Genomic DNA, 72,089 nt, shown 5'->3' with positions numbered 1-72,089 from the left:
TGTTCGGATGTGAAGACTATATGTTGCAATTTTCATTCCGTTGGATTCAGCTTCAATATTGTCTATCAATGTGCTAATGGTGGTCAACCTCTTCAGGATGGCTCCTCCAACGCGCACAACTCCGAATCCTGATCCGCCACCACCTCCACCTCCTCTGGGGGCATGGCAAGCTGTGATGGTCGCAACCAATGCAAACATACAGTTGATCATGCAAATTCTTCAAGAGCGCAACCAAGGGAATCAAGGCAGCAATCAGAATCACTTTGCTTCACTCAACCAGTTCCTTGCTAATGGGCCAAAGACTTTCAGCAATTGTGTTGAGGCAACCGATGCTGACGATTGGCTTGTGGATCTGTGCAAGCATTTCGAGTGCAATAACGCCAGGCCTGAGGACTTTGTTAAGTTCGCTTCCTTCCAACTCAAAGATCAAGCTGCAGAATGGTTCCAGCAGTACAAGGATTCCAGAGGTGGATGTGTTATCACTTGGGATGATTTCCGTCGAGATTTCCGAGCTCATCATATTCCTCAAAGCGTGGTTGAAAGCAAGCGTGAGGAATTCCGCAATCTGAAGCAAGGCTCTTTGTCTGTCTATGACTACAACAAGTTGTTCCAGAAGCTCGCCCGCTTTGCCAAGCAGGACGTCCCTGATGAGAAGAGCATGATATACCAGTTCAGGGGTGGTCTCAGAGAAGAAATTTAGCTAGCTCTTGTTCTCTTTGAGCCCTTGAGATACGATGAGTTCTACAACATGGCACTGAAGCAAGAGGCTGCTCAGTTGAGGTGTGATGCTTCCAAGAAGCGAGTCAGAGATGCTACTCCTTCTTCCTCTACTCAAGTGGCCAAGCAGCAGAAGTATTGGCTTCCTCCTCCTCCGTTCCGTCAGCCGTATCAGTAGAAGAGCAAAGGTGGCAGTGGTTTTTCCCACCCACCCAACCCGGGCTTTCAAAACAAGACTTCGTCTCAAGCTCCAAGATCGAGTGCTCCGTATCACCGCCCACTTTCAGAGGTCACATGCAACAAGTGCCAACAGAAGGGTCACTATGCCAACAAGTGTTTCAACCAGAGGCGTCTTCCTCCTCCTCCTCCTGTCAGATCAGCAAGTACAGCTGTGGTCAAGCATAACCCCAAGCATGCCAAGGTCAATTTGATGAATGCAGCTCAGGCAGAGGACTCGTCAGATGTGATCATGGGTAACCGTCCTATTAATGATATTCCCGCAAAAGTACTTTTTGACTCTGGTGCATCGCATTCCTTCATTTCATTCCCATTTGCACCGGAGAACAATTTTAGTACTAAGGCTTTACCTAGAGCTATGCAAGTCGTCTCTCCGGCTAAGCGTCTGAGTGCTAGTTTGATGGTTCCGGATATTTCTATCTTGATGGGTGATTTGAAGTTTCTGGCTTCTCTAATGGTTCTTGGTAACTCGGATATTGATCTTATTCTCGGGATGGATTGGCTTTCTAAGCACAAGGCTCAGCTTGATTGTGCAGCCAGGCAGATTCAATTGACTCATTCGTCTGAGGATGTAATTGTCTTTGCCGCTCAGGATAATACCATCCGTCTGTTTTCTCTCAATGAGAAGGGTGAATTGGATGCCATCTCTCAAATTCCAGTCGTTTGCGAATATCAAGACGTCTTTCCAGAAGAGCTCCCAGGAATGCCTCCGCACCGGCTAGTTGAATTCGTTATTGATCTTGAGCCTGGTACGGAACCTGTGTGCAAGCGTCCTTACAAGCTCGGACCTGAAGAGTTGAAGGAGCTGAAGAAGCAACTCGATATTCAAGAGAAAATGGGTCTCATCCAGCCTAGTTCTTCTCCGTGGGGTTGTGGTGTTCTTTTTGTGAAGAAGAAGGATGGAACAGACCGACTTTGTGTTGATTACCGTCCAGTGAACAAGAAGACCATCAAGAACAAATACCCACTTCCCAACATCAATGAGCTGTTCGAACAACTCAAAGGTGCTCGAGTATTCTCCAAGCTTGATCTCCGTATGGGTTATCATCAGATTCGAATCCGCGAGCAAGATATTCCCAAGACAGCTTTCAGGACAAGTTTTGGTTCATATGAATACACTGTCATGTCTTTTGGCCTCGTCAACGCTCCTCCGACGTTCTCTCGCATGATGAACTTCATCTTCAATGCCTACACCAATGACTTCGTTTTGGTCTATCTCGACGACATTTTGGTTTTCTTCAAGAACAAGGAAGATCATGCCAAGCACTTGCGTTTGGTTCTTGATAAGCTCAGAGAACATCAGTTCTACGCCAAGTTCTCCAAGTGTGAATTTTGGCTTGATGAGGTTCTTTATCTTGGTCATATCATCTCTGCCAAGGGCATTGCCGTGAATCCTGAGAAGGTGTCTGCAATTGTGAATTGGGAACCTCCTCAGAACGTGAAGCAACTCCGCAGTTTTCTCGGTCTCACAAGTTATTGCTGAAGATTCGTTGATAACTTTTCTAAGATCGTGAAGCCTCTCTCTAATCTTCTCCAGAAGCACGTAAAGTACGTTTGGTCTCCGGAGTGTGACATTGCTTTCAACACTTTGAAAGAGAAATTGATCACCGCTCTAGTTCTGACTCCACCTGATGAATCCAAACCGTACGAGGTCTTTTGTGATGCCTCTCTCCAAGGTCTTGGCGCAGTATTGATGCAAGAGAAGAAAGTTGTTGCTTATACCTCTCGCTAGTTGAAGCCTAATGAGAAGAACTACCCCACTCATGATCTTGAGTTGGCGGCAGTTGTGCATGCTCTTTTGACTTGGAGACATCTTCTATTGGGAAGAAAAGTGGACATTTTCACTGATCACAAGAGTCTCAAGTACATCTTCACTCAGCCTAATCTCAACCTCAGACAAACTCGATGGGTTGAAATGATTCAAGAGTATAATCCGAGTATCGAGTATACTCCAGGCAAGGCCAATGTGATTGCTGACGCATTGAGCAGGAAAGCTTACTGCAACAGTCTGATTCTCAAGCCTTATCAACCCGAGCTTTGTGAAGCTTTCCGCAAACTTAATCTGCAAGTTGTTCCTCAAGGTTTACTCGCCAACCTTCAAGTCTCTCCTACCTTGGAAGACCAGATTCGCCAAGCCCAGCTTCTTGATGCTATGGTGAAAAAGGTGAAGATTGGGATTGCCAAGAGTCAACCCAAGTACAAGTGCTACCGCCTTGATGACAAGGACACTCTCTTCTTCGAGGATCGTATTGTTGTACCCAAAGGTGACCTCCGTAAAGTGATCATGAACGAGGCTCACAATTCTCTCCTCTCCATCCACCCTGGGAGTACGAAGATGTATCAGGATCTCAAGCAGGCTTATTGGTGGACTCGAATGAAGCGTGAGATCGCTCAATTCGTGAATGAATGTGATGTCTGCAGAAGAGTGAAGGCAGAACACCAAAGGCCAGCAGGCCTCCTCCAACCTCTTGCCATTCCAGAATGGAAGTTTGACCACATTGAGATGGACTTCGTGACTGGGTTTCCAAAGTCCAAGCGTGGCAATGATGCTATATTCGTTGTCATCGACAAACTCACCAAAGTGGCTCACTTTCTGCCTATCAAAGAGTTGATCACTGCAGCTCAATTGGCGGAACTCTATACCTCTCGTATTGTCTCTCTGCACGGTATTCCACAAGTGATCTCTTCAGACCGTGGCAGCATCTTTACCTTGAAGTTTTGGGATTCTTTTCAGAAGGCCATGGGCACGAACATCCGCTTCAGCACAGCTTTCCATCCTCAAACTAGCGGTCAAGTCGAGCGTGTCAACCAGATTCTTGAAGATATGCTCAGGGCTTGTGTGATCTCCTTTGGCATGAAATGGGAGGATTGTCTTCCTTATGCTGAATTCTCCTACAACAACAGTTTTCAAGCAAGTTCGGGCAAGGCCCCTTTTGAAATTCTGTATGGTAGGAAGTGCCGTACCCCTCTCAACTGGTCTGAAACCGGTGAATGTCAGCTTTTGGGTAATGACTTAATCACAGAGGCAGAAGAAATGTGCAAAGTCATTCGAGATAATCTAAAAGCAGCCCAATCCCGCCAGAAGAGCTACTATGATAGTAAGCACCATGATTTGGCTTTCGAGATCGGAGATCATGTTTACCTCTGTGTCTCTCCTATGAAAGGTACTCGTGGCTTCGGTATCAAAGGGAAGCTTGCCCCTAGATACGTGAGACCTTTCAAGATTGTCAGCAAGAGAGGCGACCTCGCCTATCAACTCGAGCTTCCTTCAAACTTTGCAAATGTTCATGACGTGTTCCATGTCTCTCAGCTTCGAAAGTGCTTCAAGACTCCTGATCGCACCGTCAACTTCGAGGACATTGAGCTCCAAGAAGATCTCTCTTATCGTGAGCACCCAGTTGCTATTCTTGAAGAGACTGAACGCAAGACTTGCAACAAGTCAATCAAATTTCTCAAAGTTAAGTGGTCACACCATTCCGACCGTGAAGCTACCTGGGAACGCGAGGATCACCTCCGCTCTGAGTACCCGGCGTTCTTTTAGTCCTAGATCTCAGGACGAGATCCTTTCATAGTGGTGGAGTGCTGTAACACCTCGGATGTAACTTTCCCAATTTGTACTCCAACTCTTGCCATTTCCGGCGTTAAGTTATATTTATTTCCTCGGGTTCGGGTTTCATCTCCGTGTGTTGTTGTCGTTGTCATGCATCTCATATCATGTCATCATGTGCATTGCATTTGCATACGTGTTTGTCTCATGCATTCGAGCATTTTCCCCGTTGTCCGTTTTGCATTCCGACATTTCGTTCTCCTCCGGTGGTCATTTCTAGCTTTCTTTCGTGTGTGGGGATTAAACCTTTCTGTATTGGACCGAGACTTGCCAAGCGGCCTTGGTTTACTACTGGTAGACCGCCTGTCAAGTTTCGTATCATTTGGACTTCGTTTGATACTCCAACGGTTAACCGAGGGACCGAAAAGGCCTCGTGTGTGTTGCAGCCCAACACCCCTCCAATTTGGCCCAAAACCCACCAAACTCTGCTCCATCATCTAGAGCGTTCGATCACGATCGCGTGGGCGAAAACCGCACCTCATCTGGACTCTCCTAGCTCCCTCTATGCCTATATATAGCCTCCTCCCCGAAAATCTCGGATCATTTTCCCCCTAACCCTAGTCTCCTTCCACCTCGCGCCACCGGACAAGTCCGCCCGCGCCGGACGTGTCCGCCGGACGTGTCACCCCGGCCTATCAGACCGCGCCACATCAGGCTCCGCCGCCTCGGGGCCAATCCCCCGCCGCCACGTCGCCACCCGGAGCCGCCGCTCTCCGCGTCGCCCGCGCGGGCCCGCCGAAGCCCGTCCACGGCCCTCCCGGCCCGGTGCGGCGCACCCCGCCGCCAGAGGCACCCGCCTCCTCGCGCGCCGCCCCAGCCACCGGCGCCCGCCGCTCCGGCCGCCGCGTCCGCGGCCACCTCGCCGCCGACGTCCGCTGCCCTCCGCCGCCTTCCTCCCGCGTCGGCGAGCGCCGCCAAGTCCGGCCACCGTGCTGCCCCTCCCCTCCGATGAGCTACAGTTGCAACGGCGGCGAACCTCGGGATCCGTTTCGGCCGGATCCAGATCTGGATCTGAAACTTCTCGGTTGACCTTTTTACCCCCGAACCCTAATCCATATGCCCATGTTCATCGTGCCGTAACTTTGCATCCGTAGCTCCATTTTGGGCATATAGCATATCAAAATGTTCATCTCAGAGAGTACATCATTTCATTCCATTGCATCATTTTCATTTGAGCTCATCTTGATGCCCGAAATGCTGTTAGAAGAGGGCTACTTGAGTTAATTGTCAGATCTGTTACTCCGTTTAGCATTTTGTCATTTTTGCCATGATTAATGTGTGCATGATATGCCCTGATGCTCTACATGTGTTTTGTTAACGGTTTTGTCATATTTCCAGAGGTGCAACCCATGTATTTTTGTGATGTGTGTGGTGACTTGTGCATGCTTGCAAAGTGGTGCACTTGCTAATTCTGTTTTCAGGGACTTAGTAGTTTTCACTAAGTCCTGGAGCTGTTTACCTCATGATGCCATATGTTCTTGTTGTTTCCTAGTGATTCGTGCCTCTTTTGAGGATGATCAGTAAGGGAGTTTTGTTAATCTTCTAGTGCTCTATCCATACATGTCTTTGTTTGCAATTATGGAGCAACCTAGCTTGAGTCAATCGAGCTCTACTTCTGCTACTTTGTGAATGTGCGCAGATTGTCAACTTGTTTGCAATTTTGCCGATGATGTTGTAGTTGATCCGTGCATGCTATGCTATTGTTCTTGCCATGTCTAGCTTGAATTTTGTTCCTTCTTGATGGGTGTATGCTTATCTTGTCATGACTTGCACCGTAGTGAGTGCATCGAGCTCGTAAACATGCCTACTTGAGTTATTTTTCAGCATGTGTCAGTTTTTCACTAAGTCTGAAAACTGATTATGTTTTTGCTATGTTCACATGCTTGCAATTGCATTTTCTGATCCCTTTTGGCTCAAGGTCACTAAGGGACTTTTGTTAAGATCTTTGAGTAGCTCCATGCCATGCTTTACTATGCCATGTTCAGGCCCTGTAGCATGTAGTTTTGTTGCTCCGAAGAGAGCTACATGGTCTGAAATTCCAGACAAGTGTTAATTTCACCAAGTCTGAGAACTGTTTGTCATATGCATTTTTGCCATGCTTGTTTGAACCTGTTAATGGATGAATTGGCCGTAGCTCAGTGCTAGACTTTTGTTAAGAATCTTGTATGCATCCCTGCCATGTATTTTGTTGTCTTGTTTGGGTGCTGTAGCATGTTCATCTCATTGCATTTAGATGCCTACTTGCTGTAAATCGCAGACCGGTGTCATATTTGAATCGTTTGCCATTTCCAAACCGTAAGTCCGATTCCGGCGTTCTTTATATCGTTTTCAAGCGATTTCATCCCATATTTCCAGTGGCACACTTGGAATACCAAGTTGAGGCCAGGTTCATGAATTTCCTGTCATATCTTGCATTTTGCATCCCGCATCGCATCCCGCATAGCATATCATCTTTGCATCGTGTTGTTTGAGTTTGCACGTGGTTGATTGTATCCTTGTTGCTTGTTTGTCTTGTTTGGGTAAAGCCGGGAGACGAGTTCGCTAACGAGGAGCCCATTAAGTTTGCTTTCGAGGATCCAGTCAACTCTGACAACTGTGCAGGCAAGATGATCATACCCTCGAAATCACTACTATCTTTGCTATGCTAGTTTGCTCGCTTTTTTGCTATGCCAATGCTACGATGCCTACCACTTGCTTGCAAGCCTCCCAAATTGCCATGTCAAACCTCTAACCCACCATGTCCTAGCAAACCGTTGATTGGCTATGTTACCGCTTTGCTCAGCCCCTCTTATAGCGTTGCTAGTTGCAGGTGAAGATCGGAGGCCATTCCTTGTTGGAACATCTTTTATTTAATTGTTGGGATATCGTTATATTGCTATGTTATCTTAATGCATCTCTACACTTGGTAAAGGGTGGAAGGCTCGGCCTCTCGCCTAGTGTTTTGATCCACTCTTGCCGCCCTAGTTTCCGTCATATCGGTGTTATGTTCCAGGATTTTTCGTTCCTTACGCGGTTGGGTTATAATGGGAACCCCTTGATAGTTCGCCTTGATTAAAGCTTTTCCAGCAATGCCCAACCTTGGTTTTACCATTCGCCACCTAGCCTCTTTTTCCCTTGGGTTACCGGAGCCCAAAGGTCATCTTATTTTACCCCCCCCCCCCTCGGGCCAGTGCTCCTCTGAGTGTTGGTCCGAACTGAGCTGCCTGCGGGGCCACCTCGGGGAAAATTGAGGGTTGGTTTTACTCGTAGCTAGTCTCATCTGAGTGTGCCCTTAGAACGAGATATGTGCAGCTCCTATCGGGATTTGTCGGCACATTCGGGCGGTGTTGCTGGTCTTGTTTTAACCTGTCGAAGTGTCTTGAATTACCGAGATACCGAGTCTGATCGGAACATCTTGGGAGGAGGTATATTCCTTCGTTGACCGTGAGAGCTTGTCATGGGCTAAGTTGGGACTCCCCTGCAGGGATTTGAACTTTCAAAAGCCGTGCCCGCGGTTATGGGCAGATGGGAATTTGTTAATGTCCGGTTGTAGATAACTTGAACCTTAATTACTTAAAATGAATCAACCGAGTGTGTTACCGTGATGGCCTCTTCTCGGCGGAGTCCGGGAAGTGGACACGGTGTTGGTGTAAGGTTTGCGCAGGTTGCTCTCTAGTTTCTCGCTCGCGCTTTGCCTCCTCTTCTCGCTCTCTGTTGCGAATAAGTTAGCCACCATACTTGCTAGTCGCTTGCTGCAGCTCCATTCATATTTTACCTTGCCATACCTATAAGCTTAAATAGTATTGATCGCGAGGGTGCGAGATTGCTGAGTCCATGTGGCTCACAGATTACTATTACACCAGATGCAGGGCCTGATGATTCCGCTCCAGGAGACGCGTATGAGCTCAAGTGGGAGTTCGACAAAGACTCTCAACGTTACTATGTTTCCTTTCCCGATGATCAGTGGTGGTGCCCAGTTGGGGGTGAACGAGACCGTTGTCGCTTGTTGGGTTTCTCTTTTATTTTGGCGCCGTAGTCGGGCCATGAGTGTTGGATGATGTAATGTTATTTATGTACTTGATTGACGTGGCGAGTGTAAGCCAACTATGTTATCTCCCCTTTATTATTTACATTACATGGGATGTTGTGAAGATTGCCAAACTTGCGACATATGCCTTCAATGCGATTATGTCTCTAAGTCGTGCCTCGACACGTGAGAGCTATAGTCGCATCGAGGGTGTTACAATACATTGGCATCTGGAAACATAGATTCACATAGAAGTATTTTATGCACGATGGCATAAGCAAACATGCGGTGTTTTAACAACTAAGTTATTACAAGGCTTTATAAGCCCATGAAGATGACCATTGTCCCTCCCTCTCTGGTTCACCACCTTCTGTTTGCTGGAAGTTGGGTTTTGACCAGTCAAAGCCATTCACGGTGACAAATTCAGCTTCATCGTCGATCAGGCTGACCGGGTCAACCTCCGGGGAAAATGTATCTTCTCTCACTGGTGGGATCAAGTCTATTACGTTGTATGAGGGAGTGGCCTTCTTCTTATTCTCACCATCAAAACCCAGCTGGTACTTATCAACATTGGTGTCATCTCCAAGGCTAGTTGCCTGAGGCCGGACTCCGCATACACAAGCCATGAAGTTATCCTGATCAAAAGGAGACACGTCCTCCTTCACGGTGGGATAGCCCCTTGCTACGTCCGCCGGGTCTAGATCTGGCACCCAAGCCTTGGAGCGGCTTAGGGCAGTCAAGGCTCCGGCTCACGTGCAGGAGCATTTTACTTCTTGGAACCTGGCAGGAAGGATGGACAGCTTCTTCAGGATGTCGCTGAGCCGGTTGGGTCCTTGGTTAGCAGGAGAGATGGTGGCCAGAGCCCGTTGTGCGCCGATATACAATTGTTCAACTAAAGTATATACTGCCTTCAGTTTAATCAACAGGTCTTGGCTCAGATTCTTGCTTCGAGGACCTGCATAAATTTTTACACGCAAAGTCAGTTAACGGCTTATACTCCAGTTTGGCAAAAAACACACAAAAGATCAAGTCAGGCAAGTTACCAAAGATAGCAGCTATCATCTGAGACACCCGCCCCTTTAACCCATTCAACTCTGTTGAAATCTCTTTCAGAGTTGTTTCGGCTGTCTCAGCTCGTTGGGTTAGAAGTGTTTTTTCCTTTTCCCAAGTTTTCTCCTTGGCAGCAAAGCTGGTCTTCAAATTTTTCGTTGTAGAGAGGCTTATTTGCAGTTTGGAGTTAGAAGATTTGATTTCTATCTCCTGACTTGCTAGCCGGGTCTTTGCGTCAGTCAATTGAGAGTTCAACTCGGACAAGGCATTCTCTAAAACATTCAGATGAGTCAAGACTTGGTTTCAAATTCAAGATTCCAAATTCAAGGTTCAAGTCTCAAGTACTTTACAAACAAACCACTTGACACTTGGGGGCTAATGTATGCCAAATCAAATTTCTACGATTCTACAAACATATTTAAAGTCCCAAGCACTTTACAAAGTAACAGCACTTGGCACTTGGGGGCTAATGTATGCAGTTCAGCAAGTTTATCAAGGTTAAGCCAGAGTATTAAGTATTTTGAAAACGGTCTTAAAAACAATTTTAAAGTATCGATTCATTTATGATCAAAATGAACCGGTCCTTGGGGACTACAGGTGAAGTTTTGTTCTATCATGTCAAGCAAAGATTCAGAGGTAAAAGTCTCGGCCTATATTTTAAAGTCTACATGTTATTCTATTTCTCTCATAATCTAAAGACTTGGGGGCTGAAGGAATACATGTAAACCGGAAAAAACGTACCTCATACTTCAACTGAAGCTGCTTGACCATCTTAATCTCAGACTCGCGACTGGAGTGTACATGACTGAGATAACCAGATAAAATGTCAGTGGCATTGAGACGGTCATAATTGGCAACGTCAGAGCAAACTTTCTGCCTCTCCAACGCCTCTTGCTTTGTTGTACACCGAGCCAGCACCGTTGGGTACCCCGGCTCAACAAAGCGGCTCCCAGTAATTTGAACATCTTGAGCAGATGGAGACGGAGGGTTGGATGAGTTTGACGGTCCAGCTGTAGAAGGATTCACAGTGGCTTCGTCAAAAGATGGCTCAGGAGGATTTGTTTCATTGTTAATAGGCGGGTCTTCTGGAGTGTCAGTTAATGGAGAAGGCGGCCTAGCCGGGTCAGATGCCAGCACTGGCGGGTCTTCCGCCGGTTTCGCTGCCTTCACCTTTTTTGATTTAGCTTGGCCGCTAACAAAAAATGTTGCAGGATTGTTAGTATAAAGATAGAATTGAACAACCTGAAAGAAAAGGGGATTTCTGATTACCTGGGAGCAGACTTGAAAGCCGGGAATTGGGTTTGCGAAGAGTCGCCAGAGGAACGAGACACCTCGTGAAAGAATAAAAAGAGTTAAAAGAAATACAAGGAGAAGGATCCATTAAGAAGAGTTAAAGACAAAAATAAGTAAACCTCATTCAGACGTTTCCGAGGAGTTTGTTGAGAGACGACAGCCGGTTCATCTTCAAACCTAGCTTCACGGCGGCTTTCATGTTGCTGCTTTTTCAAATGAAAGTTGGGATCCAAGTGAGTTAAAGGGTTAGAAAACCATACTTTACGGATCACTCGTCGAACTTTGTGTCTTGGTAAGGGCTCTGAGTCGGAGGAAATAATAGTTACCTCTGCTTCCCCGGCCTGACTGGCCCCAGTGTCATCCTGGTAAGGATCAGTGTCAATAAGATTGTTAAAAAATTGGCCAAGGGAATTAAGGGCTACCTCCGAGTCAGATGTGTCATCAAGTTTCATCAAATCTTTAGCAGTGGTCTTCTTTTTCTTCTTCGACTTCCGGGTCGCTTTCTTGGCATTCATGGCGGTGATTTTCGCCTTCTTGGCAGCTTCATGGTCATATTTCACTTTCCAAAAGTCAGAATTAGCCTACAAAGACAAGAGGAAGGATCAGTGCTAAACAATACGTCTAGGCAAAATACAATGGGAAAGAGATCAGAATATCCTTACTTCTGGTACCGGGTTAAGTTTACAGAAGGGATTTAACCCAACAATACTGCAGTCTTCATATTTCCCATTCACCAAAAGGTTTGACATTGAAACAATGTCTTCTTCGGTTAGTTGAACCGGGCTATGACAAAGAGAATCGTCCGGGCCTCCACCATATTCATACATCAATTTTGATCGACGGCTTAACGGAATAACCCGCCATGAGATCCAGCAGCGGGTCAGATCAACTCCGGTTAGACCGTTCCCCAACAAAGCATTGATTCTTCTGATGGATGGAAGCAGCCTCTTGCTTTCAGCAACAGTAAGTTTATCTGGAAGTACGAACTTGGAGTCAAGACGAACGGGGCGGTAACCCGGCAGTGGCTTCTCGTTGGCTGGTGAGATGTCCTGACAGTAAAATCAAGTTTGGTTCCAGTCCTTTGGGTGACTTGGTAAAACTATGAGAGGGAAGACAGCACCTTGCCGGCGCTGAATTGAGATGCCTCCAAGTTCTAAGCTGGAGCCGTTGGTGCACTCATTCTGCCGATTCAGATAGAAGTATTCTCTAAACAGTTCTACAGTCGGCTCTTGCTGAAGATATACCTCATAGAGCACTTGGAAATTACAAATATTGGACATGGAATCGGGCCCAATGTCCTGAGGATGAAGTTTGAAAAGTGAAGGACCTCTCTGAATAACTTTGAACCGGGCGGTGAGAAGCCACGGTTCATGTGGTCAGTGAAGACAATCACCTCGCCGTCTTTTGGATTGGGTCGTTCTTCTTCCAGGTCAGGAGCACGATAAGACATGACGGTTTTTGAGGGCAGAAAACCAATGAGGAAGAACTCTTTTAAACGTTCCTCGGTTATTGTTGAGGGGACCCAGTTACAGATGGTGGGTGTTTTTGACGGCATGATATGCAAGGAACTGAAAAAGAAAAAACAACATGCCGGTTCAGCTTACGGTGAAATTAACAGTTAAAGGATGAAGATGTAAAACAAGTAATGGCGGCTTAACTAAGGGCTAATGACATATAAGGAAAAGAAAGCCGGAGCGGTAAGCCGCCATAGCTACGGATTCTTTCAGAAAGCGGATTCAGCTAAGTCTTGGCATAAACAAGTTTCACCAAGCTGTTATTATTATTTTGGATCAAATGGTCGTCCCAAAAAGAAAATATTCTAGACCTAAAAATCTAGTACAGATGAGTTCGTCAGCTATAATGAAGCATCTATACAGGAAAAAGGGATCTACTGATATCAAAAATGGACGCAAAACAACTACCGCGCGAGTTATATTTCCTTTTTGGATCAGAAGAAGTTGCGGAAGAAGAACTACAAGAAGATCTGTGATGAACAACGAAGAACACTGATGAACTCGCAACCCTAATACAGATCTAGGTGTGAGAGAAAGAAGGAATGTACGAGATGCAGGTCTACTGCGAAGAGTCGCCACGTCTCTCTAGACAAACTCAGGGTGATGCAGCGGCCGGTGTTGAGGGCAATGGTGAGTGCTACGACAGCGGCGGAGCTCGAGAAGCAGAGAAGGGTAGCGACAGTAAGAAGACATAGAGAGAGAGAAGAATGAGGAAGGCTGGGGCAAGCCTATTTATAAGGACAAGTGCAAACAGACAGGCGCGAAAATCAAGGGAGAACCGAGTAATGGTTATCCAGCTATATATGAAGGCGCCTCGATTCTCGGGAAGCATTAAAGATAAAAGATCCATTGAAGAATGACGTCATGAAAGTCTTTTGCGTTTCCAAGAGATGACATCATGGCGGGTTATAGAGTTTTGTCAGGCAGAAGAAGATGGATTTCATCTAAGTGTTGAAGATTGACAAAGAACAAAGTTCAAAGTCAACCTGGGGCCTAATGTTGGGGATATAGCTACCAGGTATGACCCGCCCAGGAGGGCCCGGGTCAACCCCAATGGCGGGTTACAAAAAGAAGCCCAGTAATATTCAAAGTGATAGTTTATTAAGGCTTGTAGAAGGTCTAAGCCCAAAGGCAGCTTGAGGCCTAACATTGTAAACCGCCATATGTAAAGAAAGGCATATAAAAGAGGTCACCGAGCCGGACACGTTTTATGAGCCGGCCGAGACTCTGTAGGCCACCAGGTGTCAACCCGTGTATATAAGGGGACGACCCGGCGACGGCTTAGGACAAGAAACAACTAGATCGAGAACCAAGCCGGCGAGTTGAGCCCCTTGGAGATCGAAACCTCAACAATACCAAACCCAACTAGACGTAGGCTTTTACCTTCACCGTAAGGGGCTGAACTAGTATAAAAACTCTCTCATGTCCTTTGTCCCGATTAACCCCTTTAAGCTTCCTAGTGCGATGGCCCTACGACTAAGTCCTTGCTCTAGGACATCTGTCGTGTCAACTCCACAACACATTGGATGTTAATCCAACGGCCGTGCTGCTTCTTCAATATCTGACCTTCTTGCTCCAGCCGCCCAAACCAGCGCCTGCCTCCCGTGGCCGGCTGTGCTACTGCACAGGCCGCTCCGCCCCACCCTACTCCATCGCTGGCCAAGCCTCTCCTCACCCACACCTCCTGTTATTTTCCGGTGACGGCAACCGAACTAGTAAACCACTATCGAGTCCTCCCCATCGCGTGGGCAACCACTATCGAGTCTTCCCCAGCTCCGTGTCGTTCCCTTCCTAGGCCTCGCCGTTGTCCATCGCCCTGGTGCTCTCGGCGCTTGATACGTCTCCAACGTATCTATAATTTTTTATTGTTCCATACTATTATATTATCAACCTTGGATGTTTTATATGCATTTATATGCTATTTTATATGATTTTGGGACTAACCTATTAACCTAGAGCCCAGTGCCAGTTTCTGTTTTTTCCTTGTTTTAGAGTATCGTAGAAAAGGAAAATCAAACGGAGTCCAATTGACCTGAAACTTCATGAAACTTATTTTTGGACCAGAAGAAGCCCACGGAGTATTGGAGATGGACCAAAAGAGTCCCGGGCTGCCCACGAGGGTGGGGGGCGTGCCCCCTGCCTCGTGGACAGCCCAGAGATCCACCGACGTACTTCTTCCTCCTATATATATCCATATACCCTAAAAACTTCGAGGAGCAGAATAGATCAGGAGTTCCACCGCCAGAAGCCTCCGTAGCCACCGAAAACCAATCTAGACCCGTTCCGGCACCCTGCTGGAGGGGGGAATCCCTCTTCGGTGGCCATCTTCATCATCTCGGTGCTCTCCATGACGAGGAGGGAGTAGTTCCCCCTCGGGGCTGAGGGTATGTACCAGTAGCTATGTGTTTGATCTCTCTCTCTCTCGTGTTCTTGAGGTGGTATGATCTTGATGTATCGCGAGCTTTGCTATTATAGTTGGATCTTATGGTGTTTCTCCCCCTCTACTCTCTTGTAATGGATTGACTTTTCCCTTTGAAGTTATCTTATCGGATTGAGTCTTTAAGGATTTGAGAACACTTGATGTATGTCTTGCATGGGATACCCGTGGTGACAATGGGGTATTCTATTGATCCACTTGATGTATGTTTTGGTGATCAACTTGCGGGTTCCGCCCACGAACCTATGCATAGGGGTTGGCACATGTTTCCGTCTTGACTCTCCGGTAGAAACTTTGGGGCACTCTTTGAAGTTCTTTGTGTTGGTTGAATAGATGAATCTGAGATTGTGTGATGCATATCGTATAATCATACCCACGGATACTTGAGGTGAAATTGGAGTATCTAGGTGACATTAGGGTTTTGGTTGATTTGTGTCTTAAGGTGTTATTCTAGTACGAACTCTATGATAGATCGAACGGAAAGAATAGCTTCATGTTACTACAGACTCTTGAACAGATCGATCATAAAGGATAACTTTGAGGTGGTTTCATACCCTACCATAATCTCTTCGTTTGTTCTCCGCTATTAGTGACTTTGGAGTGACTCTTTGTTGCATGTCGAGGGATAGTTATATGATCCAATTATGTTATTATTGTTGAGAGAACTTGCACTAGTGAAAGTATGAGCCCTAGGCCTTGTTTCCTGGCATTGCAATACCGTTTACGCTCACTTTTATTATTTGTTACCTTGCTGTTTTTACATTTTCAGATTACAAATACCCATATCTACCATCCATATTGCACTTGTATCACCATCTCTTCGCCGAACTAGTGCTCCTATATGATTTAACATTGTATTGGGTGTGTTGGGGACACAAGAGACTCTTTGTTATTTGGTTGCAGGGTTGCTTGAGAGAGACCATATTCATCCTACACCTCCTACGGATTGATAAACCTTAGGTCATCCACTTGAGGGAAATTTTCTACTGTCCTACAAACCTCTCCACTTGGAGGCCCAACAACGTCTACAAGAAGAAGGTTGTGTAGTAGACTTCAAGCTCTTTTCTAGTGCCGTTGCCGGGGAGGTTAGTGCTTGAAGGTATATCTTTAGATCTTGCAATCAAATCTTTTTGTTTCTTGTTTTAGCACTAGTTTAGTTTATAAAAGAAAACTACAAACAAATATGGAATTGAGTTTGCCTCATACGCTTCATCTTTTTAATATCTTTCATGAGTATGATGGAAAGGAAAATTGTGCCAAGGTGTTAGAAGAAGAATGCATTAAAATGTTTGGCACTAAATATTTGAATGATGAGCATGATTGCAATGTTGTTAGTATGAATTCCTTGAATATCCATGATGCTAATGATATGCAAATCCACAAGCTTTTGGAAGCTATGTTTGATGAAGATGATATTTTTTGTCCCCCAAGTTTTGATGAGAAAATTTATTATGATGGAAGCATGCCTCCTATTTATGATGATTATATTGATGAAAGTGGATTTGGAGAGGTCATGACTTTATTTTGTGATGAATCCACTATTCCGGAAGTGGTTACAATTGATTATGAGAACAAAGTTGCTATCTATGATGATTATTGTGATGACTTGTATGCTATAAAGAATAATGATATCCATGAAACTTGTCATCTTGATTTTAGTTTTCAATTGGATTATGCCTCACATGATAATTATTTTGTTGAGTTTGCTCCCACTATTATTCATGAGAAAAAATTTTCTTGTGTGGAGAGTAATAAAATTTCTATGCTTGTAGATCATGAAAAGAATGCTTTAGGTGCTGGTTATATTGTTGAATTCATTCATGATGCTACTGAAAATTATTATGAGGGAGGACTATATACTTGTAGGAATTGCAATAATATCAAGTTTCCTCCCTATGTGCTTAAATTTTCAAAGTTATGCTTGTTTTGCCTTCCTATGCTAGTTGATTATCGTCCCCATAAATTGTTTGATCACAAAATCCCTATGCATAGGAAGTGGGTTATACTTAAATGTGCTAGTCATATTATTCATGATGCTCTCTTTATGTTTCAGTTCTAATCTTTTATGTGAGCATCATTGAAATCATCATGCCTAGCTAGGGGCGTCAAACGATAGCGCTTGTTGGGAGGCAACCCAACTTTATTTTTGTTCCTTGCTTTTTGCTCCTGTTTAGTAATAAATAATTTATCTAGCCTCTGTTATGATTGAGTTTTTATGTTTTAATTAGTGTTTGTGCCAAGTAGAACCGTTGGGAAGACTTGGGGAAAGTCTTGTTGATCTTGCTGTAAAAAACAGAAACTCTAGCGCTCACGAGAATTGCTGCTATTTTTTATTGGAGAGCGCTATTTAGTTAATTCTTTTTTAAGATGATTAATATATAAATTACTCACGTCCAGCAATTCATTTTAGAATTATGGGGGTTCCAGAAGTATTCGAAACCTACAGATTACTACAGACTGTTCTGTTTTTGACAGATTCTGTTTTTCGTGTGTTGTTTGCTTATTTTGATGAATCTATGGCTAGTAATAGAGTTGAACCATAGAAAAGTTGGAATACAGTTGGTTTAACACCAATATAAATAAAGAATTAATTTATTACATGTAACACCCTGGATGTAACTTACCCAATATGTATTCCAACTCTTGCCGTTTCCGGCATTAAGTTATTTTATTTTCTCGGGTTCGGGTTTTTGTCTCCATGTGTTGTTCTCGTTGTCATGCATCTCATATCATGTCATCATGTGCATTGCATTTGCATACGTGTTCATCTCATGCATCCGAGCATTTTCCCAGTTGTCCGTTTTGCATTCCGGCGCTTCGTTCTCCTCTGGTGGTCATTTCTACCTTTCTTTCGTGTGTGGGGATTAAACATTTCCGGATTGGACCGAGACTTGCCAAGCGGCCTTGGTTTACTACCGGTAGACCGCCTGTCAAGTTTCGTATCATTTGGACTTCGTATGATACTCCAACAGTTAACCGAGGGAGCGAAAAGGCCTCGTGTGTGTTGCAGCCCAACACCCCTCCAATTTGGCCCAAAACCCACCTAAACCCTCTCCATCATCTAGAGCATTCGATCACGATTGCGTGGCCGAAAACCGCACCTCATTTGGACACTCCTAGCTCCCTCTACCTCTATAAATAGAGCCCTCCTCGAAAATCCGGATCTCTCCCCCGTCCAAACCCTAAATCCAACTCGCGCCGGCAGGACACGTCCGTCCCCGGCCGGACAGATCGCCGCCGCCGCCCGCAGCCAGTGGCATGCCGCCACGTGTCCCGTGCCTCCTCCCACCACCGCCAGCCCGGGCGAGCCCGGATCGGGCCCCCCGAGCCCATCCGCACCGCGCCGCCTCCCGCTCCTTGCCGCGCCGCCCCGACGCGCCCGCGCCTCGCCGGCACAGCTGCCTGCCTCCGCCAGCTGCCGTCGCCGTCCGGCGACCTCGACGGCCCCGCCGCCTCGCTGCACCCACCGGCCAGCCGCGCCTCGCCTCGGTCGCCCCGCCGCCGCGCACCTCGTCGCCGGCGCCGCCCCGCGCTCCGGCTGCCGCTCCGGTGCGCCCGGCCCCTCCTCGTCGCCGGTGCACCTTCTCCTCGTCTCCGGCCGCTCTCCGCCGGATCTCTCCGGCAAGATCCGGGCTGCATCAAAATCCGTGCCAAGAACCCTAGATCTGGAGGTCCAATTTCTACTAAGTCCCCGAATTTTCCATGTTTCAAATGCTTATATTCATCGCATCGTAACTTCGTATCCGTAGCTCCGTTTTGGGCATATAGCATATCAAAATGTTCGTCTCAGAGAGCACATCATTTCATTCCATTGCATCATTTTCATTTGAGTTCATCTTGATCTGCTGCTCCATTTAGATATTTGTCATTTTTGCCATGATTAATGTGTGCATGCTATGCCCATGAGCTCTACATATGTTTTGTTAAGGGTTTAGCCATCTTTCCAGAGGTGCAATCCATGTATTTTTGTGATGTGTGTGGTGACAAGCACGAGCTTGCAAAGTGAGGCACTTGGTAATGATGATATCAGAGACTTAGCATTTCCATTAAGTCCTTGAGATGTTTATCTCATATGGCCATATGTTCATGTTGTTTCCTAGTGACCCGTGCCTCTTTTGAGGAAGATCAGTAAGGATGTTTTGTTAATCTTATAGCGCTCTATCCATCCATCTCTTTGTTTGCAATTATGGAGCACCCTAGCTTGAGTCAATCGAGCTCTACTTTTGCTACTTCGTGAATCTGGGCAGATTGTCTACTTCTTAGCAATTTTGCCGAGGATGTTGTAGTTGATCCATGCATGCTATGGTTTTCTTCTTGCCATGTCTAGCTTGCATTTTGTGTATTCTTGATGGGTGTATGCTTAGATTGTCATGACTTGCTCCGTAGTGAGTGCATCGAGCTCGTAAACATGCCTACTTGATACGTGTTTCAGCATGCTCCAGTTTTCACTAAGTCTGAGAACTGATTATGTTTTTGCCATGTTCACATGCTTGCAATTGTATTTTCTGATCCCTTTTGGCTCAAGGTCACTAAGGGACTTTTGTTAATCTCTTTGAGTAGCTTCATGCCATGTTTTACTTTGCCATGTTCAGGTCCTGTAGCATGTAGTTTTGTTGCTCCGAAGTGTGCTACCTGATCTGAATTCCAGACAAGTGTTAATTTCACTAAGTCTGAAATCTGTTTGTCATATGCATTTTTCCATGCTTGTTTGAACCTGTTAATAGATGAATTGGCCGTAGCTCAGTGCTAGACTTTTGTTAAGCATCATGAATGCATCCCTGCCATGTATTTTGATGCCATGTTTGGGTGCTGTAGCTTGTTCATCTCATTGCATTTAGATGGCTACTTGTTGTAAATCGCAGAACGTGATCGTATTTGAATTGCTTGCCATTTCCAAACCGTAACTCCGATTCTGGCATTCTTTATATCGTTTTCAAGCGATTTCATCTCATCTTTCCAGTGGCACACTTGGATTCCCAAGTTGAGGCCAGGTTCTTGCATCCTTTGTCAAATCTTGCATATGCATCCCGCATCGCATCTCGCATAGCATACCATCTTTGCATCATATTGTTTGATCCTTGCACGTGGTTGATTGTGTTCCGTTTGCTTGTTTGTCTTGTTCGGGTAGAGCCGGGAGACGAGTTCACTAATGAGGAGCCAGTTGAGTTTGCTTTCGAGGATCCAGTCAACTCTGACAACTTTGCAGGCAAGATGATCATACCCTCCAAATCACTACTATCTTTGCTTTGCTAGATGCTCGCTCTTTTGCTATGCCAATGCTATGATGCCTACCACTTGCTTTCAAGCCTCCCAAATTGCCATGTCAAACCTCTAACCCACCAGGTCCTAGCAAACCGTTGTTTGGCTATGTTACCGCTTTGCTTAGCCCCTCTTATAGCGTTGATAGTTGCAGGTGAAGATTGGAGACTGTTCCTTGTTGGAACATTATTTACTTGTTGGGATATCATTATTTTATCTTGTTATCTTAATGCATCTATATACTTGGTAAAGGGTGGAAGGCTCGGCCTCTCGCCTAGTGTTTTGTTCCACTCTTGCCGCCCTAGTTTCCGTCATATCGGTGTTATGTTCCCGGATTTTTGCGTTCCTTACGCGATTGGGTGATAATGGGAACCCCTTGATAGTTCGCCTTGATTAAAGCTTTTCCAGCAATGCCCAACCTTGGTTTTACCATTTTCCACCTAGCCTCTTTTTCCCTTGGGTTTCCGGAGCCCGAGGGTCATCTTATTTTAAACCCCCCCCCCCCCCCCCCCCGGGCCAGTGCTCCTCTGAGTGTTGGTCCACCTGTCAGCTGTCGGTGGGCACCAGGGGAAACTCTGGGCTGGCCTACCCGTACCTAGGACAATCTGAGTGTGCCCTGAGAAAGAGATATGTGCAGCTCCTATCGGGATTTGTCGGCACATTCGGGCGGTGTTGCTGGATTTGTTTTAACCTGTCGAAGTGTCTTGAAGAACCGAGGTACCGAGTCTGATCGGAACGTCTCGGGAGGAGGTCTATTCCTTCGTTGACCATGAGAGCTTGTCATGGGCTAAGTTGGGACTCCCCTGCAGGGATTTGAACTTTCAAAAGACGTGCCTGCGGTTATGGGCAGATGGGAATTTGTTAATGTCCGGTTGTAGATAACTTGAACCTTAACTTAACTAAAATGAATCAACAGTGTGAGTTACCATGATGGTCTCTTCTCGGCGGAGTCCGGGAAGTGAACACGGTGTTGGAGTAATGTTTGTGCAGGTTGCTCTCTAGTTGCTCGCTCGCGCTTTGCCTCCTCTTCTCGCTCTCTTTTGCGAACAGGTTAGCCACCATATATGCTAGTCGCTTGCTGCAGCTCCACATATTTTACCTTGCCTTACCTATAAGCTTAAATAGTCTTGATCGCGAGGGTGCGAGATTGCTGAGTCCTAGTGGCTCACAGATTACTTCCAAACCAGATGCAGGGCCTGATGATTTCGCTCCAGGTGACGCGCTTGAGCTCAAGTGGGAGTTCGACGAGGACTCTCAACGATACTATGTTTCCTTTCCTAATGATCGGTAGTGGTGCCCAGTTGGGGGTGATCGGGACCATGTCGCATGTTGGGTTATCTTTTATTTTGGTGCCGCAGTCGGGCCATGAGTGTTTGGATGATGTAATGTTATTTATGTACCTTGATTGACGTGGCGAGTGTAAGCCAACTATGTTATCTCCCCTTTTGTTATCTATATTACATGGGATGTTGTGAAGATTGCCTAACTTGCGATATATGCCTTCAATGCAATTATGCCTCTAAGTCGTGCCTCGACACGTGGGAGATATATTCGCATCGAGGGCGTTACATTATAGTACCTTGAAGTGGCAGTTTGTTTTCTTTTACTAACGGAGCTCACGAAAATTTTCTGTTAAGTTTTGTGTTGTGAAGTTTTCAAGTTTTGGGTGGAGATTCGATGGACTATGGAATAAGGAGTGGAAAGAGCCTAAGCTTGGGGATGCCCAAGGCACCCCAAGGTAATATTCAAGGACAAGCAAAAGCCTAAGCTTGGGGATGCCCCGGAAGGCATCCCCTCTTTCGTCTTCGTTCATCGGTAACTTTACTTGGAGCTATATTTTTATTTACCACATATGTGTTTTGCTTGGAGCGTCATTTTATTTTATTTAGTTTTGCTTGCTGTTTTAATAAAATACCAAGATCTAAAATTCTTAAATGTTATAGAGTCTTCACATAGTTACATAATTATTCAACTACTCATTGATCTTCACTTATATCTTTCGGAGTAGTTTGTTGATGCTCTAGTGCTTCACTTATATCTTTTTAGAGCACGGTGGTTGTCTTATTGTATATAAATAGATGAACTCTCATGCTTCACTTATATTATTTTGAGAGTCCTAAACAGCATGGTAATTTGCTTTGGTTATGAATTTAGTCCTAATATGATGGGCATCCAAGAGGGATATAATAAAAACTTTCATATAAAGTGCATTGAATACTATGAGAAGTTTGATACTTGATGATTGTTTTGAGATATGAAGATGGTGATATTAGAGTCATGCTAGTTGAGTAGTTGTGAATTTGAGAAATACTTGTGTTAAAGTTTGTGATTCCCGTAGCATGCACGTATGGTGAACCGTTATGTGATGAAGTCGGAGCATGCTTTATTTATTGATTGTCTTCCTTATGAGTGGCGGTCGGGAAGCGATGGTCTTTTCCTACCGATTTATCCCCCTAGGAGCATGCGCATAGTACTTTGTTTCTATAACTAATAGATTTTTGCAATAAGTATGTGAGTTCTTTATTACTAATGTTGAGTCCATGGATTATATGCACTCTCACCCTTCCACCATTGCTAGCCTCTCTAGTACCGGGCAACTTTCGCCGGTACCATAAACCCACCATATACCTTCCTCAAAACAGCCACCATGCCTACCTATTATGGCATTTCCATAGCCATTCTAAGATATATTGCCATGCAACTTACCACCATTCCATTTGTTATGACACGCTCCATCATTGTCATATTGCTTTGCATGATCATGTAGTTGACATTGTATTTGTGGCAAAGCCACCGTTCATAATTCTTTCATACATGTCACTCATGAGTCATTGCATATCCTGGTACACCACCAGAGGCATTCACATAGAGTCATATTTTGTTCTAAGTATTGAGTTGCAATTCTTGAGTTGTAAGTAAATAAAAGTGTGATTGAGGGAGTCCTGGATTAGGGGGTCTCCGGACAGCCGGACTATATCCTTTGGCCGGACTGTTGGACTATGAAGATACGAGATTGAAGACTTCGTCCCGTGTCCGGATGGGACTCTACTTGGCGTGGAAGGCAAGCTAGGCAATACGGATATGTACATCTCCTCCTTTGTAACCGACCTTGTGTAACCCTAGCCCCCTCCGGTGCCTATATAAACCGGAGGGTTTTAGTTCGTAGGACAACATACAATCATACCATAGGCTAGCTCCTAGGGTTTAGCCTCTTTGATCTCGTGGTAGATCAACTCTTGTAATACTCATATCATCAAGAACAATCAAGCAGGACGTAGGGTATTACCTCCATCAAGAGGGCCCAAACCTGGGTAAACATCGTGTCCCCTGCCTCCTGTTACCATCCGCCTTAGACACACAGTTTGGGACCCCCTACCCGAAATCCGCCGGTTTTGACACCGACATTGGTGCTTTCATTGAGAGTTCCACTGTGTCGTTACCATAAGGATTGATGGCTCCTTCGATCATCGCTAGCGATGCGGTCCAGGGTGAGGCTTTCCTCCCCGGACAGATCTTCGTATTCGGTGGCTTCGCACTGCGGGCCAATTCGCTTGGCCATCTGGAGCAGATCAAAAGCTATGCCCCTAGCCATCAGGTCAGAATTGGAGTCTTGAACTACACGGCCGACATCCACGAAGACTTGATCTTCGATGGATTCGAGCCCATGCCAGACGCGCCGCACAGTCGCGACGAGCAAGACGTAACTCTGCCGTCGGACAGTGTTCGGGAGATCGCATCCACAGCTACTCCGACCTTTAATCCGGAGTAAATCACGCCATCCGAGAGCGGAGGGATAGACCCCACCTTGGAGGCCGCACTCTCAGTGGCGATATAGCCAGATACTGACTTCACCCCTCACGAGAGCCGTGTTGCCGAACCACTGGATTTGTCCCCGGCCACAGACTCTGAGCCGCCTACATCCGTGCCTGTCGAATCCGACGGGGTACCGATCATGGAGTTCACCTCCGCGGATATCTTTCAGCACTCACCTTTCGGAGATGTGCTAAATTTATTAAGGTCTCTCTCCTTGTCAGGAGAACCTTGGCCGAACTATGTCCGGCTAGAATGGGATGCGGATGACGAAGAAATTCCCTGCCCACCCACCACCCACTTAGTAGCCACTGTCGACGACTTAACCGACATGCTCGACTTCGACTCCAAAGACAACGGTATGGACGACGATGTAGGAGACGAACTGGAACCACCGCCCACAAGGCGCTGGACCGCTACTTCATCACATGATGTATACATGGTGGATGCACCCAGAGAGGGCAATGGCGAAGAGACAGCGAAGGATGCACCCTCCAAGCAACCCAAGCGCCGACGTCAGCGGCGCCGCTCTAAGTCCCGCCATAGCAAAAACAGCGATAATAATAGTCCACGCGACTCTGGAAGAAACGACAACTACACCACCCCGGTAGCAGAACACGATCAAGATGCAAACTGCAAACATAGTACGGATCTGACGTCCGAACACGATGACGCCAAAGATAAGCCTCATCAATCCCCGTCTAGGGAAGAAAACAGTCCGGACAAAGATGCACGCATCGTCCCGGAAACACACTTGGAGCAAGAGAACCTCTGCAGAAGGCTTATTGCCACAGCGAGGAGCCTGAAGAAACAGAAGCAAAGGCTCAAGGTCGCATAAGATACGCTCAACAGCAAGTGGAACAAAGTAAAAAAGTATGGTGGAAGTTACCATAAAAATAGCTATCCAAAGCGTAAGCTATTACCAGAATTCGACGAGGAGGCCTTAGAGCCCATACAGCTGAAAAGTGATACGGCCAACCAGCCAGATCCACCACCCTGTGAACGCGATAGAGCGGCTAACAAAGTCACGCATAAGTCAACAAACGATCTATGTGAGAACTTGCGTCAAAAATCTGGCGCGACCAGATCTATCTATGGATCTAGGAAACACGCTACGGTACACAACCAACACTGAATACTACAACTATCCGAACACCATGGCGCATCCCAATACAGGGGTGCCGCACACCCCTTATGTTTCGCTGATGAGGTGCTGGATCACGAATTCCCAGAGGGATTCAAACCGGTGAACATAGAGGCATACGACAGAACCACGGACCCTGGAGTCTGGATAGAGGACTTCATCCTCCATATTCATATGGCTCGTGGATACGATCTCCATGCCATTAAATACTTGCCCCTCAAGCTTAAAGGGACAGCTCGGCACTGGCTGAAAAGCCTCCCCGAAAACTCAATTGGAAGTTGGGAGGAGCTCGAGGACGCTTTTCGGGCCAATTTTCAAGGGACTTATGTCCGACCTCCGGATGCAGACGATTTAAGTCACATAATCCAACAGTCCGGAGAGTCCGCCCAAAAGCTTTGAATAGGTTCCTCACCAAGAAGAACCAAATCGTCGAATGTCCAGACGCCGAAGCCTTAGCAGCTTTTAAACACAGCGTCCTAGACGAATGGCTCGCCAGACACCTTGGTCAAGAAAAACCAAGAACAATGGCAGCCCTAACAAGCCGCATGACCCGCTTTTGCGCGGGCGAGGACAGCTGGTTGGCCCGTAGCAGCACCAGTGACCCAAGCACATCCGAAGTCAGGGATGGCAATGGTAAACCACGACGCAACAAAAACAAGCGTCGAATTAAAGAAGGTAGCCCAGATAACACGGCGGTAAACGCCGGATTCAAGGGCTCCCGACCAGGTCAGCGAAAAAAGCCTTTCAAAGGCAGCAGAGAAGGACAATCTGGCCTAAACAAAATTCTTGACAAACTCTATCAGATTCATGGCACCCCAGATAAACCTGCAAATCATACCCACCGAGAATGTTGGGTCTTCAAGCAGGCCGGTAAGCTAAACGCCAAACACAAAGGGGAAGAGACACCAAGCGAAGACGAGGATGAACCTCGCCACCAAAATGCCGGAGGACAGAAAAGTTCCCACCAGAGGTTAAAACAGTAAACATGATCCATGTGACAAAGAGGAGCAGCAATCACGCACTCCGATGCACACGCGCCATAGAGCCCGTCACCCCTAGGTTCAAACCCTGGTTGGCCTGCCCGATCACTTTTGATCGTAGGGATCACGATACAAATATCCGGCGTGAAGGACTGGCGGCCTTGGTGTTAGACCCAATAATAAATGGGTACCATTTCACAAGGGTCCTCATGGACGGCAGCAGTGATCTAAATCTGATATATCAGGACACAGTCCGCAAAATGGGGATAGACTCGACACAAATAAGCCACAGTAATACTACCTTCAAGGGAGTAAACAGGCCAAGAGGCCCGCTGTACGGGCTCTCTACTACTATAGGTGGTATTTGGTTCTCCCGATAACTTCCGAAGCGAAACATTAACTTTTCACATCGCTCCATTCCGAAGTGATTATCAAGCACTACTTGGAAGGGCGGCTTTTGCTTGTTTTAACGCAATACCGCATTATGCTTTTCTCAAGCTCAAGATGCCCGGTCCACGTGACATCATCACAGTTAGCAGAAATACCGAACGTTTTTTACGTACGGAAGAGGACGCGGCGGCTCTAACAGCCGCGAACTAGACGGCCTCACCAACCAGAAAAAATGGAAGGTCGTCAAGACCACGGACACGGTTAGACGAATCCGGCGTTCCATCATATTTACATGAGATTGGTTTTTGAACCCTCATAAAACGATACCAGGGGCTTCCCGCGTGTAATCAGGGCCAGCCCGGCTCAACTTGGTTTCTCTTGAATTTTGATAGTTCATTGATAATAACCAACTCTTCTTTTTTTGGCATAGCAACTTTCACCTAAGTTCTTTCCTTTTGCAGATGACAATCGTGCTACACCCGTCCAGGACACGGCACAATGGAGACACAGGCGCAGACGTGCAGCAGGGACCCGCCCCAAAGGTTTCTTTTTAGATTAAGACCCTGCGTAAACCTTTTTTACTGTCTCTTGTTGCTCACATCCTCCAGATACTCCACACAACCGAGAAGGATGCCGGTGTTATTGGCATGTGGCCACGCTAGGATTTTGCATGTACCTGGACACATGGGGTTTCTTATTAAGGGCATTGTTTGGCCCGGTATATGTTATAAAGACCGAACACCTTAGGGAGTGTTCGGCGTCGCGAGTTTGGCCCTATATGCATCAGCTCCGAATCATGTCTTTGGTCAAATGTTGGGTTTGCCCGGCTCCCACGTTTTGGTACCATACGTTCCGTTATATCGGCTAAGGTAGCACTGGGAGAACTACTGCAATTGTGCCCTGGTTCATCCGGATGAGCACCTCAGTAGAGAAAGCCGAAAACTGACTGTCATGATATAGCGAGAGACTGGTCAACCACTCGATGACTCATCGGAATCTTCGGGATTCCTCCGCATTAACAAAGGGCCATTTCCCGGTCATGTACGTACGCGCCCCGTATTCGGACGAGCGTAGAAGTACCAGGGGCTATATAGTAGCCCCACTGTCAAACTCCTATGGCTAAGTGAAAGTGTTAAAGCAATATAGTCCGATTGCCTCATTCGCTACGCTGTCACCTCCTTAACGGACCAAGACGTTGGATCAAGTGTGGATATGCATGTTTTGCGAACACCCCCGCATTATATGCGTGGGGGCGGAAGCCGACGACTGCAAACTTTCAGGTTATACACATATATACATAAACGGCCGCACAGGAGGCACCATAGTACTTTTGGGAAAAGTATAAATATAGCCTTAATAATTCAGTAAAACATTGTTTTTACAATGGGAATACATGTCACTTGAACATAACATTCTTCGAGCACTGAGCCTCTATCGAACGAGCACCTTCAAGAACTTCTTCAAAGTAGTGCTCGGCAGCCACTCGGCCTACGGCCGAACCTTGTGTCGCAACAGTGGTGGCCTCCATCTCCGCCCAGTATGTCTTGACACAGGCAAAGGCCATCCGCGCACCCTCTATGCACGGCGATCTCTTTACAGCATCGATGCGTGGCACAGCACCAAGGAATTATTGCATTAAGCTAAAGTAGCTATTCGGCCTTGGCCCTCCCGGCCACAGGTGATCCACAACGGACCTCATGGCAAGTCCGGACAACCTATGGAGCTCGGCCCACTCGGCTAATCGCTCATTCAACAGCAGCGGACGGACTGGAGCGTGGAACTGTGACCAGAACAGCTTTTCCACTTCGGGACCTTTCTGATCCTTGAAGTACTCGGCCGCATCAGCAGCACTTGCAGCCAAATCCATGTACGCGTCTGCAAAACTCCATAGCCGGTCCATAGGAGCATACTTCGGATCTCCGAACTTAGTCCGCAATAAGAAGGGCTTCCCAGACACGATATCTGCAGCTTGATTCAGCTCCTCCTTCATCGCTCTAATTTTGGAGCGGGCTTCCTTGGCAGCCACCCGGGCCTTCTCCAGGTCCGTCGCCTTCACCCGGTTCTCTTCTTCAAGAAGCTGGTAACGGTAAGCGGCATCTTTTAACTCTACAGCCATCTTGGCTATTTTTTCCTTGCTCTCGCAATGTGCGGCCTGTTCGGTCCTTAATTCTTCGGCCGCCTTTAAAGCGGCCGCATTGCTATTTCTTTCTTGCTCCTTGGCTCGGGAAAGCTCCGCCCGAAGGGTCTCCACGGTGGCAGCTCCATCTAAAGTCACAACACATTAAAGATACTGGCATCATGCTACTCTTATTATGTGACGATCACCAGAAAAATCACTCACCATGTGCCTCGTCAAGCCGCTTGTTGACAAGCACGATGTCAGCGTCTCCCGCATCAAGTTGCCGCTTTAGCTCGGCAAAACCATCAGTCCGGCTAGCCACCGGAGCTTCAGCCACCTGCACATAAAGGCGGTCTGGTTATTACCTGGGACTATGATCCTCTGTTTGCCGCCGTTTTCGACGACACCAGAGTCTCAGGGGCTACTATCTGCATAGGGCATATCTAACGTATGCGGTACTGTTAGAAACATACATTATTTCACGTACCTCGAAGCCTTTCAGCAGACTCATGAAGGCTTCATGCAAACCGCTTTCAGCGGATGAAATCCTTTCAATTACCATACCCATTAGCATACGATGCGCTTCCGAGACGGGCGCTTGCCCCAAAAGATCCTTCAGCGCGTTCGACCGCACACTGTATGGACCCTTGCTGTCGCTCTCCTTAGGAGCCGGATACTGGAGATTCCGGGCAGCCAAAGGGTTATCCTCTAGCCCTAGTGGATCCGGAGATACCCTTCGCGACGACACTTCAAGGTCGCCCGCTTCTTGAGACGGGGTGTCCGGGGGAGGCGTTTCGCTCTCCATCATCTCCGGAAGAAGATCCCCCGAAGATGAACTCTGTCGAGAAGGGCTACGATCCGGACTACAATTTATAAGCATCGGTTATTTTCTTCGGAAGTAAGGTAGGATGTTTTCACTATTAAGTACTTTTCGATTACTTACAGCTCGGTAAAGGGCTGATCCCCACGCAGACATTGTGCGGCAAGAATACCCTCCGAGGCAAGACCCTCCGATGAAGATTTCTTCTCCCGTTTTGAAACCTTAGTTTCCGGATCTTCAGAGGTAGTCCTCTTCCTTCCCCGGGGAGGGAGAATGTCAGATTCTTCCCTTTGATTGTCCTCCCTCGCGGAGGTGCTCATTCCCCCGGCTGGAATAAGTAGCGAGTGAGGCCCGCTTTCACCCTCTTTATTCCCCCATCATCTTCCTTTGAGGACACTGGATAAGGCGCCGGCTCGAGCATCTTGCCCAGTACCGGATTGTCCAAGCCCTCAGGAAGGGGGCCAAACACCTAATCATCATCGCCTTTATTATCCAGTCCTGGTCAAAAGGCGGCTCTTTAGAATGATGCCATGATAAATAAAAGGACAGCAGGTTCGGCATGGAATTACTTACTTCGGCAGCAGGGCGGTTGCACCTCAGGCCCACGTCCTCGGTGGTGTTCGGACACTCTATTTGGGGTCCGAAGAACGACTTGTACATCTCTTCGTGTGTCATGCCGAGGAAATGATGAATAGCACGCGGTCCTTCTGGGTTGAATTCCCACATGCGGAGGGGCTGGCGTTTGCAAGGCTGGACTCGACGAACCAGCATAACTTGCATTACCATAACCAGACTAAAATCTCCCTCGAAGAGATCTCGGATACGGCTCTGCAGTATTGGCACGTCCTTGGCTGGACCCCAGCTCAGCCCCCTGCTGATCCATGACATCAGTTGTGGTAGGGGGGCCGAGGGAAAGGTGGGGGCAACTACCCACTTGGCACTTCGGGGAGCTGTGACGTAAAACCACTCCCGCTGCCACAATCCGGACACTTCTGGAAAGGAACCCTCTAGCCATGGAGCGTCAGCAATTTTGCTTATTAAAGCACCTTCGCACGCTGCATGCTTCCCCTCGATCATCTTCGGCTTCACATCAAAGGTCTTGAGCCACAAGCCAAAGTGAGGGGTAATGCGTAGGAAGGCCTCAGATACGACAATAAATGACGAGATGTGAAGAAGGGAATCCGGGGCCAAATCATGAAAATCTAGCCTGTAATAGAACATGAGACCCCTAACAAAGGGATCCAGAGCGAGGCCTAGTCCTCAGAGGAAGTGGGAGATGAACACAACACTCTCGTTGGGTTCGGGAGTAGGGACGACCTGCCCTCGGGTGGGCAGCATATGCGAAATTTCGGCGGTCAAATATCTGGCCTCTCTCAACTTCTTGATGTCGTCCTCTGTGACGAAGGAAGGCATCCACCGACCTTGAAGGTTGGATCCGGACATAGTTGAAGGTCCGAAGCGCCTAACCTGGGCTTTGGGTGTTAGAACTCGAGGCGGGGAAAGGATTCGATTGAGCGCGGGAGGAGAAAAAGAAAAAGCCTTGTCCCCTTTATAAAGAGGGTGAATATCAGGCGTCCTCCTCGTGGCCGTTTGAGACTTACCTAAGATCTAGGAGTCATACCAACAGGCATGGTTGGGTTACCCACGTTTGTATTGATGAGAATCCCGTGATAAGGGGAACATGATCTCTGTTTTGACAAGACATGTCAAGGAAACCGCCTCGCGTTATGCGCAGAGCTGGTTAAGAAAAACGGTTCGAATAATGACCGGGCCGTGGCGTGATGTCGTGCTGTCAAAACGCGTCAGCGGATTAGATTTGTGGAAATATTATTCTCTCTACGGTGGTATGTGGAACTTATTTTGCAGGGTCGGACACTATCCTTGTATTCGAACTCTTCCATGGTGTATTCGGAGGAGGAACCCGTCTTGCAATGCCGAAGACAACACTGCGCGGTGCGCTGGACTCATCGTCATTGAAGCCTGGTTCATGGGCTACTGAGGGAGTCCTGGATTAGGGGGTCTCCAGACAGCCGGACTATATCCTTTGACTGGACTGTTGGACTATGAAGATACGAGATTGAAGACTTCGTCCTGTGTTCGGATGGGACTCTACTTGGCGTGGAAGGCAAGCTAGGCAATACGGATATATACATCTCCTCCTTTGTAACTGACCTTGTGTAACCCTAGCCCCCTCCGGTGCCTATATAAACCGGAGGGTTTTAGTCCATAGGAAAACATACAATCATACCATAGGCTAGCTTCTAGGGTTTAGCCTCTTTGATCTCATGGTAGATCAACTCTTGTAATACTCATATCATCAAGAACAATCAAGCAAGACATAGGGTATGACCTCCATCAAGAGGGCCCGAACCTGGGTAAACATCATGTCCCCTGCCTCCTGTTACCATCCACCTTAGACGCACAGTTCGGGACCCCCTACCCGAGATCCGCAGATTTTGACACCGACAGTGATGATCATCATTTTTAGAGCATTGTCCCAAGTGAGGAAAGGATGATGGAGACTATGATTCCACCACAAGTCGGGATGAGACTCCAGACTAAAAAAAAGAGGCCATACAAAAAAAGAGAGAAAAGGCCCAAATAAAAAAAAGAGAAAAAGAGAGAAGGGACAATGCTACTGTCCTTTCACCACACTTGTGCTTCAAAGTAGCACCATGATCTTCATGATAGAGAGTCTCCTATGATATCACTTTCATATACTAGCGGGAATGTTTCATTATAGAACTTGGCTTGTATATTCCAATGATGGGCTTCCTCAAAATGCCCTAGGTCTTCATGAGCAAGCAAGTTGGATGCACACCCACTTAGTCTCTTTTGTTGAGCTTTCATACACTTATAGCTCTAGTGCATCCGTTGCATGGCAATCCCTACTCACTCACATTGATATCTATTAATGGGCATCTCCATAGCCCGTTGATACGCCTAGTTGATGTGAGACTATCTTCTCTCTTTTTTTGTCTTCTCCACAACCACCATTTTATTCCACCTATAGTGCTATGTCCATGGCTCACGCTCATGTATTGCGTAAAGATTGAAAAAGTTTGAGAACACCAAAAGTATGACACAATTGCTTGGCTTGTCATCGGGTTTTTGCATGATTTAAATATTTTGTGTGGTGAAGATAGAGCATAGCCAGACTACATGATTTTGTAGGGATAGCTTTCTTTGGCCATGTTATTTTGAGAAGACATAATTGCTTGGTTAGTATGCTTGAAGTATTATTTTTATGTCAATATTAAACTTTTGTCTTCAATCTTATGGATCTGAATATTCTTGCCACAATAAAGAGAACTACATGGATAAATATGTTAGGTAGCATTCCACATCAAAAATTCTATTTTTATCATTTACCTACTCGAGGATGAGCAGGAATTAATCTTGGGGATGCTGATACATCTCCAACGCATCTATAACTTTTGATTGTTCCATGCTATTATATTATCAACCTTGGATGTTTTATATGCATTTATATGCTATTTTATATGATTTTTGGGACTAACCTATTAACCTAGAGCCCAGTGCCAGTTTCTGTTTTTTCCTTGTTTTAGAGTATCGCAGAAAAGGAAAATCAAACGGAGTCCAATTGACCTGAAACTTTACGAAACTTATTTTTGGAACAGAAGAAGCCCACAGAGTATCGGAGATGGACCAAAAGAGTCCCGGGCTGCCCACGAGGGTGGAGGGCACGCCCCCCTGCCTCGTGGACAGCCCGGAGATCCACCGACGTACTTCTTCCTCCTATATATATCCATATACCCTAAAAACTTCGAGGAGCAGAATAGATCGGGAGTTCCACCGCCAGAAGCCTCCGTAGCCACCGAAAACCAATCTAGACCCGTTCTGGCACCCTGCCGGAGGGAGAATCCCTCTCCGGTGGCCATCTTCATCATCCCGGTGCTCTCCATGACGAGGAGGGAGTAGTTCTCCCTCGGGGCTGAGGGTATGTACCAGTAGCTATGTGTTTGATCTCTCTCTCTCTCTGTCTCTCTCTCTCGTGTTCTTGAGGTGGTACGATCTTGATGTATCGCGAGCTTTGCTATTATAGTTGGATCTTATGATGTTTCTCCACCTCTACTCTCTTGTAATGGACTGAGTTTTCCCTTTGAAGTTATCTTATCAGATTGAGTCTTTAAGGATTTGAGAACACTTGATGTATGTCTTGCGTGGGATACCCGTGGTGACAATGGGGTATTCTGTTGATCCACTTGATGTATGTTTTGGTGATCAACTTGCGGGTTCCGCCCATGAACCTATGCATAGGGGTTGGCACACGTTTTTGTCTTGACTCTCCGGTAGAAACTTTGGGGCACTCTTTGAAGTTCTTTGTGTTGGTTGAATAGATGAATCTGAGATTGTGTGATGCATATCGTATAATCATACCCACGGATACTTGAGGTGGCATTGGAGTATCTAGGTGACATTAGGATTTTGGTTGATTTTTGTCTTAAGGTGTTATTCTAGTACGAACTCTATGATAGATCGAACGGAACGAATAGCTTCATGTTATTTTACTACAGACTCTTGAACAGATCGATCAGAAAGGATAACTTTGAGGTGGTTTCGTACCCTACCATAATCTCTTCGTTTGTTCTCCGCTATTAGTGACTTTAGAGTGACTCTTTGTTGCATGTTGAGGGATAGTTATATGATCCAATTATGTTATTATTGTTGAGAGAACTTGCACTAGTGAAAGTATGAATCCTATGCCTTGTTTCCTGGCATTGCAATACCGTTTCCGCTCACTTTTATTACTTGTTACCTTGCTGTTTTTACATTTTTAGATTACAAATACCTATATGTACCATCCATATTGCACTTGTATCACCATCTCTTTGCCGAACTGGTGCACCTATACAATTTACCATTGTATTGGGTGTGTTGGGGACACAAGAGACTCTTTGTTATCTGGTTGCAGGGTTGCTTGAGAGAGACCATCTTCATCCTACGCCTCCTACGGATTGATAAACCTTAGGTCATCCACTTGAGGGAAATTTGCTACTGTCCTACAAACCTCTACACTTGGAGGCCCAACAACGTCTACAAGAAGAAGGTTGTGTAGTAGACATCAGCACTGCATGGTCAACATGGTCAATGTATGACGTCCATCGGAAGTGGAGTGTACGTGGAGAGGCTGACAGCTGGGTCCACGGCCGCACACAAGGAAATGCTTCCTTATTACGCGCAAAATAATGATTCCTCCACCTGACAGCTGGGACCCATCGGAAGGGCCTCTGTATTTCACGAAAAAATGTTCCCCCCGCTGTCAGCTCGGACCCACCAGCTATATCTTCGCAGCAAGGAAGTGCATCCTTATTATGCACAGAAAAATGAATACCCCCCCCCTTCTAGCTAGGACCCACTGTAGTGGGAGGCTGACTTGTGGGCCTACCAAGTTGACGGGGATGGAGGGCTTTGTCAACTTAGTCAATATGAATGATTCTAGCTCCAGTGACCATACAATGTCCATCCAACGGCCGCAGTGCTTCTTCAACCTCTGGTCTTCTTGCTTCAGCCGCCCAAACCAGCGCTGGTCGTGCCGCCTGCTCCTGCCTCCCATGGCCGGTTGGGCTGCCACGAAGGCCTCACCGCCCCCTTCTATTCCCACTGCTGGCTAGGCCATCCCTCTACTCACTCACACCCCCTGTTATTCTGCGGCGACGGTAGCCTCACACTGCAGCCGAACAGTGAACCCTCATACTCATACTCATACTCCTCTCCGCGTGGGCATCCACTGCCACGTCTTCCCCGGCTCCGCGTCGTCCCCTTCCTAGGCCTTGTCGTTGTCCACCGCCTTGGTGCTCTCGGCGCGGCGTGGTCAATGTGGTCAAGGAACGACTTCCATCAAAAGAGTACTGTATGTGGAAAGGCTGACATATGGGTCCACGGCCGCAGCAAGGAAGTGCCTCCTTATTACGCACAAAATAATGATTCCTCCACCTGACAGCAGGGACCCACCGGACGGGCCACCATATTTTGCGAAAAAACATTCCCCCATGACTACTGGGACCCACCAGCTACATCTTCGCATGCAAGGAAGTGCCTTCTTATCCTCCCTGACAGTCGGGACCCACCTAGTCGAAGTGTACATAACGTTGTCATTCTGGTCGCGAACGTGTACGTACATACTGGTCGATCGGTCTGTCTGCAGGCTGCAACGATGAACCGTGACCGAGTAAGAAAGGGCACGTGTCGTAGTAGAGGCGTACAAGTAGCACATACATGTACGTATAGCCAGGGTGCAAGAAAGTAAATACGGCCACGTACGTACATACGGACGGGGTCTCGAACGCCTACTCGCGCATACGTATGGCCAGGGCTCATGTACATGGAGAGGCAGCGACAACATCCTGTTCATCGGCAGCCAACTAGCTGGGTTGGAATGAAGAAAATACGTCATCGTGTTCATCAGGAGGCAACGGAACATGTGTTGCTCATCGGGAGCCAACCGACTTGGACGGAAGAGCCGATCGAAACAAGGTCTGGCGTACCGCAGAACGGAGGAAACGGCCTTTTGTTCGACCACCTACGATCCAAACGGGATCTTGTTCACTGGGAGGGGTGTGGCATACCGTAAAACAGAGGAAACAGACTTCTCTTCGACCTCCTACGGTCGAAACGGGGTCCTGTTGATCAGGGGGGCGTGGCGTACCACAAAACGGAGGAAACGGACTTGTGTTGGAGCACTACGGCCGAAACGGGGGTCCTATTCATCGGGAGGGGTGTGGTGTACCGCAAAACGGGACTCCACGGGCTACTGTTCATCTCCACCTCCAACCTCCACCTATGACTGTTCATCCACGGGCTCCTGTTCATCCAGCCTCCACCGCTCCTCCACCGGCCACTGTTCAACCAGCCCTCTCCATGGGGTCCTATTCAACCACCCCTCCACGGGCTACTGTTCATCCAGCCCTCCACCGGCTACTGTTCAACCAGCCCTCCACGGGGTCGTCCTGTTTATCTAGCCCTCCATGGGGTCCTGTTCATCCACCCCCAACTGACTCGATCGATCGGGGTCTTGTTCATCCAGCGGCAACGACCTCTACTACCACGGGGTCCTGTTCATCCAACCCCCATCGGGAACTGTTCATCCAACCCCCAAACAACGCTCACTATTCATCAAGAGGCAGCAGGTTAGATCGGCTTCAGTAAGCAGCAGTAGCGAAGGAATCGCTTGATCGGGTTTAGTTAACAGCCAGGGATCGATTGGTCGCTCGGGTTCAGTAACGCGTAGCCTGCAGTGCAATCGCTCGGGTTCAGTAGGAGAACGCCTTGCTCGGGTTTAGTTAGAGCCAAACGCCTCGCACCCATGCGCGTATGTGTACGAGAGAAACGCGCATCGCTCGGCCCCGACAACCCACCGTAACTGGGAACTCCCCAATATTTTCCTCGCCCTCGCTTCTACCATGTTTTTTCTGTCATGGACGGCCCAAAGAATGTCATGCAGCTGTGTCTCCGGCCCGGCTAGGACGAAAAGCCCATTTTCTATCATGTTTTTTTGTCATAGAAGTAGGAGCCCACCACATCTATGATGATACTGGGTTTTGTCACAATTATCGTCACAGAAGTGTCATAAGCATGAGAGAGAAAAATTCGTTTGGCCCAAAATGTCACGGATGTGTCTTTTTTTTTGTAGTGAATGCTTCCAAACATACCGGGAAAGCCCACTGGTGCACCCATCTAATGAAGTCTTACAGTTTCCTCTTCATTTGAAGCTCGAAGATATACATCTCTGAATGCCTCAATGATAGACTTAACAATTTTGTTCAAACTCTTAATTTAAGTGATCTCTACCATTCCAATCTAACCGTCAATAGAATTAGTTGGATTGCCATATGCAAGCATGCCCACCGCCGTTGAAACCTTCTTCAAAGTACCATGACCTTGTTAACTAGTTGCATTTCTTCTCTGACAAAGTACGAACAATGATTTTACACGATATGAACAGTGCGCAAGAACAGACTCTTTAACACTCGAAACCTTCTCCTAAAAGTTTTTAGAAGTTATCTGCAAAGAGGCAAATGCTCGTTAAACGAACAATTTCCTATAGTGTTGCATCAACCATTCCACTTGTTGACGGTACCATTACAAGTTTAGGGTTGCACTTGATACTAGATGTGGGTATGTCTAATAAACACATATTTTAATCATTTCCACCTTGAAAATGTGTTAGCACTTAGCTGATATTCACAATATCTTTTTGCATCATTGCTTAGCTTATGTGCTACTTCTAGCACCAAGTCATTATATGTTAGTATCATGTAGAATTTTTGCTTGTTAGTCCAACTTTGTGATATTTTCACATAAATGGTATGTATTTTTTATTTCTTTTGTTGGTGTTGGGGCAAAAATAATAAGGTGAACATGGTTCCATGTGCACTCACATGAATAGTAATTAAAAAAAATACAAGACAAATTCAAAAAATTCTGCAATTTTGTAGTATCAAACTTGGTTGAACATTCTACTCATGTGTGAATTTTTGTGAAGAAATAACACCCGTGGTATTTTTAGTGAAGAAAATACAATCGAGGCCTTGCTATTCATCAAATAGTGTTTTTTTAATATAGCTTCGATTTTTTATTTTTGCCCATAATACCATGAATGTAATTTCTTTGTGAAACTTCATACGCGAGTATACCGGTCGACTTTGCATGTTGCAAAAAAATCAGTTTTTTTTTAATTTTTTCTAGTATTTGTTTGAATTTACTATTCATAAGGGGTGAGCGTGGAACTATGTTCACCAAATCCGCATCTGTGTTGGGGTGCTTAAGTAATGGATAGAAATATTTTGACGATGCCATTTGCACCTCGAGACTCATACGACTCTTAGGTTCAATTTGCTTTGGAGCGAGGTGTTTCTGCTATGAGTGGAGAGCTTGGAACCACTAGTAAGCTTGCACGTGCAATGCACCTTGCAAACTTAACCAAATGATACCACGCCAATATAAAAATGGATACATAATGTTGTGTTGCCCCTCAAGTTGTATTTTTTAAGAGTGAGACATCGCTATGGTCGTGTTGCTGCGTAAGGACAGTAATATATTGTTTGTCCATGCGGTGTTTTGATAGGTTGTGAAAGAAGAAGAACAAGTTATGTTAGAAAGCATCCTTGAATTTTTCTCGTATTCAATCCGTGGAGGTGCAATCCTTCAACTGGTCTTAATATCATGGTGTAAGCAATTAACAACTAAAATGAGAGAGAGAGAGAGAGAGAGAGAGAGAGAGATAAAGATCAACGATATTTAGATCAACAAATAGTTTATAGATTGGATTTCCTTGATAATGTATTACGACATTTCTTACAATCAATTACATGCTGCAAATACTCAGAAATCGCACTTGAATGACCACTAAAATTAAAATACAATTCAAATAAAAATATCAATAGTGTCGAACTAACATTTTGAAGTAATATCTGAACAACAAAAGACTTTAAGGTGCTTTACAAATTAGTTTTTGTCCACATAAGGAATCTATTTGAATGTACTGCTAGTGCTACACGTGAGAAATCGAGAATAAGGAATGACATATGAGTAGATGATTTGGTGCGTGAGGTTCGCTCCAAATTTCAGATCCTTTGGACATATGAATGGCTCTCAGCAAAAAAGACAAATTAGGTTAGAAAAATGCATGAACAAAAAACTTTTTTATGACCACAAATTTGTCTTTTTTTGCGGAGAGCTACTCAGATGTCCAAATGACCTGAAATTCAGAGCGCACCTCACGCACCAAATTATCTACTATACAAAAAATGGATTTTAAAAAAAAACTAGTATTTGTTTTGAATTTTTGATTCATCGCAGGTGCAGATGAGCCTGGGCACGAATCGCTGCTCTCAGGGTTCTTACTAAAACATTATAGGTTTGTGTGATTCGGCAATAATGGCAGTATTTGAAAGAAACACAATCATAACTTAGGGTGACATTCAATTGTTTTAATTCCCTCTGTTTATAGTGGTCATTTCAATTGTCACCAATGGGCAACTCAAGTAAAAAAACATTTCATTTTCCCATTATCTACTATAAAATATAATGTTGCAAAAATTCATAGAAGTAATGTATCTTACGATACGAGAGAAAAATAAACGACTTGCACAACAAGCACATACAACATACCTTGTTTGATAAAAGTACACTCAAGTGTACATGCGGATTTTATAAAGAACCTTATAGTGGATATTCTTTTTTTCCCTCAAAAATATCTCACGGGACCCAAGCTCGGCACGTTGAGCGTAAACTAAGATAAGCTAACCTATTACTGTGAAAGTCATGTCAAATGCATCAATGAGGTAGAGCAAACCTAGTAGAGTAGTAACTAATCCTAAGGCCAGGCACTGCTTAATTAGAAGTTAAAAGGGTGTACACTCCCGAAGTCTCTCCTAAGGCCAGGCATATGAAAGCAGGCCACAAGGATGTAAGGAGCCCGCCTGAGTTCTCGCTCCGAAGACCAAGATACTCCAACTCTAAACACGCCCAGGGCTGTTGACAATGTAATACACCAAGGGTGGCCTCTCGTTGGGAGCCCGGCAGCAAGCCTCTCTCCGGGCCCATGGAGATAGGCTAAGGCCTAACCATAAGATGGATCCACGGAGCCCGAATAGGCGGCAAATGATCATCTTGGCGAGCAAGCCAGGATGGCGGCCGCCGAGATCAGATTGATCTCTTGTAAAACTCTAGCCCCCGCCATCTATGTAAGGTGGGGGCTAGGGGTAGCCATAAGGATCTACATCCATAGAACCATACTCTTTGCCATCTATTTTTTTTAGCTGTTGGCAAAGAACTATTTTTTTCTGGCTGACAGCAAAGTGTTGACGCCATCGGTTAGGGTCCAGGCCCTACAAATTGCTTTTCTTTGTCGTCAGGCCGACGACAAACTCTTTACCATATAGAAAGGCAAGGATAAAGTAGCTCTTTGCCGATTTAGGCTTTGCCGAAAACCTTTGTCGTCAGCTAACTGTCGGCAAACTCTTTGCCATCATGTTTTCTCTCTCTGCCGTCTGTGTCGCCACTAACGACAAACTTGCCTGATTCCCGTCGTGTCGATAGTATCATGATCCATCCCCTATTTTAACCCTTGCACGAGGTACTCCACAATGAATACAAACACAAAGCAGGATGTAGGGTGTTGCTCCTTCCGGGAGCTCCGAACTTGGGTAAACTCCTCATGTGGTCTCCGATCTGGTACTTCCGGCTGCGTTCACCACCCAACCGAGGGTCCTAACAGGTTTATGCACCATGAATTATCATCCTCTCCACCAACTCGTACAGTCAAAGAAGAAAATAATCCATAATGAATGATAAATAAGGAAATAGCAAGGCTAATTAATCATATTCATTATACGCTGATCTTGTGATCTCCACTGCCTGGGGGGCAGCTCTTCTACTCTTCCCTACTGGAACCGGCTGCCTCGGAGGCCAGGTCATAGCGGATTGAGTTGGTGATGACACGCTCTATGGATTTACATGCAACACGAGCTCGATGAAAGTACAATCTGATGAACCAGGGGACAACTCGAGGGGTTTGTCGCGTTTGAGGGGATTGAGCCATCGCCCGAGGGTGTTGATGGGAGGGTATTTGTGCGGGGGTCTCTGCGTGCGATGGGAATAGGTGAGTGATGCCTCTCTAAGGGATGTTGTGATGCATAGGGATGAAAAGTGAGTGTGTGATCTCCCATTTTTCTACTTAAATAAATGAATGTGTGTTGGTGAGGGGCGAGGCCATGTAGGCGACGATGAACTAAACTGGGGAGGGAGATGTGGCCCATCTCGCGGGAGGCCTGCACATGGGCCAACCTTAGGACCCAGTAGGCCAGGACGTGGCAAGAGCCCTTCGCCCTGCGGGGGGTCTGTCTTCTGAAAGTTTCTTCATCTTGGCGTGCAAGCTAAGGACTCCCTATGTGTGATCCCTTTTGGAACATTTGGTCGTGCTCTGCACCCTACTAGGACTACTGATGGGTTTCAGTACCATCAGTAGGGCCAAAAGAGTGTCGCCCATACAACCAGTGACATAGCGACATTATTAATTAAACACTGGTTTTACTCACTACCCTCTTCATCTGTGATCATCCAGGTAAGCTCGCCTTTATGCGGCCTATGCTATGATAAATATGATCTCGTTAATTAAGCACAACGTGCAAATTGCAAAATTATAATGATGTTTTGATGTCTCTATATCTAAGATTAGGCCCAGAAGAGCGTGGCCTATACAACCAACAACATAGCAACATTGTTAATTAAACACTGGTTGTACTCACTACCCTCTTCATTTGTGCTCACCTAGGTCGCCTTTATGCAGCCTATGTTGTAACAAATATGACCTTGTTAATGAAACACAACGTACACATTGACAAATTATGATGATGTTTTGGTGTCTCTATATCTAAGTTGGTTATCCCATGGCATCACACGAGCATTCAACCAGTATATAAAAAAGTAGAGTGAATGTTATGCCTATGGGAATCTTCTCCACAATTGGAGGGCTTGATCCCACTAGGGGAGGATAGATCGAGCAATGCTCTCTCTAAGTCTTACTCTATACTTTGCTAACCCTAGAAAAGGGGGGAGGTACCAAATATATATGTTCTAAGGAAAGAGGGGAAAGTGGGGGTACAAGGGACATTTCCCATTAGATGCATGCTGGCATGGAGGAGCTCCAGGGTAGGTCGGGGACCCGAGGTACCTAGAGAGCAAACCACTAGACCCAGGGGATCCGGGGTATCTAGAGAGCAATGTCGTTGGAGGTCGGGAACCCAGGGGTCCAGAGCCCTGGGGTCGCAGGGTGTCCAGAGAGCTTCTCCTTGTCTCAGCTCTCTGGGACTCCATCTAGCTATCATCGTTGGCCCTCTTTATGGACATGGCATTGATTCCTCACTTCTCCGTGGATGTTGTCATCGTACATAATCACACACAAGGTTCCACTCTGATGTATTAGCCATGTCCCATCTAAATGCAGAGGGAGCTCAATTAGGAGAGAAGTTACCTCACTCTCGATAGCTCCTGCACTAGCCCTTGTCATTTATCCACTTCAGGCTTGAAGGCTTGATGACGGGTTCATGATGATGTCCATGGGATGCTCCATGCCAGGGAGGCTCAGACTACTACCTAGTCTACAATGAGAACAACTTTGATCATTAGAGTAGAGTATATCACGATGGAGTAGTTGTGAGACATCGTTCTGTTGCAATATAACTTGATTTAAGTTTCCCTTTATTATTACAGTTATGCATTGTACCTTGATACTGGTAGGTGAGGAGATTCAAAGCCAGATGGCCTAAATGGAAGCAGGACGCACTTTCCATTGCACTAGGAGGCTCTCCCCATTGATACCAAACATTTTATAATTTTCCAATGTGTTGCAATGAGGGCATAAATATTCTAGTGAGTCAATACCAATCATGTCTGATATATGCCTTACACCCACCATATTCTAATGCAGGAAGTGATTTGATTGAGTTAATAAAACATTCTAATTTGATTGACTCAATGCAAAATTTTGATTTGATTTGATTGTCCGTGTCCGACATATAGCTAGAATGATTTGAATTGAGTTAATGCAATTGCCTTGCACCCACCAACAGGTTGATTTGATTGAGTGGATGCAAAATACTACTCCCTCTGTCCCATAATATAAGAACGTTTTTTACACTAGTATAGTGCCAAAAACGCTCTTATAATATGAGACGGAGGGAGTAGTTGATTTGATTGAGTGGATGCAAAATAGTTGATTTGATTGTTTGTGTCCGGCATATAGCTAGAAGGATTTGATTTAATTTGACTTGATTGAGTTAATGCAATTACCTTTCTCACCTACTAATGGAGGCTCTTCAAAAGATTTGACTTGACTAAGATATGCGGGACGTGGGGAGGGAAGACTTCACCGACGAAAACCCCAAATTTCAGTTTGGAGAGCTTGTTTCTAATGTTGTAACACAAGTTTGTGACGATGAACAGCTGTAATGCTTCTAGTGTACCACTCTCATCCACACTCCACAGCCATCCTGCCCGCTGTAGACGCTCACAGCGCCTGTGTTTCATTACGTTAATAAAGCTGGATGCCATCATGGGATAGATTGCCTGTAGAAGAATCGTGCTGGACGGGTCTCTTCTTATGGTCTTATCCACTGGATGCTTATTTTGGGAGGAAAGACTAATTCTAGCCATGGATGGATTCCGCTGATCCGCTCTGATCTGACGCAAGGCAACACAGTAAATTAGCCCTTATCCTTGCATGCATGCATCAAGTCAAGGTTAGTTGGTACCCCCATCTGAATCCCGAGATATTAGCCAGGTTCTAGCAAGCTGGCCGTGAGTGTTAAGTAGAGTATAAAGCTGCATGCGGATGGTTAGTCCAATCCGGCCCTAGTCACCCGCGATGCAAATCACACTCCTGCCAGGAGGACGTACCTGCCATTTCTAGTAGTTCGTTTCTCTCTCTCTCTCTGACTCGGAGGGGCATCAGCCATGGGAGTGGAGGAGCAGGGGAAGAAGAATGGCGGCGATGGGGGTGGGAGGACGAACAAGTACGCTGTCGCCTGCTCCGTCATCGGCTCCATCATCTCCATCCTCATGGGCTACGGTACGTGATCAGAACGAAATGGAGTACCATGCATGCATGTCCATCCCCTGTTCTGTAAGTGAAGTTAGATGTGTGATCTTGTGGATGCAGACACCGGCGTGATGAGCGGCGCGATGCTGTTCATCAAGGAGGACCTCGGGACCAACGACACGCAGGTGCAGGCCCTCGCCGGCATCCTCAACGTCTGCGCGCTCGCCGGCTCCCTCACCGCCGGCCGCGTCTCCGACTGGGTGGGGCGCCGCCGCACCATCTCGCTCGCAGCCTGCATCTTCCTCGCGGGCTCCGTCCTCATGGGCCTCTCGCCCAACTTCGCCACGCTCCTGGCCGGCCGCTGCGTCGCCGGCGTCGGCGTCGGCTACGCGCTCATGATCGCGCCCGTCTACGCCGCCGAGATCGCGTCCGCGGACATCCGCGGCTCGCTCACCTCGCTCCCCGAGATCTGCATCAGCTTCGGCATCCTCATTGGCTACGTGTCCAACTACTTCCTCGCCAAGCTGCCGCTGGTCTACGGCTGGCGCACCATGCTGGGGCTCGGCGCGCTCCCCAGCGCCGTGCTCGCCCTCGGCGTCCTGGCCATGCCGGAGTCGCCCCGGTGGCTCGTCATGCAGGCCCGCCCGGACGAGGCGCTCGCGGTCCTCCGGAAGGTCTGCAACACGGCGGGAGAGGCCGACGTGCGGCTCGCGGACATCAAGAGCGCGGCCGGGTTCGTCGAGGGAGACGACGCGTCCGCGCCCGCGACCGGCAGCGGCGGCAAAGGCGTGTTGAAGGAGATGTTCATACACCCGACGCCGACCGTCCGTCGCGTCCTCGTGGCCGGCCTGGGCATCCACTTCTTCCAGCACCTGAGCGGGATCGAGGCCGTGGTCCTCTACAGCCCGCGGATCTTCAAGGCGGCCGGCATCGCCACCCGCAACAAGATCCTCGCGGCAACCATTGGGGTGGGCGTGACGAAGACGGTGTTCATCATGACGGCGATCCTGCTCGTCGACCGCGTCGGCCGGCGGCCACTCTACCTGTCCAGCCTGGCCGGCATCGTCGCCTCGCTAACCTGCCTCGGCCTAGGCCTCACCGTCATCGAGCACTCGCCTCACGGCCACGGCGCGCCCTGGGCGGTCGTGCTGGCCATCACCACGGTGTTCACCTTCGTCGCCTCCTTCTCCGTCGGCGTGGGGCCCATCACTTGGGCCTACAGCTCAGAGGTCTGGCCGCTCCGGCTGCGCGCGCAGGGCGCCAGCATCGGCGTGGCCATCAACCGCATAATGAACGCCGGCGTGTCCATGACCTTCGTCACCCTGTACAAGGCGATCACCATCGGCGGCGCCTTCTTCCTCTTCGCGGGGTTGGCGGTGGTGGCTGCCACGTTCTTCTACTTCTGTTGCCCGGAGACGCAGGGGAGGCCCCTGGAGGAGATCGAGGAGGTGTTCAGCCAGGGTTGGCACGCCCGGCGGAGGCAGCAGCCGTCGTCGTCGCCGGTGGCCGACAGCAAGGCATAGTGTTTCACGGTGACGGTACAAACCATGTACCAGGACGTGTCCACACTTCGCATGGCCGTAGTGTTTGGTCATAGGATTTTAATAGTAGTAGCTTTTTATTACAAATAGTGCTGCACTTTGGAAGGTTTATTAAAGAGAAAGATAACCTATCAGTACTGTATTGTAGTAGCTGTCGTGAGTGTTGACAAGAAATTTCCAAAACGATCTTCAGAGAAAGAATGGGAATTTTATGGGAAATGTTTATATCTCGCTTCAGTGCAAGTGCTCCTTCGGTCTGCCTTGAAGCTTCGGCCCCGCACTGTAGCTACTGGCCGGCCCGTTCCGTCTGTTTTTTTTTTCCTTCATCCATGGTGTTTCGTTCCGGTTCATTGAGTTTAGTTCGCTGGGAATGCTAGCTGCTCGGTTGAAACCTTTCCTTTCCAGAGATTAGAGACTCAAAGTGCGTTCCCATCAGGGAGGATAATCACGGACAATGTTATACTAGTGGCTTATGAATGTCTACACACGATGAAAAAGAGAAGGAAAAGTAAAATTGGTCTATGTGCTGTGAAGCTTGATATGCATAAAGCGTATGATAGTGTTGAATGGGGTTTTTTAAGGCAATCCTTGGCAAGTTGGGGTTCGATGAGCGATGAATTGGACTAATCATGTCATATGTGACCTCTGTCGAGTATAAGGTCCGGTTCAACTCTAATGAAACAGATTCGTTTGTTCCTATTAGGGGTTTAAGACAGGGGGGGGGGGGGCCTTTGTCCACACACCTCTTCTTGCTATGTGCTAGGAGCAGGGGGGAGGAATACAAGTGTGTCGTGATTCCCTGGTAATATCTCATTTACTCTTCGCCGATGATTCCTTGATTTTTATGAGGGTGGATGATACGAATGTTGTTGCCTTGAAGGGAATTTTAAATGACTATTGTGCGGCTTTAGGGCAATGGGTGAGCACGGCCAAATCATCTATTTATTTCAGTGCAAACACAGATGTGGAGGACAAAGTTGAGGTGTGCCAGACACTTGATATTATGATAGAATCTCTCTCTCATAAATATCTGGGATTACCCTCAATGATAGGTGTGGATCGAGTGGATTGCTATAAGCACTTGATAGAGAGAATCCAAAAACCGATGAACGGTTGAAGGAAAGAACACTATCTTATGGCGGGAAAAGAGGCATTGATTAAGGCAGTAGCCCAAGCCATACCAATGTATGCGATGAGTGTATTCAAATTTCCTAAAAAAATGCAAAGGAATCACTGATATCATATCGCATTACTGGTGGGGTGATGGAGAGAATCAGCGAAGGATGCATTGGTTTGCTTGGTGGAAGGTGTCTGTTTCAAAGGAGAAAGGAGGCTTAGGCTTTCGCGATGTTAATAGTTTCAATTTGACTATGCTCGCGAAACAATGTTGGAGACTCGTTGAGAATTAGGAATCTCTTTGACCCATGGTTGTAAGGTCCAAGTACTACCCATCTAGAGATATCCTAAACTGTCAACTCAAGAAAGGTTCCTCCTATGTATGGCAGAGTATATGAGCTGGCATTCAGACTTTCAAAAAAAAGGTGTATTTGGAGAGTGAGAAATGGCATGAAGATCAACATTTGGGAGGATAGTTGGATCCCAAATAGCTCTTTTAGGAAGATAATTACGGTGTGCGGCAACAGAATTCTAACCACTATGAATGAATTGATAGACCCTGTCAATGGAGGATGGGATGAGCAAATTATCAGGGACAATTTTTTTGGAACATTGATGCAGAAAGAATACTGTAAATTTCTTTATTCCAGTACGATACAGATGACTTTATCGCATGGCATCTCACAAAGTCTGGTACCTTTGCCGTCCGATCGGCCTACTACATGTAGTGGGAGGATTCCTATTTGGCCCAAAACTCAAGTACATGAGGAATTAGTGGATTAGTGTCACATCCAATATGGAAGATTATATGGAATCTTAAAATGCCAGGGGAGGTATATTTGTATGGAGATGCCTTCACAATGCTATTCCATGTATGGATGTACTGGCTAATCGCCATATCTCAACTTCTGGTTAATGCCCAGTGTGTCAAATACATGCGGAGGATGTAGCGCACACCCTGTTCATGTGCAGTCGAGCAAAAGAAGTATGGCACGCTCTGTGATTACTTGAAATCATAGAACAAGCATGCACACCACACTTGTCAGGAGCAGAAATCTTAGAGAATCTGTTATGTAATGCGACTAATAGGAAGCAATATTTGGACGTAGTTCAAATCTCAGAGATGATCGTGGCTACCAGCTGGTATCTGTGATGGCAGCGGCGTCAAATTGTGAAGAAGGAAGAGGTGCAAGCGCCGGCGAGAACTGGTCCAGCAATCCGAGCCTTAGCACTTAACTATGTGCGCGCAAATGGGAAAACCTGTCGCGACGCCGCGTATGAATCGTTGGAGGAAGCCGCTATCTGGTCAGCTGTCACTTAACGTTGATGCATCCTTTAATGAAGAAAGTTACTCGGGGTCATGTGGAGCTGTCATTTGAGATCACCTTGGCTCTTTCGTTGCTGCATCACCAAGCTTGAATATGCAGCCGATATTGTAGCAGTTGAAGCAGTTGCACTGGTGAAAGGCCTTGAGCTAGCTCTACAACTTGGGATAAAAACTCTTCTGATCCAGATGAACAATTTGATTGTGGTCGAGTCCCTAAAAAGCAACAGTGAGCATTCCATGGTGGCTGCTCCAATCTTTGATGAATGTTGTAACATGATGGAAGATTTCAGGAAGGTCGAAGTAGAACATTGCAATAGAGTCAAATATGGTTGCTCATATATTAGCTCAGAAGGGCAGCCGATATTGTAGCAGTTGAAGCAGTTGCACTGGTGAAAGGCCTTGAGCTAGCTCTACAACTTGAGATAAAAACTCTTCTGATCCAGATGAACAATTTGATTGTGGTCGAGTCCCTAAAAAGCAACAGTGAGCATTCCATGGTGGCTGCTCCAATCTTTGATGAATGTTGTAACATGATGGAAGATTTCAGGAAGGTCGAAGTAGAACATTGCAATAGAGTCAAATATGGTTGCTCATATATTAGCTCAGAAGGGACGTGTGGAACCTCCGGCTTTTGGATGGACACACCCCCGGGTTTTCTCTCAGTTGCTCTAGCGGATGATGTAAGCATTTTGTGAATAATAAAGCGGCCATGATGGCCTTCCCGTCAAAAAAAAAAGTTTGCTGGGTTAACTTCGTGGTTTTCTTCTGTGTCTTTTTTTCATGTGTGGATTTCTTCTCGGTTTTGGCCTGTATTTTAGGTAAGTTATTTCGTTTCTTATTTCTTCACCTGCTTTTTCTTTCTTTTTCGGTTTTCATATGTCTGTTCCCTGGATTTTATATTTTCACTGATTTTCGTGTTTCCTTTTTCTCTTTGGTTTTCTTTTGTTTCTTTCTTTGGTTGTTTCTTTTCTGTTCTAGGTTTTTTTATTTTTCTTTGTTTTTTATTTCTTTCTTAGTTTTCATTAGTTTTCTTAGTTTGTCTTCATTTTTTTATTTTTCTTTATCTTTGTTTGTGTCCTCATCGGTTTTAACAGTTTTTGGGGTTTTTTATTTTTATTTGTTCTCGGGGTGTTTCTTTTGTTTCTTTCTTCCACTTCTTAGGTTTTCATCTTTTTTTTCCTTTTTTCTTCGACACATGTCGACATTTTTCATCCGCACTTAATATTTTGTCTATACACCACGAATATTTTTTGGTACATGTTTAGAACTTTTTAGGTGATTAACATTTTCAAGAATTAATGTTTGATTACTAATTTTTCCATACACATTGTACATATTAGGTATATATCAGGAATATTTTTAATAAATGTTTAATTTTTTAAAAAATATGACCAATAAATTTTTATATGTTATCTACAATTTTTAATTTTTATGTTAATTTTTTCATACATGTTCTACATTTTTCGTATACATCAGGAACATTTGTTTTTATACATTTCACATTTTTTAAATAGATTATTAACATTTTCAAATATTTCTGTTTCATGACTATTTTTCGTACGCATAGTACATTTTCTATGGACACCAGGAACATTTTTTATGCACGTTTAACATATTTGACATACATGATGAATATTTTTCCCAATTTTTTATGTTAATTTTTTAATACACGTTCTACATTTTTTTATTCATTAGGAACATCTTTTCGTACACGTTTAACATTTTGATACAGATGATTATATTTTCAAATATTTATTTTTGGAAGTTTACTCTTTTCATACACATTATATATTTTTTCTGCACATCAGGAACATTTTTTATACATGTTTAACATTTCCCAAGTAAAATATTAACATTTTTAAAACTTAGTTTGCTTTATGTCTACCTTTTCTATACATCAGGAACATTTTTTTTACATGTTTAACATTTCCCAAGTAAATGATTAACATTTTTAAAAACTTACTTTGCTTATGTCTACCTTTCCTATACTCAGTATATATTTTTATATAAATCAAAATATAATTTTATACACATCTAATATTTTAAAAAAACATATGTAAGGCATATTTTTTTCATATATATGTTAGAAAAATTTGGAATTATAAATAAATGTAAAAAAGAAACAAAAGAAAGATGAAAACAAGAAAATAAATGTTATAGTGGACTCTCGCACGCAATTGGCCTTCTCTGTAATGCGCTCGCTTTAGGCTAGGCGACCGTCCAATTCGCGTGGAGCGAGGAGGTATCCGAAATCAATAATTAAGGAGTACTTTTTGCAAAGATCACTCCCCTCCCCAGGTTGCGACAAGCGGTGCACTGCATGCATGCCACTTGTCACAATCTGGAGGTTTTCCTTTTTTTAGACTCGTTTATTCAAAATGTTTTATTTCTTAAACCACGCGTCTAAATTTTAAACTGTTTTCACCATTGGATACTCGCATTGAGATCTTCAAAACTAGATACCATGTTGATAGGTTTTGAATTTTTTTTACAAAAAAACCGAACCGAGGGCGCATTTTTTCCTTTTCAAAGGGGCACGAGTGTGCCTCTCACAAAAGCAAATTCATGCCTCCATGAGAAAAAAAATCCATACGTCTCGAAAAGACAAAAAAATATGTTTTTTCTACTTTTTCTTCAAGAGGCACAACTGTGCCTCTTGGGGAAGAAATCCGTGCCACTGCGAGAATTAAATCGTACTTTCCAGGATAAAGGAAAAAAAAGAAAACACTTTCTTTCCCCTTTTACGAGAGGCATGATCTCGCAGAACCAAATCCGTGCTTTGACGAGAAGGATATGCATGCCTCTTGAGGAAAGAAAAAAAGGGTTTTTCCCCTTTTTAGGGTGGCATGACTGTGCCTCCCACGGAAGCAAATTCATGACTTCATGAAAAGTAAATCCGTGTCACTCGTGGAAGAAAAAAAACACATTTCTTTTCCTTTTTTGAGAGGCACCATAGAAGCAAATATGTACCAAAAGTATATTCGTGTCTCTCGTGAAAAGAAAAGCGCGTTGTTTCCTTTTCCAAGTTGCACGACTTTGCCTCTCATGGAAGCAAATTTGTGCCTCTCGTGGAAGGCAAAAATATGTTTTTCTCTTTTCCGAGAGACACGACTCATGGAAGCAAATCCGTGCCTCCACGAGAAGTAAATTGGTACCTCTCGTAGAAAGAAAAAATGAAAACGTATTTTTTTCATGCACGACTGCACCTCGTGGAAGCAAATCCGTGCCTCACGTAGAACGAAAAAGCGCGTTTTCATTTACTTTTCCGATTATGCCTCTCACAGAGCAAATCTGTGCTTCCACGAGAAGTAAATCATGTCTCTCGAGGAAGAAGAAAAACGTATTTTTCATGATTTTTTTAAGTTGATTCAAAAGCTAAGAAAAACTGAAAAGCTAAAAAACTAAAAAAAAACATCTAAAAGCCGAAAACACGTACGAAGAAAATGAGGAACACATGACAGCTGCTGAGAGCGCGTCAAGTGGCAGGCTTCCCAGCCCATCCAAAGTGACCCGCTGATTAGTTGCTCCACACGAGGTATAGCCACGCCCGTTAGGTTAATCAAAAGAAAAAGCCACACCCGTCAGGGGCCACGTTTCGTATGGATTACACGTGGACTACCCCCTATGCTACTTTCTTGCGCCCCCTTCCTCCATCCGATCTATGCCTGTGGGAATGTATCCGGTGCACCGGATGCTATGGAATATTTTAAAAAATCTGAGAAAATTCTAGCACGTTAACGCAACATCAACGTATGATGTTACAAATTTTCGTATACAAATTCAAAATATTTTTTGAGATACAAATTTGACAAATTTGACATCAGTGTGATAATGGGCCAAATCTAAAGCCCAAGTTTATATACTATTCAGCGTTGAATTTGTCATTCTTGCTTTTCGACTTATGTTTCGAATTTTGACTTGAAATTCGTGACAACCTACATTGATGTTGTGTTAGCGTACTAATTTTTATGTATAATTTTTTGTATATTTTAAAAGCACAATGTGAGTTTGGTGCATCGGTAGTACCACAAGCTTCGATACACCAGATATTTTCCCCTATACCCGTCACCACACCATCTCCTCTGGCCGTGCCACTTACTTCAATCCACTGCAGCCAGTTGGAACCAGTTGTGGTGGTGCGAGCGGAGCCCTGGGGGCTGGGGACGAGCGGGCCACGGTGGTGCTGCTAGCAGGCGATGCGCCGGGGATGAGGCTGCGAGCCCAAACATGGAGGAGTTGTGACCGCGTAACGGTGGTGCAAGCCTTAAGCAGTCTAGCGGTGTCGTCCCTATCCACACGAGCACTACAACTAGCGCAGTGCTAAGCCGGGACCGTCGTTAACTTTTGTGCACATAGCAATACTCCCCCATGCATACTGCACACTTGGAAAAAATTCTCCCTGCATACATAGTTACATACAGCAACATAAAAGAATGATTCACTCTCCATCAACATCAATAAACATAATTTTAGCAAAAGAAGACATGAAAAACTTTTATTACCATTTGTCACACTTGTTATATATGTAGGATGCAACACAAATACCTAGAGCAGAATGCATATATAGAGGCCTTGTGACAATGAGTTGAGATATTTAATGTTTCAAATGATGGCTATCCAGAAACACAGATGGGTTCTTCTTTTAGAACCGCTAACACCTCTGAGGTGTTTGTTTTGGGTCTGTCTGTCCCAAACAACCCCATGAAAGTTGGTGCATTTGGTCCTCAGCAATAATCTTCGCCACCAAAATGTCCTTTTCTTTTTTCATCTTTGCCTTGGAAATAGTCTCATCTTTAAATTCCGTTGCCGTTAGAGTGTTGATCCCATGCCGGCCCTCTATCAGTTCCCTTGCCTTTTTCCTTAGGCTGTCCATCCATTCGGTGTACTGGCCACATACATAATACACCATGCCGCCTATGGGAGTCATCAGGATCATAATTGTGTGGACGACGAAGCTCTGGATCACTCCCTTACACTCCTCGACGAGCAGATTGAATCCTAAGATGACCTTCTTCATACCCATCTTGTGTTCCACCCTCGTTTCCTCGGAAAACCTAATGAACTCACCCAAAACCAAGGTGGAGGCAATTGTTGCGGGGAATGGAGATTCATGGATCAAGGCAGGCTTCTTGGTGGGAGTGCATAGCGGCTGCATCTGCATTGTTAACACTAGAGCTAGGGCGATGATGATGGCCGACTTGTAGCACTGCTTGCCGCACCTGGACTTGGGCTCCCCCGACACCAGCGGTAACAAGGTGAGGGATAGAATGGTGACATACCTCATCATGCACCAAGTAGGTGATCCGATAATGGTTTATGAAGGCAACGAGGCCAATGAGTGTGGCTTTTGCGTGGGAGAAAATGGAAGGGAAGGTAGCGAAGGATTCAGAGATGTCGACCAGTGTGTCCAACATACATTTTGTCGCCGTGAAGGAGAGGCCGATGATATATACTCACCGGCACCAACTTGGGGTAATTGTTGAACTTGTCTGGCGCAAGCAGTATTTGGGCCCAGGCGCCTAGCCACATGACCACTAGAAACGACAACACCACTAGAAAGGACAGTGCCATGAGTGCAAGAAGTGGTGTGAGGACTATGTTGGAGACACTGAAAGGTTTCATGCACATATGCAACAGCACGAGCGTGAGGCCGACGATGAACGAATCCTTCATCGAATCCAACAGCTTACACGATAGTGCCATCGAGCACACGATATAGATGAGATAGCCAGCAAGGCCAACAAATGTTGCTTTCATGTCGAAGTCAATGGAAGGCTTCTCGAACGGTGTGCCCCACATCATGTTTAACAACACGAGGGTGAGGCCAACAATGACCATGAGCGCCAACTCAGGGTGGACGTACCGCATGGGACACCAAATGTGTAATTTGCAGATGGCGCCCGTGGCTATGACGAGGACCGGACACGACAACGCCACCATGCACATGATATAGACGAGGTAGCCCGCAAGGAAAACAAGGGTGGCCATCATGACTGACGCACTGTCGGAATGCTTCATGAACATATCCATCATGGTGAAGGTGACGCCAACGACGATCATGAATATCCAATAGGGGCAATTCTCCCTGGTTGTGTCTGCAGTCCTGCACGGCACACGGAGACGGCCATGATGAGCACCATAAACGACAATGCCATCATGCACGCGATAGCCAGCGAGCCCAAGAAAGGTGGCTGCCAAGATGGAGGGGAATTCAGTGACCTGAGCAGGCCACATCATATCCTACCGCGACGAACTCATCCGCAACCGAGAGACAAAGTCGCTCAACCATCGATGATATACATCATCCAAGAGGCATGTGCAAGTATTGTGGCCATTTGAAACAACTAATAGGTTGGTGGCCAAGTGGTGCGCAAATCATCGAGCAAGTAAGTTGTTCTATGTGTTAGTCATTTGGCCGGCTATGTTCTATGTGTTGGTCATTTGGCCAAATATGCAAGCTGTTCACAATGTTTTTCTTTGTAGTCTTCCCGTACGTGCAACTTGTTCTGTAAGGTGAAGAAGAGGAACTTCGTCCTCTCGCATTTTTTGGTTGAAGTTGAGTGGGCAACCCAAGGTGTAGAAGAGAAAAAAGACTAAGCTCGAAGAGAAGAGGGTTGAGATCATGGTCTCTTCGAAGGATTTAAAAATGTTGACCTTGAAGATGAAGGGGTTGGATGACGATGTAAGAATGATCATGCAAGCAGCACGTCTTAGGATGTTGAAGCGCTTGGAAGAGCGGCTAGAGACGACGAAGAAGGGGGCGGCCAAGAAAGATGCGGATGGCGAGGATGAGCCGGTGACAGAGTGAGTGTGGAGGTTCGGATAGCCGGTCCGGAATGGATTGCCGGACTGTGATACTTTTGTGACCGGACATGTAAAAACTATGAACACCGGCCTCTCTTTTGTTGTGATCGAGCGCTATGTGATCACGCACTATGCATTTGAAATTCAAATTGGCCGGACCTGGACAAACACTTAAGGAATGTGTCGGGTCAGTATTGGAGTTGCCCTAAACGCCATACACCATAACAGTAGGACTATATATTGATTAGTAGGTTTTTGTGCTGATTTTTTTCCGTAGCGAGGCACAAACAAGTACCTTACTCAACATAACAGTAGGACTATATATTCATCCATAAGCACCGCACGTACATCAATACAAGTTACATATTTTTTGCGTCGATCAATACTACAACTACAACTTACATGAATCGTAGTAAGATCCATAGCCAGTGTTAACATCTTATCACAGTCGACCGTGATCATCACAGCTCGATTATTTATTCAATATATATACGCTGCTACGTACATGAACGCAAGCATGCATGCATAGCCACACACGTACGTATAGCCTAGTATGGGCTCTCCCCCAAGAGGTTGCCCGGCGGGTTGTAGCTGCAGATGATGAAGACGCCGAAGCCGCTGGCACACACGACGCGGGCGCAGCCGATGGCCGTCGAGTCGCGCCACACCACCTGCGTGTAGGTCAAGCACGTCTTGAGCGCCGGCGCTGAGCAGGTGTTGCTGTCGTGGTCGTAGTACTGCTTGTTCGACACCCACAGTGCCACGGCGTCCGCCGCTGTCCAGTCGGCCCCACTGCCTCTGAAGAGGTTCTCCCCGTACGGATGGCCCGCCGGAGAAGTTTTCAGCCGGCAGTCGCCGCGGCGCTGCCTCGCGTACGCCTGCGCGTACGCGGCCACCGTCTCGTTCCAGATCACCGGCCCGACGCCCACGTCGGCGCGCGCCGCGTTGTGGGCTTCCACGAAGTCCTCCGGCGAGTTCTGGGCCGTGGCCACCATGACGGACGCGAGAGCTAAGAGCAGTACCGCTGATAGCTTCGGCGAGTACTCCATTGCTAAGCCTAATACAAAATTAAGGGTGGGAAGATGTGTATGCGAATGTATCTGTAACGATGATATAGGCTGCCACCGTGAGCTGTGTATTTATACTGCCTGAACAAGATCGATGGCTTCTCTAAGCTAAGTTTGTAAACTCTGATAATAGAAAAGAAATTCAGATAACTTAAAATTTGCAAACCGTGTCGGAATAATTCAAGCTGATGGAACAGAATGCATTTTATCTGCAGCTGTCCAGCTCACTGAGTTAGTCAGTCATCGTGACAGCTGTAACGCGTTATTTCTTCTGAGACATGATTGTTCCAAAACGCATTTTATCTGCAGCTGTCCAGCTCACTGAGTTAGTCAGTCATCGTGGAACCTGTAAAGTGTTATTTCTTCTGCGATTGACTCTTCAGAGTAGCTTCGTCACTGATATTTACATACTGGAATGCATTGACATGGCCCAATTATTTGACATAGGAAATTGGTATAGCAAGTTGACATTGGAATCATGGAATGCATTGATAAATTCGGGTGTCCTTCTCTAATCGGTACCTAGCCGACCCCTCAAAAGCTTCATAGGAGGATAACTTTTACTCTAGCCGCCTCTTAGTCCCTAAATATACTCGCCTGCGGCCGGCTGGAGTAATTTTTTTTCCGCTCCGAAGACGCCATCGCACCTCCCGTTCCATCCGCGGCCCAGCCCCGGACCGCCGCCGCCGCACCCCACCGCGGCCCACCATTCGCCGGTCACCCTAGAGCAGAACGTGAGCGGAACGATGACGAGAATGTGGTGGAGGCGTCAGTCGCCGGAGCTTGAGATGCAGCGGACGAAGGCGAGATAGAGGAGGCGGCCTATGCGTGGTTGCCTCTAGCGCGGATGAAACCAACAGCATGAACGAAGAGGGACATGGCCACACGTCATGTGGTCGCCGATGACGCATCCTCCTCGCTCGTGTTGCTCGTCCTGACGTGGTTACTATCATCACCACTTGCCGTGAAGACGCATAGCAAGTGTTCGATGAAATGTACGAGGCAAGTGTAAGCTTGAGGGAGTTAAGTTTAGAGGTTCGGTTAGGAACCACACATTTTTTAGAGTAGGGAAGATACTCCTCTATGATACTCAGTGGTTTACTCACTTAAATTATAAGGAATCAGTTAGGGATGCTTTATGCACATTAGTCAAACCAGCCACCATAATCCTTCAATTATTCTGGATTAAATCTACATTGATCACTTCCAACGGCCTTCTGTGGATAATCGAAATTTAGTGGTGGCTTTTGAGGTCTCCTAGTTAAATATCTTCCCCTAATTTAATCTTGCTTCTTAGGATTGCTGGCATACTATGAAATTATGTTCCAGTCGGACGAATCATATGGCATCATCTATGGAGACAGATAAATTAATTTAGATGATGACGCACTATCTACATTTGTTGCACTTTGCTTACATCTCACGGGCGATCTTGAAGTGACTACATTATTATCTAAATGTGGTGATCATTTTTTCTTTGAGAAACATCACTCCATAGCCTATATCAATCAAAGTTCAGGGAAAAAGAAACTAGAAAATTAGGGCAAATAATAATACCGTCCCTGTCCTAGGCTATAAGACATGTAGAGGGACAATGTGATCTCGTTATCTTCAATCTAGACTTCGATTGCCGATCTCTGTCAATGCCAATTGATGCGGAGCATCCCAAGGCCATCCCATGGACCCAACTACATCTTCTACGACATCTCTTGGACCCATGACACGAGCATGTGCAAGAGCCCTTGAAACCGAGGTGACATCTCTCCTCTCACATTTCCACTTTGATGCACATGAGACATGGTTACTACCTCATACGGACACTTTGTGCATTCTTAGGTATCATGGAGAAGCTAAGGAGTAAGGAGAAGAGGAAGAGGAAGAGGAAGATGGATGTGAAGACGGAGACAAAGAAGAAGGGAAGATCGAAGTCCCCAGGCTCAGAACGACCGACAGATCCCGGACGTCCGACGACCTCCAGGCTCCGGACGACCGGCGTTTCCACACCCGAGCCAAAACCCACGGACATCCAACGCCCGGACGTCCGACCCCGACCGGACATCCGACCAATGACCACCCGAGAAGAATCTACGGACGTCCGACAGGCACCGGACGTCCGGACCCTCGCGATCCTCTGGACGACCGGTGACCCCCGGACGTCCGACGCCTGTGCACCGTTTCGAGTTGGGCCGCAGCCCATGTACCCCTTCGCCCCCTCTTTTGCACTAGGACTATATATACTCCACCTCGTCCAACTTTCTAGGGTTAGCAAAGGATTAGCTCATATTTTGTGTGAGAGCTTTGCTCATCCACTTGGTTACCTTCTCCTCGGAGATTCGAGCCTCCTACAGAGAAGATCCCCAAGCGGATTCAAGACCCCTCTTTAGGGAAGAACATCAAGACCTCCTCACGGAGAAGACCGTTACCCTTGTATCATCCTTGGTTGATCGTGTACCGTGTGAACCCTATGTATTCGATGATCTATCACATGTGTAACTTGTTCTTGTTGGTTTAGTGTTTCTCTTGTGTTTCCCCCGTGTTTTCCCTCGTTTCCCTCCTTGTGTTCTCATGTTCATCGCGGGATCCGCTCCTATCGTGAAAGATCGGGCTATAGGGTTCCTACCCTACATCAGCTTGGTATCATGAGCCACGTTGATCACGATTTCGGAGCCACCCCGTTGTGTTTCTAGCCTAGTTTTTGTTGTTTTTCGTCCTAATTCAAAAATTCCCCACAAAAATATCCCCGGTTTTTTTTGACTTGTTAGTGTGTTGAGATTTTGTTGGTTTGGATCCGTGGATTTGCTTTGTTTTGAGTGGATCTAGCTTTTCCCCTCTTTCCCCATCCTTTCCATCCACAAAATCATCCGGATTTGACCATTTTCGCCATCTCCACCTAGAAACCTAGCTGTTCATCCCGTGCCCGAAAATCGCCCAGGCACCGGACGTCCGACGACCGGACGACCGGCCCAGACCGGGCGTCCGACCGACACTGACAAAACAGAATTTTTCAGTGTAGTTACCACCACCACCCCACATTTCCGCATACGCACTCAAACCACCAATACACCATCACCACTTCCGCATACCACCACCATTTGGACTGTTTCGCACTCCGACACGTGTTGCCACTTCTAGATTTGAGAATTTGAGTTGCAGTTCCGTATCCTTTCGTGTTTCGGCTACCTAGGTACGGTTCAACATCAACATCACTGCCGCTCATCTTCGCCACGTACGCGTCATCAACAACGACCACCTCGACTACACCTTGGTATTCGTGCCACCATTTTTGACACCATATCAGAAGCAAGAATGGTAACCTTGTCTTGGTATTGGACATATCACTCTTGCCATTACATTGATAGCCATCATAGCCTTATTCCTTTGCGTTGCTTACCCATCGAGACTAGCCATTGAGTATTGCCGGCAACTAGACTTGTGCACATTAGTGATCATACTTCCCATAGCATACATACATCATTGTTGTATATATTGGTATCATCTCTGGTGTCACAATATTGTCATCGCATACACAATTGCTATCTTGGTTCGTGAAGCATCGCATGAGAAAAAGAGCTCCGACATCAAAGAGCCAAACAAGCTTTTAAGCAAAGAGGAAAGATAAGCAAAGAGCTTTTAAGCAAGAATCATAGCATCATACAACACTAAGATTGTCATACTCGATCATCTTGGATCATATCATAGAAACACCTTGCATAGAGCATACTTGGGATAGAAGTCATTGCATTTTTGCTAAGTAGGTTGTGCACAAGTTATTGTATCCGCCTACTGTGCAATCGTGCTAGCGTCTCTCTAGTGTTGTGCAACAAGAGCATTTTTGTGGATTCCACATTTTGGCTCATCTTTGGTTGCCCAACCCCACTTATCTATTTGCGTGTGTGTTTCCGTGTACCTTATATGCTTGGTCTACTTGTTACATTGCATCTTGCGAATCTTTTACAACATTATTGAAGATCACTTACAATTGCATCAAATTTTGTGCCACCATCCTAACCAAGCTCCATCATAAGCTTTTACTTGTGTAGGCCTGAGAAACCGACAAGAGCTAGTACCAATTGTGCTATTTCCTGGTCCTACATTGGAGTGATCATCGATCCACTTTCAACTTCAGTCAAGGTACATTTGGTATTCGTTCTTCTCTTTCTACCACTCACATTGTGTATCTTGGAATGATGGATAGGCCAAGTACTTATACCAACCCACTCTTCATTGAGCACGATGACGACATGAACTCGTATGTCACCAAGAGCCACCTCTTTGGTGCACAACGTGCTTTGCATGAAGAGCAACAAGCCATGAGTGAACGCATCGACAACCTCGCCACCGACTTGCGACTCTCCGAGCAACGTACAAGGGACTACTTCGACCACAAGCTCGACGATCACAAGCAAGAGAATGACGCAAGGATGGACGAAATTCGCACTTTGTTGCTCAACCGCTCTTCTTCCACTTCATCCTCATCAAGAAGGACCCGCTCAAGTCGACACTCCGACTTCACCCTCTCCGGCTCAAGTACACCGACATCGAACACTCTACGCCGTGCCGCGCGCAACGATCGTCAAGCAAGCCTCAATCCTCTACGCGACACCGACTCTCAAGAGCGTCGACGACGTCAAACTCAAGAGGCTTTTGCGCTAGCACGAGAACGGCAACAACAACGCCAACATGAAGAGGAAGAGCGAGCGCGTCTACATCGAGTTGCACAAGATGTCGAGGCACAACGCCAAGAAGAACAACCCCGTGAAGCTCAAGCACTTGCGGCGCAACAAGCCCTCCAAGATTCAAGTATAGCCGTAGCCAACCGAGGCCGACAAGCTCGAGAACAAGAAGAAGCATTTCGCAAAGAAATTCAAGAACGAAGATTTCAACCTCGCGTGCATCGTCAAGTTCCTCGAGCTCGACAAGCTCCTCCACAAGCTCGCCAAGAACATCAAGTTCATCAAGAGCATGACGACAATGGAAATCCTCCACGACAAGAGCAACATGAGGTTGACAATCCTCCTCACCAAGAGCGACACGAGCTTGACAATCATCTACAACATGGGCGTCATCATCCCCGACCCCAACACAATGAAGAGAAACGCTATGGCAAGCTCAAGTTCACCATGCCCAAGTTCAACGGAAGCAACGATCCCGAAGAGTACCTTTCATGGGCATTGAAGGTCGACAAAATCTTCCGTTTGCACAACTATGAAGAAGAGAAGAAGATCGCAATGGCATCCCTTGAGTTCCAAGACTATGTCCTCATTTGGTGGGAACAAGTTATCGAGCGCCAAGAGGCAAGAGGTGAACCACTGATACGTCTCCAACGTATCTATAATTTTTGATTGCCCCATGCTATATTATCTACCGTTTTGGACATTATTAGGCTTTATTATCCACTTTTATATTATTTTTGGGACTAACCTATTAACCGGAGGCCTAGCCCAGAATTGTTGTTTTTTGCCTATTTTAGGGTTTCGAAGAAAAGGAATATCAAACGGAGTCCAAACGGAATGAAACCTTCGGGAACGTGATTTTCTCAACGAAGAAGACCCACGAGACTTGAACCCTACATCAAGGCACAAGAGAGGAGGCCACGAGGTAGGGGGCGCGCCTGCCTACCCCAGGCGCGCCCTCCACCCTCGTGGGCCCCCTGTTGCTCCACCGACGTACTTCTTCCTCCTATATATATCCACGTACCCCAAACGATCAGATATGGAGCCAAAACCCTAATTCCACTGCTGTAACTTTCTGTATCCACGAGATACCATCTTGGAGCCTGTTCCGGACTTCCGTCGGAGGGGGCATCGATCACGGAGGGCTTCTACATCAACACCATAGCCTCTCTGATGAAGTGTGAGTAGTTTACCTCAGACCTACGGGTCCATAGTTAGTAGCTATATGGCTTCTTCTCTCTTTTTGGATCTCAATACAATGTTCTCCCCCTCTCTTGTGGAGAACTATTCGATATAATCTTCTTTTTGCAGTGTGTTTGTTGAGACCGATGAATTGTGGGTTTATGATCAAGTCTATCCATGAATAATATTTGAATCTTCTCTGAATTCTTTTATGTATGATTGGTTATCTTTGCAAGTCTCTTCGAATTATCAGTTTGGTTTGGCCTACTAGGTTGATCTTTCTTGCAATGGGAGAAGTGCTTAGCTTTGGGTTCAATCTTGCGGTATCCTTTCCCGGTGATAGTAAGGGTAGCAAGGCACGTATTGTATTGTTCCATCGAGGATAACAAGATGGGGTTTTCTTCATATTGCATGAGTCTATCCCTCTACATCATGTCATCTTGCTTAATGCGTTACTCTATTTCTAACTTAATACTCTAGATGCATGCTGGATAGCGGTCAATGAGTGGAGTAATAGTAGTAGATGCAGGCAGGAGTCGGTCTACTTGTCTCGGAGGTGATGCCTAATCATGCCTAGATATTCTCATAACTATGCTCAATTCTGTCAATTGCTCAACAATAATTTGTTCACCCACCGTAGAATACCTATGCTCTCGAGAGAAGCCACTAGTGAAACCTATGGCCCCCGGGTCTATCTTGATCATATTGATCTCCTACTACTTAGTTATTTCCTTTGCTATTTCCTTTGCCTTTATTTTACTTTGCATCTTTATCACAAAAATACCAAAAATATTATCTTTATCATATCTATCAGATCTCACTCTCGTAAGTGGCCTTATAGGGATTGACAACCCCTATTTGCGTTGGTTGCGAGGATTTATTTGTTTTGTGCAGGTACTAGGGACTTGCGCGTAGCCTCCTACTGGATTGATACCTTGGTTCTCAAAAACTGAGGGAAATACTTATGCTACTTTGCTGCATCATCCCTTCCTCTTCGGGGAAAACCAACGCAATGCTCAAGAGGTAGCAAGAAGGATTTTTGGCGCCGTTGTCGGGGAGGTCTACGCAAAAGTCAACATACCAAGTACCCATCACATACCCTTATCTCCCGCATTACATTATTTGCCATTTGCCTCTCGTTTTCCTCCCCCCCACTTCACCCTTGCCTTTTTATTCGCCCTCTCTCTCTCTATCCTCCCTCTCTTTCTATATTTGCCTCTTTTTGCCCGTTTGCTTTTTGTTTGCTTGTGTGTTAGTTTGTTTGCTTGTCGTTATGGCTAGTCCTTTACCTTCTGTCTCTATGTCTGAAATTGGGGAAACTATGGTTGACAATAATTCTGATGCTCCTACTAAAGAACCCACTATTTCACATACAAAAAGATTCTATGTTGGTAGTGGTAATATTATTGGAAAAGGAGTTATTCAAAATTTCATTACTTGTGTTGGTGCTTTACCTTCTATGGGTAGTTCTATCCTTCATAGAACTAGTAGTCTTGCGGACGCTATTGCCATGCTTGTAGTTGAACTTGAAAGACAATTCATGCACATGCATCCTTCCATACAAAGGATTTTTCTGGAATTTTCTAATATTGAGCATTTTTCTGTTAAGTGTGCCGCTACTATCTTTTTGGATCATGAGTTTAGATTCATAATAAAAGAGGCCAAAGAAATCTTTACACATTATAGGGTGGACGCTTGCCGTCCTCCCATAGAGGCTATCCTCTTTGATCAAGAAGAAATAATGCGTTTTCAATCTCTAGACTATGTTGCTTTCAATGAAAATCTTAGAAAAAGGGTTCCTACCAATGTTTTAGTTGACAGAATCTCTGAACTTAATGATGATTTGGCTATTCGAAATAATGAACTAGGATATTCTCTTGAATATAGGCTCACAAACTTCTGTCAAAAGAATGCTTATAATGATGAATTGGTTGTGCAATATGAAGGACCAAAGGAGGAACCTATACCTCCCAAGGTTGATCTTGGGGACTTTTGTCCCATTAAATTTAGCCATTTTGATTACTTTTGCTTGCCTCAAAGAAAACATGCTGCCGAACGTAGAGAATATGAGATGAGTTTTAATAATCTATCTTACTATTATGGCAATACCTAGATCTATTCTCGCTTGTTATGCCTAGCTAGGGGCGTTAAACGATAGCGCTTGTTGGGACGCAATCCGATTTTATTTTTATTCCTTTCTTTTTGCTTCTGTTTAGTAATAAATAAATTATCTAGCCTCTGTTTTGGTTGTGTTTTTTGTGTTTAATTAGTGTTTGTGCCAAGTAAAACCGTTGGGAAGACTTGGCGAAAGTCTTGTTGAACTTGCTGTAAAAAAGAGAAACTTTAGCGCTCACGAGAACTGCTGTCATTTTTATTTGGAAAGTGATATTTAGTTAATTATTTTTGAAGATGATTAATAGATAAATTCCTCATGTCCATCAATTTATTTTAGAATTTTTGGGGTTCCAGATCTTGCGCTAGCTATAGATTACTACAGACTGTTCTGTTTTTAACAGATTCTGTTTTTCGTGTGTTGTTTGCTTATTTTGATGAATCTATGGCTAGTAAAATAGTTTATAAACCATAGAGAAGTTGGAATACAGTAGGTATAACACCAATATAAATAAATAATGAGTTCATTACAGTACCTTGAAGTGGTTTTTTATTTTCTTTCGCTAACGGAGCTCACGAGATTTTCTACTTTAAGTTTTGTGTTGTGAAGTTTTCAAGTTTTGGGTAAAGATTTGATGGATTATGGAACAAGGAGTGGCAAGAGCCTAAGCTTGGGGATGCCCATGGCACCCCCAAGATAATCTAAGGACACCTAAAAGCCAAAGCTTGGGGATGCCCCGGAAGGCATCCCCTCTTTCGTCTATTTCTATCGGTAACTTTACTTGGACTTATATTTTTATTCGCCACATGATATGTGTTTTGCTTGGAGCGACTTGTATTATTTGAGTCCTTATTTGTTAGTTTACCACAATCATCCTTGCTGTACACACCTTTTGAGAGAGCCATACATGATTTGGAATTTGTTAGAATACTCTATGTGCTTCGCTTATATCTTTTGAGTTATATAATTTTGCTCTAGTGCTTCATTTTTATCTTTTAGAGCACGGTGGTGGATTTGTTTTATAGAAACTATTGATCTCTCATGCTTCACTTAGATTATTTTGAGAGTCTTAAATAGCATGGTAATTTCCCTAAAATCCTAATATGCTTGGTATACAAGATTAATAATAAATTTCCTTATGAGTGTGTTGAATACTATGAGAAGTTTGATGCTTGATAATTATTTTGAGATATGAAGATGGTGATATTAAAGTTGTGCTAGTTGAGTAGTTGTGAATTTAAGAAATACTTGTGTTGAAGTTTGTGATTCCCGTAGCATGCACGTATGGTGAACCGTTATATGATGAAGTCGGAGCATGATTTATTTTTTGATTGTCTTCCTTATGATTGGCGGTCGGGGACGAGCGATGGTCTTTTCTTACCAATCTATCCCCCTAGGAGCATGCGCGTAATACTTTTCTTTGATAACTTGTAGATTTTTGCAATAAGTATATGCATTCTTTACGACTAATGTTGAGTCCATGGATTATACGCACTCTCACCCTTCCACCTTTGCTAGCCTCTCTAATACCGCGCACCTTTTCGCCGGTATCATACACCCACCATATACCTTCCTCAAAACAGCCACCATACCTACCTATTATGGCATTTCCATAGCCATTCCGAGATATATTGCCATGAAACTTTCCACCGTTCCGTTTATTGTGACACACTCCATCATTGTCATATTGCTTAGCATGATCATGTAGTTGACATAGTATTTGCGCAAAGCCACCGTTCATAATTCTTTCATACATGTCACTCATGATTCATTGCATATCCCGGTACACCGCTGGAGGCATTCATATAGAATCATATTTTGTTCTAAGTATCGAGTTGTAATTATTGAGTTGTAAAAAAATAAAAGTGTGATGATCATCATTATTAGAGCATTGTCCCAGTGAGGAAAGGATGATGGAGACTATGATTCCCTGATGAGGGCACGACCTCGGACGTGCCGCTGATTTGGCCTGATCTTTTACGATGCAATAACCTCCAAGATCCACCGATAAAAATTACTCCCAATTACACGAGCAGTACGTGTAACCTGAAGTAGGGGTAACGACGACCAACGGACAATCCCTCGACACACGAGCAACCTCCCGCCGAAGTAGACGTAACCAGCACGCAACCCGTCGGGAACGACAGACCTCGAGCCAAGTGCAACTTTCACGCAGAAAAATCACACAAAATAAATAACAACGACACCCGAAGAGGGTCGCTTAATATTCAATACACATGTTGTCTAACCTGTAAAAAAATAACCTCCTCCCTGAGACTCACGTATACTAGCATATATATAGGCAATGATACAAAACGCCTTCAAGGAAAGGTCGGCCAGAATCAGGCTCGCAGGCCCACCTATTCATCTACGTGATCTCCACGTTTCTTCTTTCTCCATACCAAAGTTGTTGTGTTTATCTGCTTCTTAATTTTTATTACAACTGTTTTTCTCTCTCTTTCCATAACCAACGCCGCCGGTTCCTTCCTAGAAAACAAATCTTTATTGTATTGGTAGCAATCTCCTGATATACTGAACGTACGTGGTTGCATCTCTTCTATAGTTCTCTTGAACGGTTGACCAAACCTGGTTTCATCGTTGCATGACATTAGTTTATTTGAACCTTGCACACATCTCTTTCAGCCCGTGTCTTTCTCTGGTCCATGACCGTAATAACGTAGATGTGTAGGTCGTCAGCCAGCAGCTTGGCTCCGTGTAGTCAAATTAGCAGTGTGACCAAACGCATGTTGCCGAAAGGTCGCACAACCATGCATAGGTTCTCTTGGCGAAGGCGTGCCATCATAACTAGGTCCACATAAAATACGAAGATTTCCATCTATTCCCTTGTTGAGTTGCTTCAAATTATTTACCTCGACATTGTTTGTTTGCACTCCTTTGTTGATAATCATCGTACATGTTGTACTAGTATCAACAACTAAATTTACTCGTGCACTAGGCGTATTACATGCCGCATCATCCTCCTTCCCTTGAATCAAAACCGTCATCGGTTTCTGTGAATTGTCTCTAATTGGTTTCTGTGAGTTGTCTCTAATGAGTTTCTTGCTTGTAGTAATCTCCGCTTTAAGCACGCTAGTGTGTGTCGCATAATCCTCCCCCTCTTGAAACGAGACCATCCTCGGTCTCGGCGTCTGGCGTGTTTTCTCCTTGCACACACTTAGCACCATGTTTGAGTGAATGGCTTTATCTTCCATCGGCTTCAACACACGCTGCTTTCCCTCATGAACAAAAGTATATGTATTTGTTCTCCCAGCATGCATTGCATTGTGGTCATACTGCCATGGTCGTCCTAGCAACAAACCACACACATCCATAGGAAGAACGTCGCACTCAACAACATCAATATATTGTCCAACTGAAAATGGCACATGCACCTTATGTGTAATTTTGAGTTGCCCACAATTATTCAACCACTCCAAATGATATGGTTTTTCATATCGCCAGGTGGATAGCCCAAGTGATTCCACTAATGTTCTGCTAATTCCATTAGTGCAACTACCGCTGTCGATAATCAACTTGCATGCAGTGCCCTTGATATCACATTGAGTCTGAAACAAACTCCTACGCTGACCTCTGTCAACGGTCATACTATCACTATTCTGTACCCACTTGAGTTGCATGTTCAGCCAACTCATTGGTACGATTACTTCCTCTTCATTCTCCTTGTGAGCAGAAATATTTTCAAGTACAACAGTACCTCCCCCAACCTTTTTCTTTGCTAGCAACATCTTCTCTTCATGTTTCTTTGCATCAATTGTAGCATGTGCTTGGTCTCGCCTTTTACGATCCTCCAAATATTGTTCAGAAGAGTATGTTTCAAAACGAATCCACCGACCGTTATGAATAAACTGAAACTTCCTCCAAGAAAAGGTGCTCGATTTATCCGTCTGCATATCCCTCTTTTTTATCCATGGCTTACCCAAAATCAAAGAACACGCATACATATGATATGGAAGAACATCACATAAAACCGAATCAGTAAATCCACAAAATCCAAGAGGCACCTCAACTTGATGTTTTATTAGCACAAATTTTCCCTGCCATGCGAGCTTATATGGATCTGGATGCTCTATCGTCACTAGCTTCAATGCATCAATCAAAGTTTGACTCACCAAATTTATTTGGAAAGAACGATCTATCATCATGGCGCAAGAAATTTTTCCTACCTTCACCCTAGTGTAGATCTGAAACCAAGAAAGGGCACGGGACGGATCCTTCTCAGTGTGTGACATCTCACCATCAAAGTAGCGCTCCGTCCTCATTGCAGGAGTAGAATACGTACCAACAAATTATAGGAACAAATTGCACCATAATAAACCCAGTAATCTGATACCAACTGATGAGGGCACGACCTCGGACGTGCCGCTGATTTGGCCCGATCTTTTACGATGCAATAACCTCCAAGATCCACCGATAAAAATTACTCCCAATTACACGAGCAGTACGTGTAACCTGAAGTAGGGGTAACGACGACCAACGGACAATCCCTCGACACACGAGCAACCTCCCGCCGAAGTAGACGTAACCAGCACGCAACCCGTCGGGAACGACAGACCTCGAGCCAAGTGCAACTTTCACGCAGAAAAATCACACAAAATAAATAACAACGACACCGGAGAGGGTCGCTTAATATTCGATACACATGTTGTCTAACCTGTAAAAAAATAACCTCCTCCCTGAGACTCACGTATACTAGCATATATATATAGGCAATGATACAAAACGCCTTCAAGGAAAGGTCGGCCAGAATCAGGCTCGCAGGCCCACCTATTCATGTACGTGATCTCCACGTTTCTTCTTTCTCCATACCAAAGTTGTTGTGTTTATCTGCTTCTTAATTTTTATTGCAACTGTTTTTCTCTCTCTTTCCATAACCAACGCCGCCGGTTCCTTCCTAGAAAACAAATCTTTATTGTATTGGTAACAATCTCCTGATATACTGAACGTACGTGGTTGCATCTCTTCTATAGTTCTCTTGAACGGTTGACCAAACCTGGTTTCATCGTTGCATGACATTAGTTTATTTGAACCTTGCACACATCTCTTCCAGCCCGTGTCTTTCTCTGGTCCATGACCGTAATAACGTAGATGTGTAGGTCGCCAGCCAGCAGCTTGGCTCCGTGTAGTCAAATTAGCAGTGTGACCAAATGCAGGTTGCCGAAAGGTCGCACAACCATGCATAGGTTCTCTTGGCGAAGGCGTGCCATCATAACTAGGTCCACATAAAATACGAAGATTTCCATCTATTCCCTTGCTGAGTTGCTTCAAATTATTTACCTCGACATTGTTTGTTTGCACTCCTTTGTTGATAATCATCGTACATGTTGTACTAGTATCAACAACTAAATTTACTCGTGCACTAGGCGTATTACATGCCGCATCATCCTCCTTCCCTTGAATCAAAACCGTCCTCGGTTTCTATGAATTGTCTCTAATTGGTTTCTGTGAGTTGTCTCTAATGAGTTTCTTGCTTGTAGTAATCTCCGCTTTAAGCACGCTAGTGTGTGTCGCATAATCCTCCCCCTCTTGAAACGAGACCATCCTTGGTCTCGGCGTCTGGCGTGTTTTCTCCTTGCACACACTTAGCACCATGTTTGAGTGAATGGCTTTATCTTCCATCGGCTTCAACACACGCTGCTTTCCCTCATGAACAAAAGTATATGTATTTGTTCTCCCAGCATGCACTGCATTGTGGTCATACTGCCATGGTCGTCCTAGCAACAAACCACACACATCCATAGGAAGAACGTCGCACTCAACAACATCAATATATTGTCCAACTGAAAATGGCACATGCACCTTATGTGTAATTTTGAGTTGCCCACAATTATTCAACCACTCCAAATGATATGGTTTTTCATATCGCCAGGTGGATAGCCCAAGTGATTCCACTAATGTTCTGCTAATTCCATTAGTGCAACTACCGCTGTCGATAATCAACTTGCATGCAGTGCCCTTGATATCACATTGAGTCTGAAACAAACTCCTACGCTGACCTCTGTCAACGGTCATACTATCACTATTCTGTACCCACTTGAGTTGCATGTTCAGCCAACTCATTGGTACGATTACTTCCTCTTCATTCTCCTTGTGAGCAGAAATATTTTCAAGTACAACAGTACCTCCCCCAACCTTTTTCTTTGCTAGCAACATCTTCTCTTCATGTTTCTTTGCATCAATTGTAGCATGTGCATGGTCTCGCCTTTTACGATCCTCCAAATATTGTTCAGAAGAGTATGTTGCAAAACGAATCCACCGACCGTTATGAATAAACTGAAACTTCCTCCAAGAAAAGGTGCTCGATTTATCCGTCTGCATATCCCTCTTTTTTATCCATGGCTTACCCAAAATCAAAGAACACGCATACATATGATATGGAAGAACATCACATAAAACCGAATCAGTAAATCCACAAAATCCAAGAGGCACCTCAACTTGATGTTTTATTAGCACAAATTTTCCCTGCCATGCGAGCTTATATGGATCTGGATGCTCTATCGTCACTAGCTTCAATGCATCAATCAAAGTTTGACTCACCAAATTTATTTGGGAAGAATGATCTATCATCATGGCGCAAGAAATTTTTCCTACCTTCACCCTAGTGTAGATCTGAAACCAAGAAAGGGCACGGGACGGATCCTTCTCAGTGTGTGACATCTCGCCATCAAAGTAGCGCTCCGTCCTCATTGCAGGAGTAGAATACGTACCAACAAATTATAGGAACAAATTGCACCGTAATAAACCCAGTAATCTGATACCAACTGATGAGGGCACGACCTCGGACGTGCCGCTGATTTGGCCCGATCTTTTACGATGCAATAACCTCCAAGATCCACCAATAAAAATTACTCCCAATTACACGAGCAGTACGTGTAACCTGAAGTAGGGGTAACGACGACCAACGGACAATCCCTCGACACACGAGCAACCTCCCGCCGAAGTAGACGTAACCAGCACGCAACCCGTCGGGAACGACAGACCTCGAGCCAAGTGCAACTTTCACGCAGAAAAATCACACAAAATAAATAACAACGACACCGGAGAGGGTCGCTTAATATTCGATACACATGTTGTCTAACCTGTAAAAAAATAACCTCCTCCCTGAGACTCACGTATACTAGCATATATATAGGCAATGATACAAAACGCTTTCAAGGAAAGGTCGGCCAGAATCAGGCTCGCAGGCCCACCTATTCATGTACGTGATCTCCATGTTTCTTCTTTCTCCATACCAAAGTTGTTGTGTTTATCTGCTTCTTAATTTTTATTGCAACTGTTTTTCTCTCTCTTTCCATAACCAACGCCGCCGGTTCCTTCCTAGAAAACAAATCTTTATTGTATTGGTAACAATCTCCTGATATACTGAACGTACGTGGTTGCATCTCTTCTATAGTTCTCTTGAACGGTTGACCAAACCTGGTTTCATCGTTGCATGACATTAGTTTATTTGAACCTTGCACACATCTCTTCCAGCCCGTGTCTTTCTCTGGTCCATGACCGTAATAACGTAGATGTGTAGGTCGTCAGCCAGCAGCTTGGCTCCGTGTAGTCAAATTAGCAGTGTGACCAAACGCAGGTTGCCGAAAGGTCGCACAACCATGCATAGGTTCTCTTGGCGAAGGCGTGCCATCATAACTAGGTCCACATAAAATACGAAGATTTCCATCTATTCCCTTGCTGAGTTGCTTCAAATTATTTACCTCGACATTGTTTGTTTGCACTCCTTTGTTGATAATCATCGTACATGTTGTACTAGTATCAACAACTAAATTTACTCGTGCACTAGGCGTATTACATGCCGCATCATCCTCCTTCCCTTGAATCAAAACCGTCCTCGGTTTCTGTGAATTGTCTCTAATTGGTTTCTGTGAGTTGTCTCTAATGAGTTTCTTGCTTGTAGTAATCTCCGCTTTAAGCACGCTAGTGTGTGTCGCATAATCCTCCCCCTCTTGAAACGAGACCATCCTCGGTCTCGGCGTCTGGCGTGTTTTCTCCTTGCACACACTTAGCACCATGTTTGAGTGAATGGCTTTATCTTCCATCGGCTTCAACACACGCTGCTTTCCCTCATGAACAAAAGTATATGTATTTGTTCTCCCAGCATGCATTGCATTGTGGTCATACTGCCATGGTCGTCCTAGCAACAAACCACACACATCCATAGGAAGAACGTCGCACTCAACAACATCAATATATTGTCCAACTGAAAATGGCACATGCACCTTATGTGTAATTTTGAGTTGCCCACAATTATTCAACCACTCCAAATGATATGGTTTTTCATATCGCCAGGTGGATAGCC

The 72,089-nt window shown here is 45.5% G+C and overlaps 2 protein-coding genes across 2 annotated transcripts; one reads left to right on the top strand and one right to left on the bottom strand.

The window, feature by feature from the left end:
* Window positions 1-43,688: 43,688 nt before the first annotated feature.
* On the top strand, window positions 43,689-45,712 carry LOC123108040 (probable polyol transporter 6). Its single transcript, XM_044529905.1, has 2 exons — window positions 43,689-43,976; window positions 44,067-45,712. The coding sequence occupies exons 1-2, from the start codon at window positions 43,862-43,864 to the stop codon at window positions 45,467-45,469; spliced, it is 1,518 nt and encodes a 505-aa protein (XP_044385840.1). The 5' UTR covers window positions 43,689-43,861; the 3' UTR covers window positions 45,470-45,712.
* A 9,453-nt stretch (window positions 45,713-55,165) lies between these two features.
* Window positions 55,166-55,824, bottom strand: LOC123108039 (pathogenesis-related protein 1). The gene has a single exon (XM_044529904.1). It carries the CDS (start codon window positions 55,781-55,783, stop codon window positions 55,283-55,285), a length of 501 nt encoding a protein of 166 aa, XP_044385839.1. The 5' UTR covers window positions 55,784-55,824; the 3' UTR covers window positions 55,166-55,282.
* Window positions 55,825-72,089: the final 16,265 nt, after the last annotated feature.

The sequence above is a fragment of the Triticum aestivum genome, chromosome 5A (genome assembly GCF_018294505.1).
Source record: "Triticum aestivum cultivar Chinese Spring chromosome 5A, IWGSC CS RefSeq v2.1, whole genome shotgun sequence".
In the NCBI taxonomy this organism is placed as follows: Eukaryota; Viridiplantae; Streptophyta; class Magnoliopsida; order Poales; family Poaceae; genus Triticum; species Triticum aestivum.
Note: the sequence above shows the minus strand (reverse complement) of the source record. Positions and strands in the feature narration are given on the sequence as shown.

Bases quoted from the DNA above. Each gene is read 5' to 3' on its own strand.
- LOC123108039 (XM_044529904.1), bottom strand. From the start codon at position 55,783: ATGGAGTACTCGCCGAAGCTATCAGCGGTACTGCTCTTAGCTCTCGCG.
- LOC123108040 (XM_044529905.1), top strand. From the start codon at position 43,862: ATGGGAGTGGAGGAGCAGGGGAAGAAGAATGGCGGCGATGGGGGTGGG. The intron at 43,977-44,066 runs GTACGTGATCAG...TTGTGGATGCAG, and splicing joins CTCCATCCTCATGGGCTACG to ACACCGGCGTGATGAGCGGC.